The sequence below is a fragment of the Hibiscus syriacus genome, unplaced genomic scaffold (genome assembly GCF_006381635.1).
Source record: "Hibiscus syriacus cultivar Baekdansim isolate YM2019G1 unplaced genomic scaffold, ASM638163v2 tig00109908_pilon, whole genome shotgun sequence".
Classification (NCBI taxonomy): domain Eukaryota; kingdom Viridiplantae; phylum Streptophyta; class Magnoliopsida; order Malvales; family Malvaceae; genus Hibiscus; species Hibiscus syriacus.
This window is the reverse complement of record NW_024062525.1, coordinates 18,956-91,044: the sequence shown is the minus strand read 5'-3', so window position 1 is coordinate 91,044 and position 72,089 is coordinate 18,956. Positions and strand designations below refer to the sequence as shown.

General features: G+C 32.5%; 2 protein-coding genes and 3 pseudogenes across 2 annotated transcripts; 3 read left to right on the top strand and 2 right to left on the bottom strand.

Moving 5' to 3' along the window:
- The first annotated feature begins 19,009 nt into the window (after positions 1–19,009).
- On the top strand, positions 19,010–26,952 carry LOC120210094 (protein MEI2-like 1). Its single transcript, XM_039208901.1, is given in 17 exon segments — positions 19,010–19,137; positions 19,925–20,088; positions 20,309–20,354; positions 21,640–21,888; positions 22,340–22,630; positions 22,633–22,763; positions 22,892–23,050; positions 23,203–23,319; positions 23,405–23,553; positions 23,854–23,936; positions 24,049–24,450; positions 24,696–24,855; positions 24,857–25,339; positions 25,851–25,935; positions 26,065–26,133; positions 26,267–26,446; positions 26,622–26,952. Coding segments are annotated over 16 exon segments (2,982 nt in total). The 5' UTR covers positions 19,010–19,137; positions 19,925–20,010; the 3' UTR covers positions 26,922–26,952.
- Positions 26,953–27,609: 657 nt separating this feature from the next.
- Positions 27,610–29,291, top strand: LOC120210095 (annotated as a pseudogene).
- A 3,676-nt stretch (positions 29,292–32,967) lies between these two features.
- Positions 32,968–34,400, top strand: LOC120210092 (ethylene-responsive transcription factor ERF113-like). The gene is made up of 2 exons (XM_039208900.1): positions 32,968–33,390; positions 33,753–34,400. The coding sequence occupies exons 1-2, from the start codon at positions 33,252–33,254 to the stop codon at positions 34,322–34,324; spliced, it is 711 nt and encodes a 236-aa protein (XP_039064831.1). The 5' UTR covers positions 32,968–33,251; the 3' UTR covers positions 34,325–34,400.
- Positions 34,401–40,201: 5,801 nt separating this feature from the next.
- Positions 40,202–42,542, bottom strand: LOC120210078 (annotated as a pseudogene).
- A 20,836-nt stretch (positions 42,543–63,378) lies between these two features.
- Positions 63,379–72,089, bottom strand: part of LOC120210077 — an 18,371-nt pseudogene continuing 9,660 nt past the window's right edge.

The following is a 72,089-nucleotide window of genomic DNA, read 5'->3' as shown; positions in this document are numbered from 1 at the left end:
CCTCCACTTGGCACCTGCTCCTCCTTAATCATCTATTTCTCTTTCACCCCCAATTCAACCTCCTTTGGTATTTAATCCGTTTTCTTATTATAATATATGTATAACAATGGCAACATCATTGGAAATGGAAATGATACTATTTCAACGAGAAAAATCATGAATCCCCTATAACTCCATCAATAGTGCAAAAGCACATCAATTTTATCAATCCTCAAACTCTATTGGGATACAAGTTCGACCAAACATTAATGCTCCTCTAATCCTATCAATAAAAAAAATCTACACAACACACGTATAAATGCCATGGATTCTATAACTATATTCAAGACTAGACAAGGTAACCACGAGAAATAAGTAGTCACAATGTCATCACTCATTATGTTATCAATACTTGTGACATTTCCATAACTTATCATCTGATTTTGATAGGTAGGTCTCTCAGTAGAAATTTTTTTATATAGATAAAGACTCTAACTCGACATATTGTTTAAACGATATTCTAATGAATCACTAGAGTGATTTTAGTAATTAAACATAGATAGTATTCTCTTTTGATATTTTAAGTTCGACTAATTATATTTACAAAGTATACGTATACTGTCAATAATAAAAAAAATGGCAAATATGACCTCAACTACCCTAATTTATTAAAAAAAAATATTAACCATTATGCCAAATTTATCTTTATTTAAAATTTTAATAAAATGGCATCATTATCTGCCACGTCATCTGTTTACGGGAACGGGATTACAACGCGTTCCGGTTTTTGTTTCTAGTTTACTTTTTTTTTCTTTCCTTAATCATTTAAACAGTAGTGGTTTGAAGCGGGAATTGTATGCAGTTTAAGGTTTAGAATTAACCGACAGTAAGCAATGCTCGTACGACACGTGTCCTATTTGTCAAATTTAGGAGATACGTGGGATTATCAAATAAGTGGCAAGAATGAGTTCTAGATGATTCCTTAGAAAGGGGGACACGCTGCTCTTCTGTCCCAACTAATTGGAATAAAATTATAAATCGGTGAAATAATCAAATATAATTTATATCAATAGCGAATATAAATTTAAAATTAAATTTAAAAAATAAATAATCAACAAAATATTATTTAAATTACCATCTACACCCCAACCAAAGTCGGTGGACGAATTTGATGAATGCTAATCCAATTTCAAAGTTCATAATTAGGTGGATGATGTGTGATTAGTGGTGCCTTGGCCTGCCTTCTTAATTATTTTAATTAATTCAACATAATGATATTGATATGCTTAATTGACCATCCTTACAGAGTTATAGATAAGTTAAACTAATTATTATTATTTTAATTAATAGAGATGTTCCTGGTGGCCTAAAACCCACCGATAAGGGTGTGTTTGGTTCACGGAATGTAAGATTACCAATGTGAATGTAAGATTACCAGAGAATAAGATTACTAGGAATGTTGTATTTTGTGTTTGGTTGGCTTAGCAGGAATGTAAGATTACCGTGTTTGGTTAAAGGAATAAAATATTATTAGAATGTATATTTGACCAAATTGTCTTTATTATATATTTGTATAATATTACAAGTTGAAAAATATTTATATATTTTCTTTAAAAAATTTAAATTCATAATATTTATATAATTTTTTTTACAAAATTAAAAATATAAAAAAAGTTTAATGAAAGGGTAAAATTTTATTTTAATCCCTGAACTTCATATAAAATTTTAATTATAGATTTTTTTTAAATTTAAAATAATTTAAGGATAAATTTGTAATTTAAACTTCGTAGAATTTTTATCATTCAATGACAGAAGAAGAATATTTTTTTAAAAAATAAAAATTTAATGGCATTTTAGTCTAAAACGTCGGTAATCTAACAATACCTAAGAAAATGGAGGTAATGACATTCCCGGTAATATACCCAAAAAAATCCACTATTGGTAATCTTTTATTACCGGGAATGTAATTCCCGGCCTAACCAAACGGGAGAATGTAGATTTCATTCCCATAGGAATCACACATTCCCCATCCAAATACCCCAAAAGGCTTTTGCTGGATTTTTTGGATTAATGTCATTATCAAAGTACTAATAATCACCACTAATTATGATCATCATCGGTGTTAATCTAACTCCAAAAACAAACAAAAAAGACTACCCTAATCTTTACTTTATTAGTATAATCATACTTGTATGATTAATGTATAATATTAATCATGATAATCATTTTAATTTTTTGAGGAAAAGAGTTGCGTGTAATTTGAACTGGCAATGTAAATCTTCTTACGAGTTGACACAATGTTGTATTAAAAGTAAAAAACTTAGTATTTTAGTGATAAAAAATATATATCATTTTACGGTCAAATTTGTGGAATTTGTTGCTTGCAATAACGCATGCAATGAAAAAAATAGGTTACTCTCATTCAAACGGAGTCTAACTTGCTGCTTAAATAGAATCTTTCTTGAAGGATTTCCATTTTTTTGCAGAAAAATTTGAAAATAAAATTTAAAGTTTTATATATTTTTTACATCTTTGATGATGAGTGAAAATGGATAATTAAAATTAATGGTGAAAAATAAGAATATTTTTATGAAAAAATAGATTATTCTCGATTTAAAAGTTTTAGATTATATATAGGGATGATATCCACTTACTTTGTAAAACTCTTTTATTTTTACAAAGATTTGAGACCGTTAGATGAGTGAAAATAAATTGAAGAGATTAACACTAGTAAATGAGAAGATATTAACAAAAAAATATTAATTAATCTCAATCATCTATTTTCATTTATCAAACGATCTTAAATTTGTATAAAATTAAAGAATTTTACCAATATAATTGGTTCATAACCCATATATATATATGAATTAATCATAACCCATACATAGATAAAAGGAAAAGGATGAAATTAATTTCACATTACAACAACAAACCTACATCGTAACCACTTATGAAATATACATAGATAATGAAAAAGAATGGAATCAATTTCACATTCCAACAACAAACCTACATTATAACCACATACTTCATATGCCATATTTTTCACGTGCTTAAATAATGAACTTGTAAAATAATTATATAATATAAATAAATAAATAAATAATGAAAATGAAATGAAGCCAATAAAATTAAGAGGAACACCGCATCAAAATAATTTCGACCATGCTTCCTTGTCTTGTACACAGACAGACCACAACTTGCACCAGTCATGGGTCAAAACATATTTTCTATTTTATTTTATTTTTAATTTGTTCAACGATGAGTTATAAAATACAATATCATAAATTAAATAATAATAACATCTATTTGTATAAATAAATTTTAATAAAAATAATTATTAATTTAAACCAAGTTGAATCAGGAAAAAAATATTATGTACTGATAGCCTACTAAACTAGACAAATAACTCGATTATTTTATAGATCTACTTAAAATCAAATCTATTGTTAAATTTAAAATATCACTAATCCCATACGTATAAACCCTAATCAGGACAAGGAACAACGTTTCTTATTGTTATTTTAACTTGTACTACACAATAACCAATTAAGACAGTTTTTTAATGAAGAGTAGGAGGCAAGGATTACGTTTTCACAAACATGTTAGCTATCTGTCTTTGTCAACAAAGGCAATAACATGCCTTTGATTATTGAAACATCTCATTGTTTTTTCCTTTTAATTTTATATTTAATTAACATTCATTACATCTAATTAAATTTAAAACCCGACCGCCCTATGCCTCGTGTAAACTTAAAAAAACCTGGTAGGCGCCGGCTTGACCTCCGGTTTAATTTAATTTAAATTACACCAACATCATAAATAATGAATAAAATATATTCAAAGCTTGAATCTCTGGGAAATTTTGACCATGGGAGGCCGTGGCATATTAAATAATAAGATGTTTGTTTCACTTTTAGAAGCAATGTAACAATCTAATTGTTTTTTAGTGTTATTTTAATGAGAAAATATAGATAATTAATTTCTCAGCCCTAGGAGATGTGATTACCACTTCTTAGATAATTAAATTAATTAAGGTGTAGTTTGGATTGATTATAATTTGTAAATTTTTTTATTAATTTATAGTTGAATTTGTCAAGTGAGTAACCTAAACTTTTAACAATCGATGGAGGGTTATTATTAATGACGAATAAAACTTGATTTGACTAAAAAAAATAATTTATATGATTTGATTTATAGTTTAATAAATTTGATTTAACTTAATATAAAATAAGTGCTCAAATTATATTGTTTTTCTTAAAGTGGTGCCTAATTTTTTTGGTCAATCCATGTGTCTAACGCAACTAACATTATCATTTTAGGTGTCTATACCTTCATTATTAAAAAAACCTCATTAAGTGACATGTGTCACACTTATATAAATTTAAAAATATTATTATATTTAAAAAAATCATATTTTTCCTAAAATTACAAAAAAAAAATCCAAATCCCTAAAAAATCAACCCAAAATCCCTAACCATAACCCTAATCCTAGTTTATATCTTGCCAATCATGGTCGATGCTGTCAACATTGTCTCCCTTTTCGATTGACATCATCCTTGTCGTTCCTCGTGCTATTGGGTCTTGTGTAGTTGCACAAATGTCACGATTTTTTCATTTCGTTTTGTCGGATTTAAATCACGATTGGGGGTTTATCGGTGGGTGGTCATCGGGTGTAGGTATGGTCGGATGTAAGTTCAATCGACGGTAAAGGTCGACGACTGATATGAGTATAAGGATTAGATTTAGGGTTTTCAAAGTATAGGAGTTTTAAGATTTAGGCTTAGGTACCAATTTAAGAAAAAGGGTATAGTTTGGCTACTTACTTTTATATTAAACATTATTATTAATATTAACTTTTTGTAAAAGCTATTATAAAAGTGAAGGGACCAATGCCATCGGGACATTGTATCATGTTTTGGGCTTAATACGACCATTTCCTACGTACGGTGTTTTCAACTTTGGGCTACCACCAAGCTTAACCCAATGATTCTAATGTTATGCATACAATTATAAACAATGGAAAACTGTTTATTACTGTTTTTTTATCGGAGATTTTATATTAAAATGATGAAATTCTAAAATTTAAAAAAGTGAACTTATAAAATTCTAAGACGTAAAAAAACATTATCAATAAAAAATATCTAAAATATATGATTATTTAAAATTTCCCGATATGACTATTATGGCCCCTCCTTCATCTATCTCAGATATAAGATGTTTATTAAGGTCGAAACATGTTATGTAATTTGTTTTTACATATAACGAATACATTTATAAATAGATATTACCTTTCATCTTAGTCTATTTAGAAAGAGAGAACGAATACAACTACATGTCATGGTTTAAACTGTTTAATTTGAGAATTTCTTAGGACATTGACATTGATCCAATCGTCATGTGTCTCCACCCTTTCCATATCTGTCCAAAAAGGCCAAGTTTTCAGTTAAAAACTCCGGTATCCATATTTACTTCAGAGGACTGCATTTATAAAAAATAAAATTTTAAAATTTACATTTTATTATTAGTATTATATTTTTATTCTGTTTTGATAAATAATTATTTAAAAATAATAAAAAGTATAGAGCCTATCCCATAAATGTTGCCCCATTCGGCCGTCACTTTCGTTTGCATTCAACATCTGTGGCTATGGATCAAACGGTCCACATATAATCATCATCCCATCTCTACCACGTGAACTCTCTTTTCTTCTTTTTGATCTTTAACCGCTACCACTCACAAACTTTCTCTGCATTCAATATACAATGATATACAAATTGTAAAATATAATAAAATATAAACATATTAAAATATTTACTATCAATATAGTAACAAATACCAACCCCTAATATTCATAACGTTGTTCAAAAGCAAAAGGAGATATACATCTTGTATGGTATATTTGTTTTTTTCCCAAAGAGATATACTTAATTTTTGTTAATTTATTTTCTGAGTTTAGAATGTTTTCTTATAATTGTAAAGTTTTCTTATAATTGTAAAGTTTTCTTATAATTGTAAAGTTTTATTTATAAATCTATTTATATAATTTATTGAATGATGATTATTAAATAAATAAATATAAATAATTTATAATTGATGAAAAAAGATTATTTTATGTTAATAATTTAAATAATTATAAATAAAGAAATATTATTTATTTGTTTATTATCTCAGCTTATTCTACTTTTTCTTTAGCCTCTATTTAGTCTCTTTTCTTCTTCATCTTTGTGATCGGTAGCGGCACCACTAATTGCTGACCATCGATATTCATTATTTTTCATTTGTTTTATTATAGCGTATCTTTATTTTTTTCTTGTTCTTTTATTCTTAATAATCCTTCCTTTTTTGCACGTTTTTTCATGTCTCTATGTCACGTTTTTGACTGTTTGGTTATTGTTTTTTTAGGGTTAGATTTGACATTCCCACGATTGATCAAGATGATGTTTATTTGTTATCATGATGATCTTCTTTTGTTGAACCATGTTTTATAATATTTTGATATAACAAATTAAGGCTAAATGTTTTTGGACTTTATTGAATTTGTTTAAAGTTTTCAAAAATAATTCAGAGTATATTAAACTAGAATTTGAACACAAAATAATTTTTTTGGTATGTGGTACCGATACTATTCTTATAGTATCGATACTACATGAACAATATCGATAATGTTCATATGGTACCGATACCAAAGGTAAGAGTAGTATCGATACTCTCTTGGTAGTATCGATACTACCAGTTGTTTTCCAAATTGTTCAAATTCCAGAATACAAAATTGGTATTGATACTCAAGGGATACCTATACTACTTTACACAATGGTATTGATACTGGTCGAGCCCAACGATCTTTAACAGCTAGTTTATTTAAATATTACAAAGGTAGTACAGATACTTATTAAAGGAGTATTGATACTCCCTGTTATGGGCAGTTTTACTTTTGTAGAAAATTCATCCCCAGCAGCTCCAAAACACCACCAACTGCTATAAACGACCACAAACTCATCCCAACATATAGAAAATAAGTTGATGACACTTGAAGAAGGTTACAACACATATCCAAGCAATAGAGATCAAGACAAAAACTCTTTCACTCTTTATTTTCCCTTTTCTCTTGTACATATGTGTTTGAGCTTATTGCAAATCTTTCAATAACTTTTATTGTGAGCTTAATTCTTGTAAATACCTATCTTTGTGAGGTTTTATTATTTACATCCTTTAATCTTTGTAAAAGGGGAGTGATTATAGTTTACTCATTAAAAAACTAAGGGTTTTGTAAAGGTTACTATTGAGCCTAGAAAAATAAAGAACAAATTAGTGAATAGTTTAGTCATTAAAAAAACTAAGGGTTTTGTAAAGGTTACTATTGAGCCTAGAAAAAAGAAAGAACAAATTAGTGAATTTGTTAGAAAATCCTTATTGTGGAGCTAAGGTAGTGGATGTAGACTTGGTTTAGAAGATGAACCATTATAAGTTCTTGTGCAAATTATCTATCTCTTTTTACTCCATACTCAAAATTTTCAAAAGGCCAATTCACCTCATTTTGGCACTTTTTTCGGTTGATCAATTGAGCTTTATCAATCTAACGATTAGTATCACAACTTGACTTATTAGAAGGTTTAACAACCTTGAGACGATCCTTAAAGAAGTTCTACTGATTCCCGACACAATCGAGAAAATGACTTCAACCTCCGGCTCCTACTACATTGAAGACTCTCAACTGATCAACAAGCCACCTTATTTCAATGGTGCAAATTATGCCTATTGAAAGAATAGAATGATACTTTTATTCAAGCCAACGATCTAGGAGCTTGGAACTTTATTTTGAAAGGAAACTCTACTCTAATAGATGAGATGTATGATTGTAGTGATGTAGAGAAGAAGAAGTTTCAACTCAATGCAAAGGCAATGCATATTCTATTTTGTGCATTAGGCCCAAATGAATATGGAATAGTCTTCTCTTGTTTAAATGTCAAGGAGATATGAGACAAGCTCCAAATCATTCATGAAGGAATTGATGAAGTAAGGGAAACCAAAATCAATTTTTTCAACCATAGCTATGAGATCAAGATGAAACTGGATGAAGACATCAAAGCTACGATGGATATATTTTTTGTGATTGTCAACGGTCTCAAAGGATTTGGAGAAGTCATCCCTAATGAGAAGCTTGAGAAGAAGATGCTTTACTATTTTCCAAAGTCTTGGCAATCTAAGAAGACGATGATTATGAAAGCTAATAACCTAAATTCACTCACTCTTGATGAGCTTATTGGTTATATTCTCACTCATGAGTTGATGGTAAAGGAGAAAGAAGAAAAATAAGAAGAAGATGAATAAGAAGAATGAGGTAGACGTTGCCTTCAAATCCACCAATGAGAGTAATCAAGACTCAAATTAAGAGGTGGATGAAGATGAAGAAGAAGGGATGGCCAAGCTTTTCAAAAGATTCAAGAGATTCATGACTTCTAAGGAAGTGGAACATGAATCAAGCAAAAAGAATGGTCATCTAGTGTGTTTTGAATGTCAAAAAATGGGGCATGTCAAGTATGATTGTCCCTCCTAAAGAATAAGACATTTGTGGTGGCTTGAAGTGATGAATATGACTCCAATGATGAAGATGAAGTAGCCAACCCATGCTTCATGGCCATCAAAGAAGATTCAAGGGTAACTTCTAACTCTAGTGAGTTAAATTCTTATTCTTTTAATGAGTTACAAGTTGCCAATGATGAATTGTATTTGGAATTTGAGACCATGAATTCCAAATATAAGAAATTGATTTCAAATTCAAAGTTGAAAATGATTTCTTTTGAAAGCAAAATTAGATTTTGAAAAACAAAATTAAATTTTGAAAAATGATTTCGAGCTTTCAAAAACCAAAATTGAAGATTTTGAAAAAGAAAATCTTTAATTGAAATTGAAATTTGAATGCTTAACAAAAGAAAATTATTCTAAAAAAATTCATTTATGTTAAAAATGGAAAAATGCTCACATTGTCATTTTCATGGTCACAATGTAAATACTTGTCCTATAAAAAAAAAGAAAATCTTTTAAAATTAGACAAGTATAGGTTCCTTTGGGAACTAGAGACATTGGTACTAACCTTCTAGGACCCAAAGTAATTTGGGTACCAAAATTCAAATAAATGTCTCTTGTAGGTGTGTTGGAGCAATAGTAGTAAAGATAAAGAATTTCAAATGCTCTAGTTATACAAAAGAATGATGTGTAACCTTTAATCTTAAAGCTTTTTGATTTTGTATATTGGTTGCCTTCTGATTTTTTTTTTTTGCAAGCATGAGTGTTAAGCATGAATGATTACTTGTTGTTTTCTATCTCACGTATATTGAAAAGTATATTATGATGAACATTTTTTTGGTTTGTTAAATGACTTTATAAAATTCTAGTTCATTATAATGTTTGTTTTTGGTCTAGTTGTGTTTAAAATGTTTATTTAAAAAAAATTGACCTTAATTTGTTTTAAATATGTGTGCACATGTTCTTCATTGTCTATGATATTTTTCTAACAATTGATATCTATGTTAAATGCATAACACTTGATAATGCTTTATGTTTATAAGTTATAATGTCTTATTTGTTGATATTGCATAAAGTATGTTTGACTTGGATTTTTTGAATTTCATGCGCTACTAATGTGTTTTCTTTCTTATCTCATTGAAATTTAATATTATTTTAAGTGTTAAACTTTTGTGTAAAAAGTTTTTTTTGAATGCTTTTATTGAGGAGGAGTTTTGATTTTTAAATGATTTTATGCTAAAATTTTTATTTACTCTCTATTGTTGTTTTAAACCATTAAATTTGAATTATTTTTTATATAACAAAGAGGTAGATAAGTATATGTTTGAAAAAATCAATTTCTTAATGAAAAAGTGAGAACTTTAATATTTTCCAAATATTTATCTTCTTCATGAAATGTTTTATTAAGTGGGAGTTTTGCCAAAATCAAATTTTCAAATGTTTTTGTTATATCAAAAAGGGGAGATTGTTGAACCATGTTTTATAATATTTTGATATAACAAATTAAGGCAAAATATTTTTGGACTTGATTAAATTTGTTCGAAGTTTTCAAAAATAATTCAAAGTCCATTAAAACTAGAATTTGAACACAAAACAGTTTTTGGGTACGTAGTACCGATACTGTTCATGAACCAAAGGTAAGAGTAGTATCGATATTCTCTTAGTAGTATCGATACTACCAGTTGTTTTCTAAATTGTTCAAATTCCAGAATGCAGAATTGGTTCCAATACTCAAATGGTATCAATACTACTTTACACAGTGGTATCGATACCATGAACCCTAGTATCGATATTGGTCGAGCCCAATAGTCTTTAGCGGCTAGTTTATTTAAATATTATAAAGGTAGTATCAATACTCATTAAAGGAATATCGATACTCCCTGTTTTGGGTAGTTTTACTTTTGCAGAAAATTCATCCCTAACGGTTCCAAAACACCACCAACGGCTAGAAACAGCCACAAGTTCATCCTAACATATAAAAACAAGTTGTGGACACTTTAAGTATGTTACAACACCTATCCAAGCAATAGAGATAAAGAGAAAAGCTCTTTCACTCTTTATTTTCCCTTTTCTATTGTACATATGTGTTTGAGCTTATTGCAAATATTTCGATAGCTTTTCTTGTGAGCTTAATTATTATCAACACCTACCTTTGTGAGATTTTCTTGTTTACATCTTTTAACTTTTGTAAAAAGGGAGTGATTATAGTTTAGCCATTAAAAAACTAAGGGTTTTGTAAATATTACTCTTGAGCCTAGAAAAAGAAAGAACAAATTAGTGAATTTGTTAGAAAATCCTTACTGCGTAGCTAAGGTAGTGGATGTAGACTTCGTTTAGAAGTTGAACAATTATATGTCATTGTGCAAATTGTTTCTCTTTTTACTCCATACCCAAATTTTTCAAAAAGCTAATTCACCCATTTTTATCACTTTTTTGATTGATCAATTAAGGTTCAAAAAGAGATTATGACAAACTGTATTACGCCAGTATCACATGGATAATATTTATTCTCAAACACAAAATAAGTCTATTAAAATGAAAACATGTTTTCTAATATTTCATTTCATATCTTAAAAAAAGTTATCCATGTTAAAATAACTCTAATTTTTATTAGGGTAAGTACACAAATGGTCCTCCATTTATAATATACTATTTTATTAAGTCCCTCAACTATTAAAAGTTACAAAATAGTCATTCGATTATAGGGAGTTATTTTGTTAAGTCCCTCGACTATTACAACTTACAAATTGGTCACCCGACTATTCATTATATTCTAAACTTGTCATTTTTCGTTAAAAATTTAACGGTATTCGAAGTTGGACGTTAACATGCTGTTTGAGATATGATAATCGTTTGAGATTATGAAATTAAATTTTATAATATCTCATTCACCATGTTAACATCCAGCTCAGACTACCGTCGATTTTTTAACAAAAAATGACAAGTTTGGAACATAATGAATAGTCGGGTGACCATTTTGTAACTTTTAATAGTCGAATGACTCACCATAGTAACTTCTTATAATATACCATATTGTAACCTTTAATAGTCGAGGGACTCAAAAAAAACAATATCCTATAGTCGAGGGACGACCATTTCTATACTTTACCCTAAAGTTTATTCCAATTCTTAATAAGAAAAAAGTTTACTCCAAGTCCCTATACCATTTAGTTCTTATACATTTGAAAAAAAATAAATACTATAAATCATCTTTTAACAAATATTATTGTAATCTCCCCATATTATTAAAAAAATGTATATATATCGTTCCATTTCATCTTTGAAATCATTGTTTTTTAGGATAAGATAAAAGAGACATGTCATTATCAATATTGTATATTCCCACTAGGTAAAATAGTATACACCTGATATAGATAATATAAGCTTTAATTGATTGTTCGAATAAGGAGTTAATCTTTCAAAACGGTCATAATATTTTTGAATCTTCAAATAAAGGTCAAACCTTTTAGAAAAGTCAAATAAGGGCCTAACTTTTTTGAGTATGCTCAAATAAGAATATAACATTTTCTAATATGCATAAACGAGGGTCCTTGTTTAAAAATATTTTCAAAAGGTTAAGCCTTTTTTTAGTAAATTTGAAAATATTAATCCCTTATTCGGTCCTTTTGAAATGTTAGGACTTAGGCCCTTATTTGAGTAAATAAATAAATGTTAAGTTCTATTTGGTTATTTTGAAATGTTATGCCCTTATTCAACCATTTTGAAAGGTTAGATCCTTATTTAAATAACTCCTACAATGCCATTAAAAAAAACCCTACAAGATTATATGCTTATTTGAACATTTAGACTTTAGAAATTGATATGGTAATAGTAGTAGTAATGATTTATATTAAGAAAATGATATAAAAATGTAAAATTAATAAATTTATTTTTGAAAGCTAATAGATATATGCATTTTTCTTTTTAAGTTAATTTTCCAATATTTAATTTGACATAAAAACAAATTTTAATTGGTTTGGTTTGGTTTCAATAAAGTAATATAAACATTTTTTATATAATGTATAAATATTAAAGACCAAATATGCAATTTTAATTAGTTAGATAGTATGATTGATAAAATTAAAACATCCGTGGTCAGAATAAAAGTGGGTAATAGTTGAGTGGCCATCTATGTAGTTTACTCAATTATTTTCTGTTTGTCTTTTCATAGTACAAATATTTTCCTTTTTTTTTACTTTTATTATATAAAAATTAGCTTAATTTTAGCATCACACTATACACTCGTTGGTTCAGTATTTTTTTAATTTCAATAATGAAACAAAATACTAAAAATATAAAACATATATAAAAAGCAATGTTTTTAAAATCGGATCGGACATTGAACCGGTGAAGATCCTGGTTCACTGATTCAATCGGGTTCAATCGCGGTTGAACCAGATTTTATATAAAATAATATTTTTTAAATTTTACATAATATTCAAAGCAATATTAATATATATGTAACACTTTTTTTAAGTTTGCAATATTAAAAGGTATAAAACTATCACAAGTCATAACATATATAAATTAAAAACCATAAAATTAAGTGAAAGAAAATGATTTAAATCAACTACAACATAATATTTAAGGTAAAACATATTAAATAATAAATATAATTTATAACTATAACTAAAAAAAAAAATTAAGCTTAAAAAATCATAACAATGATGTCATTTGGTTTAATTTTTTTTAAAAAAAAAATCCACATGGCTAAGAAACATAGAAGAGCATCCCAAAAGTTAAAGAGTAAAATATGAGAACAAAAAATCTCACATGGCTAAGAAACATAGAAGAGCATCCAACTTACTTCTATAAATAATAGAGGTAATTTGACATTCAAAATCATTGAGCCTTTTGGTGAGCACAGAGCGAACTATTCTTTCGCTTCAATTGAGCTCAAATTTTAGGCTTCAATCGAACTTCTAATTTTTTTGAGTTCGAGCCTTTTTGAGTTCAAGTTTTAATATTATATTTCGAGTTTGAGTTGAACTTGATAATTTTTAGCTCGTGAGTTTTTGAGTCGAGTTGAGTTTACTTTTAAAGTTTTTGAGTTCGAGTCGAGCTCATCAATACTCGAATTTGATTCGGCTCGTTGAACAAATGACGTCGTTTGGTTTAATTTTTTTTAAAAGAAAAAAAGTGTACCGACGGTTCAAACCGATTTACCGGTTTTCAGCCGGTTCACCCCGATTTTACCGATTTTCAGTCGGTTCATTGCTAGTCCGGTTTTGTGAGGTAACCGGACCGGACAGGTCACCGGTTCACGGTTCAACCGGTTGAACTGACCGGTCTGGTCCAATTTTGATAACCATGATAAAAAGTAATGAAGAAAGATGATACAAATTATTAATTATTCAAAAGTTAAAATTATATATATATATTTTATAAAAATATAAGAATAATACCTTCAATATAATGTTTATGATTATTTAAAATTTTCAAATTCTCATATCAAAAGATGATATATGTTAAGTGTATTCGAGTACAAATAATCTTATATGATTTACAAAATAGTATATATTAAAAAATAATTTAATAACAATTGCACACTCTGCAAATATAATAAATTAAACTCAAATCTTATAAAAATAATATTTTATTTTATTACTAAAATCACTTGAAATAAAAAACTTAAACATCAGTATTATTTTTACTTCTCATATGATTCAGTCAGTTATGATAGAGGTTAAAAGTAGCGATAGCAAGTCAAGAAGTTAATGAAGTAAGTGGTACAAACTCTTAGTCTACACTTTAAAGATCACAGTTGAAGTGTTACCGAATGGTATGTCTTTAATATTTCTTCCCCTAAAGAAATTGTAATGCCTGAAACGAAATTGAAATTAAAATTAAAAATATATATATAGATAACATTGACCATGAGTTTAGAACGTTGACGGTTCCTGTTAACCTCTCTGAACGGCGGGTCCCACATTAATAAATTCTGATTGGCTAAAAAATTCACAATCCCTGTAAAAATCAAAACAAAAATTCGGCAAAACTTTCGAGATAATGTTCTGGAATAAATTAATTCAAGAGATAATGTACTTCTCGGATTAATTGCTTAAATATGGTGAAATTCACAGTGTTGGCTGTAGGTCGCCATGTCTTCTGGGCGACCTACTACGTGGCCAGCTTCCTGGCGAACTCACAGAGAATGAACGTGTTGCATGACACATGCACGTCCCAACACATAGGTCGCCATGCCCTCCGGGCGACCTTATAGATCGCCATGCTCTCCGGACGACCTACCCTTGCTCGCTCGCTCGGATGTCCTCGCATAGCTCTCTCGGATGGCATCGGTCGGATGACCTCGGATGCTCTCGCATAGCTCGATCAGATGACCTTGGATGCCCAGGGTGTTGGGACGTGCATGGCACATGTAATCTCTCGTAGGTCGCCAGGAAGACATGGCGACCTAGTAGGTCGTCCGGAAGGCATGGTGACCTACGACAAACACTGTGGATTTCACCATATTTGAACAATTAATCTTGAGAGTTTATTATCTCGTAAATTAATTTCTTTCAGAACATTAACTCGAAAGTTTTATCCAAAAATTCGACGGAAGTCAAATTAAAAATTTAAAATTAAAAAGAAAAATCATTGCATTTTTCTTGCTTTTCTATAAAAAGAACTGCAAGATATATTAATTAAATAAGTATATAATATATTGATTAAAATGTTATTATAATTTTAATTGATATTAAATTTTAAATTTAATATTATTACTGTTTTAATGGAGAAACTAATAGCTGAATGCCACGTAGAATATTGAGAACAGTGTCGTTTACTTAATAATCTTTTAGGCAGCGCCCAGCTAAGCTAACCTAAATTAAATGGGTGTCGGTTGGATACTGTTTGGGTATTATCCGGGGTAATACTAGTCTAGTCCTCGGTTATTTGTCTAGGTTTACGTTTTCTTTTATTAGTTTCATGATTAAATTATAGAAAAATAATGCTGTTCATTTTTTTAAAAAAAGTTGAGGATCACAAAATATTATTTAAAGATAAAGTGATGTTACAATAATTGATTAAGTTATCGGCAGCTGTTGAGGATGATTTTTTTCTCTTTACGATAAATTATATTAGATATTAATATATATTAGGATATATATTGTTTATATTATTAAACTTTTAATTTCTTCAATTATAATGTTGAATCTTATTTTTTGTTTTAATTATATCATTAGATCGTTAAATTGTTAACGATGTAATAAAGTGGTTGACGGTTGTTGACGTGACTTACTATCATATTAAAACGATGTTGGTTAGCGATTTAACGATATAATGATATAATCAAAATAAAAATAAAAATTTAATGTTATAATTGAAAAAATTAAAAGGTCGATGATATACACAAACTTCAGTGATCTCGGTGACAAATGAATTGTTATTATTCCTTAAGGTCACGAGTCCGAACACCATCAATGTCAGGGGTACGAACGTTTAACGTCAAATGATTGTGAGTAATTTTTGAATAAATACTGCTTTGTATTTGCCCCGGGTTAATAAAAAAATGATACATCATTTAATGTTTAGTGATGTATAAGGACTAGGTTTTTTTTACAAAATATTATTTTAAGGTGAAACACTGAGTTTAAAGAATTAAAATTTTGATGTTTAAACTGTAATTACATGACAAAACTTTGAAAGTCCATAATTTTATGTTTAAATATTCGGTATTTCGAATTTATGTAACTTTTGAGATTTATGTTTTTACAGAGTCAAAGACTTCTTGTCCTTATTTTTGTCTGAAAAAATATCGTTTTAACCTTTAATTTTGAAATTCAAAGTTTTTATCGATAATTTTAAATTTTTAACTTCGTTTTTTTTTCAACTTATTGATCTTATATATACAAAATATATCATTATTTATAATTTATTGTATAACTTTTTAAAATTTCACTTTAATCCTTATACTTTTAATTTCCATTCAATTTAATTATATGATACAAAATAAAATTACAATCAAACTAGTAGGTGCCACCAACTCCGACAATGTTGACGATAAGTTAAAAATTAACGCATGTTACTATGTTAGTTTAAATGCATGGTTTCACTTTTAGTTTTCTTAATTTCAGTTTAGATCCCTTATAATTTTAATTTCTTACAATTTGGTCTAAATGACAATATGATTAATTTCCCTAAACCTACTGTTTCACATAAAGGGCCAATTTTTAAAAATTCATTTTAGTTCATATACTTTTATTTTCTTACAATTTAATTTTAGAATTACAAAAAGTAAAGAAATCTGAGTAAAGTTGCTGACATCTATCGACAAATTTAACGACCACTGTAAAAATTACCCCAAAAATTAAATTCTAAACAAAATCATTTCTCTAAATTTTTTCCAACAACAATATTTCATTAATTTTGCCTACTTTGGTAGATTTCTATTCTCAATTTGTCCAATAAGGATTTTAGTAAAAAAAAAAATCCAAAAGTCCAACATTGCTTGATTTTCCCTATTTTCCCCATTATATAATAATTTGTTTTTATAAATTAATTGAATTAATAAATATTCGATGAGAATATCATATTAAACAAGTCATTTCAAGTTATTTTTAGAATTTAAATAAGAGGTTCTAATATGTGATTCTTTCGTTCTAATGATAAACGTTATTCATATCAAAATATATTTATATCGTTTATATAAATTTAATGTTTCTATTCTTATTTTTTATTAATTTAAGGTGAATACAAAGTAATATCCGTTTAAATATAATTCTTAATCATTAAATATTGAACTATCACATCTTTAACCACTCGATTTAATAATTGTGGTTGACAAGATAATATCATCAAAATGACATCGGTTAAATTTAATTTTCTTTTCCTTTTGAACAAATCGGTTAAATTTAATAACGTGACTTTTTTCTTACAATATCACATGACCTGATTTTGCTGAAGCTGTTTAATGAAATTATTTATTCGGTTTTAATTATTACGAATTAAAAAACTGAATTGATAAGATTGAATGTGGGGATCAAATTTTAAATATATAAAGAGTACAAAGCTCGAGAATATAACCACACCTTTTATTAAACATTAATTGAATTGATTAAATAATAAATCATAGGCTGTTTAAAAAATACGATCGTTGACTTCAGAGCATGTTCTGGCTTCAGTTTTGATCTCCTATTCGTAGATTTCAGAGCATGTTCTGACAAAATGAAGGTTGGATTTAGACTTATTGGTAGAGACAAAGTGACTTATGAAATCTAAGACCGAACGACTACTATCTATGTCAATCGACATTTCGGTTTCCTCACTTTTGATCGGATTCGGAGCATGTTCCGAAAGAAATAGAAGTCGAATTCGGACTCAAAGGGTCGAGATGAAACAATCAATGAAATTTAAGACTGAATTACCACCATCTAACGTTGTCGACGGTGGCGTCCAACGACGACAAACAATGGACGATCACCATTTGGTTTTACTTTTATATTTTAAATTATTATTAAATAATAATAAAAATATCACATCATACTAAAAAAATTTGAAAACTCAGTGAGTAAATTGAAAAAAATTAAAAGTATAGTGAGTGAAATAGGACATATAGTAAAATTTCATTGATGGAATATAGTTTACCCTTAAAATAAATACATTAAGGGTAAATTACAAATTTCATCAATAAACTTTACTCTCTCCTATTTTGTTTACTAAACTTAAAAAATTATCAAATTTCTCACTGAGCTTAATACATTGAGTTTTTTTTGTCACTTTATTGTTAAATAGTTAACGGTGCTAAAACAACACCGTTTTAAAAAAATAAAAATTTAACCAAAACATATCATTTTGAATTTATATAACACAACATATTTATAACACTATTAGTTAAAAATGATTGAGTGACAAAAATCCAAAGTTTTAAATTGATTAAGAAAAATGAAAAGATTTTAAAGTATAATGAGTGAAATAGAGAGAGAGAGTGTTAAGTTACCAAATTTGTAATTTACCCATACATTAAACGCCAGCTCATTTTCCGTAATCTTAAGCATCGGCTCCAGCCTATATATCCCATCCCGACCCAACCGTAACGCCGTTATAACCCCCAAAATTTGCACTAAAGATAAAGCGGTTGCGTTTTAAGTAATTTGTTTTTTTTTTTTTTCTCTTTCCATTTTTTCAAACCCAACTAACAACAACACGACACAACGCATTCTCTGTCTCTCTCCCTTTCTCTCTGTTTTCTTTCCCCAAAAGAAAAGAAAAAAGCGCAGCAGTGAGCGACAGGCGAGAAACCAAATCTCGCCGGAATTTCGCTCTCTTGGTCGCCGGAAAATTTCATTTCTTTTTTCTTCCCACCACCAGGAATCAAGCTTCCAAAAAGGGAGCATATATATATATATATATTTTTTTGAATTTCGTGTATGGGTTTGTAATTATGGTGTTGTAGAAGAAAACAAAGAAAAAAAGGAGGAAAAAATCGTCTCTTTCATGTGGTGAGTAATGGCTTGCAATAGAAGTAAAAAGATGCTGAGATCCCTTCTTCTGTCTTCTTCCTTTATGCTATAATTTATTTTTTTCTTTTCTCTCTCGATTTTGCAAGGTATTTAAAAAATTTAAATTCCTGTTGAGCATCAATGCATAATAAAGGTTGCATACAGAATTTTCAGAATTTTGATTCAAAGGGTAAGGCTTAGTTTCTGTTTTATTTGGGTCAAACTTAGACAATTTTGAGGGCCTTTTAAAATTTTTACCTCAATTTTGCTAGTAAAGTTTTGGAATTTAAGCCTTTCCTTTTAACAATTTTATTCCCTGGTTTGATCAGGAGTTTTTGTAGAATATTGTTCTTAATGAGTGAGAAAAAGGGTAATTTAGTAGAGAATAGGCTGTTTTTGAGAAATTCAAAGTTGGGTTTAGCTGATCTGGTATTTAACCTTTTGATTTTTAGGGTTCAAGTTGCATAGATTTTTCCGTTTAGAAAAACGCGGGGAAAAATGAAAGTAGAACTTTAATATGGTGAATTTATTTTTTTTTAAATATAAAATTCACCTTTTCCTGTGTTCAAAACTTAGGATTGATGATTTTCTTTTTAAAATTTTCTTACCTTTTCTTGGAAACCAAACAGTAAATTTTGTTTGGTTGTTGGTAGGTAACCGGCTTTCCTTTTCATGGTACATCTTGTTTCAACCTATTTGAATTATTAGAAAGAAAATAACTCCCGTTATGTTCCCTTAAAATCATTTATAAGTTGCCGATTTCTGAAGAAAGTAGCTAGCTTTTATCTCATTTTCACTCTTTTCAATGATATTTGATAGATGAGTAATAAAACCGTTAAGAATTAGAATTAATGCATTAATTTATTGATATCTCTTATGAATTTCTCACCCCCTGACATTTGTGTTGTTATTCTTGTATTGTGAAAATAAGTTACTAGGTTAGTAGTTTATTGACTTGGAATTGTTGAATGTAGTAGGATATGGCGATTACCTTAGAACGGATCCTCAAGTGACAAATTTTCCGCTTTTTGTTTTTGAGATTTTCTGGTGTTGAAGCTGAACAATGCCCTTTGAGATCATGGATCAAAAGAATGCATCGGCGTCATCCCACTTTTCAGAAGATGTCCGTTTCCCAACCGAGGTACTCTTGGGCATAATAATACCACCCAATTCTATTATTTAATTTGTATTTTGAGTTATTCTGGGTTTTATATTTCTTGTTTTAAAGGCTATTGCAGGGTTCCTGAACTTGCTCCTTTAAATATTATTTGTGATCTGTATTTTTATTTTGAAACTTTTAAGTCCCTAGTACCAAAAAAAAAAAAAAATCGTGTTGCTTTAATATCAACTTCTGTTGGCAGAGACAAATTGGATTTTGGAAGCCAAATACCATGTCTGATAACCAAGGTGAGAACAGTGCCATGAACGACTGAACTGCTGGTTCTGTTTGCTGTTAATTGGTTTATTTAAATGCATGTACCTTTAGACCATAAGAGGGAACTTTTAGCTTGCCCATCATTAAAATTAATGAAGATCGATTCAGTCTCTTGATTACTTGGAGAAACTGTGGCCCCTAACTTGGTGATTTCATGTGCAATAGATTAAAGAACCATAGTTAAATCTTTGCAATTGGGTGAACAATCCAAAAGATTAATCTGTTTAATTAAATTGATTGACCATTTAAACTGGCTGTCAGTTTCTGGTCAGTAGGACTGGACCATAAGAGGGAACTTTTAGCTTTTGCCATCATTAAATTTAATGAAGATTAATTGGTCTCTTGATTACTCTGAGAAACTGTGGCTCCTAACATAGTGATGACACATGGAATGTATTTAAGAACCACAATTAGCTTTTACTATTGAGTGAATAATCCGAAAGATTGATCTACGTCTGGTTCCAACTGTTATGTTTTCTGTATCAAAAGGATTCCTGGGTCCATCAATCAGAATGTTAAGCATATTTATGATTGCCTTTACAATTGAAGTTGTATCATGGAAATGTGGGGTATCTTCTTTGAAGCATTTGTCAAAAGAATGCAGAAATTTGCTTGAATTATTCTTAATGAAAGCTTGACTACTGATGGTTCTTCTCAAGTACCTCATATGCCTGAAGCACTAAATTGCCATGGGGGAATTTGTTATCTATATTGAGAAATTTTATTTGGTTGTGCTGAATAAGTATATGTTGGTTTCGAGTGAGTGTGTTTGTTTCTTGCTGCAAATATATTATAGATTAATCCGTGGCCTATTATTTCCAAAAGTGATCGAAACATATTTATAAAATTAAGAGCCAAACGTTGGTGTCCATTGTAGTGGGGTTTTCCCCAGCTTCTGCAAATGCTTAATTTATTGTCACCTTTCACCCATCTACAGATATTTTTTGGAAAATGAGTTCGTCTTATGAGATAACAATTAACCTTGATTAATTTAGTACCCTTATTTGGCATAGTCCTGATAGATATATGTTTCTTGCTTTATGGATTTTTTGTTGGTGTCACATGTGAATATTTGGAAATCATTCATAATCTTCTGTTCTTACAAATGTAAATACCTTATAAATGTGGAGTAGTTCGCTTTTGACGTATTACCTATAAATCTCAGATCTTTTGAACAAAAATATTGCAGGCTATTTTCTGTTCAAAAATTTTTCATGGTTATCTTCCTGTCTCTGAAAAAGCTTCTGGCCTTTGCAGACAAGAGGGTTCTTTCTTCTCCATCAAATCTGGCTAGAGATCAAGAAGGAAAGTTCGACACCAGTTGGAATGGAATTACCAACTTATCTGAGCCTTCATGGAATTCTGTGAATCATCATCCAAAATCAGTATCAAATATGCATGTGCAACCAGTGGTGAACTTTAATAGAAACAGCAGCAATGCCAATGTGATCCAGCATGAAAGTAGTCTGTTTTCAAGTTCATTATCTGAAATATTTAGTAGAAAATGTAAGTATTTTTGTCTGTGTTTCAAACTGTATGGTAGTTTTGAACATGTACATACATGTATTCCATATATGCGGTGTTTCTTCCCTGCTTCTCTAGTATTAGATGCTTTAATTGCTATTATATTTCATGGTTTGATTGATGACTGTTGTTTCCTACCATAAACACAGCTCTAAAAGAAAGTATGTAGCTGTTTTAATAAAAATCATGTCATCTTCATCCATTGTGTCGATCTGTTCACGTATATATTTCCATAATTCCTATTTTTTCTGCTAGAGGTTCAACCAACTCATTAGGGCAATTTGCAATCTGATGGATTCAAAGTAGAGCTAATATCTATTTTTTAACATGCGGCATTTCCTTACTTAATATTTTCCTAGTTACTCATGGCCTTTTCTAATTACCCTATTGATAAATTTCATCTGTGGTTTGCTTTGCTTTTATCTTTATGCAGTGAGATTATTGGGGAATGATCTATCTTGTCAGCATGCCAATAAAGCTGCTTTACACTATGAAGAGGAACCTCACAAATCTATGAAAGAAATTGAGGCACAGACTATTGGAAATCTCCTCCCTGATGAAGATGATCTCTTCTCTGGAGTGATTGATGAATTGGGACTTAATACACATGCCAGTAAAGGGGATGAGTTAGAAGACTTTGACCTATTCAGCAGTGGCGGAGGAATGGAATTAGAAGGGGATGATCACGGATCCATGGGTCCAAGGAACAAAGATCTCATCGAGTACTCAACGGTCAAGGGGGTTCCAATGGTTCAATTGTTGGTGAACACCCATATGGTGAACTTCCTTCTAGGACACTTTTTGTAAGGAACATTAATAGCAATGTTGAAGACTCAGAGCTAAAGTCTCTTTTTGAGGTTTGTGTTCCCTTTCCATCTTATACTATTTATTGAGGCTTTGTGCTAGAAAATTTTCCTCTATCAACTCCTTTTGAATCGCTACATGTTCCACTAATTAAATTGACTAACCTTTTACCTTTTGTCAGCAATATGGAGATATCCGAACTCTTTATACTGCCAGCAAGCATCGTGGGTTTGTTATGATCTCTTATTATGATATAAGGGCATCCAGAAATGCAATGAGGGCTCTGCAAAATAAGCTATTGGGGCGTAGGGAACTTGATATACATTATTCAATTCCAAAGGTATGGCTTTAACCATTTTGTTCTGGATGGTTACTGTTTACTCTTGTCATTACCCTCACTGCTTTTATCACCTTTGTTTTGTCTAATTGTTGCATCTTCATGTGAAACATTGCTGCTCTATATATTTAGTTTTTTTAATTTTATGAACTCAGGATAATGCATGTGAAAAAGATGTAGATCAAGGGACACTGGTGGTTTTCAACCTTGATTCCTCTGTTTCAACGGACGAGCTTCAACGAATATTTGGTGCTTTTGGGGAAATTAAAGAAGTGAGAAATTTATTCTTTCAGCTTCTTAATTTCCTTATTTTTCTGACGATAAATGTCTAATTGATGATGTTAATTTGCTTTGCAGATTCGTGATGCTCCAAACATGCATAATCACAAAGTCATTGAGTTTTATGATGTTAGAGCTGCAGAAGCTGCTCTTAATGCTCTGAATAGGAGTAACAGTGCCGGGAAACAGAACAAACTTGAACCAAGCCGTCTAGGCGGTATTAGGCGGTAATATAAACTTTTGCTGCTTTTTTCAAGTTCTAAAAAAATGTTTTTGATCTTAGCTTCTGAAGGAATTTGGAACATCTGAAATTTCCTCTTTTCATGGTCTGTGAGAAAATCTTTTATTACTTTTTACATGATGATGTCATTTCATTGCTTCTGTCTTACTTTGCCACGAGTATGGAGTTGGTCAATGATATGCAACAGTTTTCTGGACCCCTAATATTCTTTTCATTGAAATCTTATTTTCTTATTTTTTTTTTTGTTGCCTTCATAAGTTCTAGTGAAATGTAGTTCCTTTTGCAGTTTTATTCAGCAGCCCGAGCAGGAGCAAGATGAACCTAATCTTTGTGGAAGCCCTTTTGATAAGTTGTCATCAGGACACACTGGTATGCTTTTCCCGTAAATTCTGCAGTCTGATCAATTCATTATTGTTGTTTGTGAGAAAATGTTTCTGTTTCTGTTACGTCATACGTCTCGATTCCTTATGACTTTCTACAGAAGTAATTGCATCTGGTGGCATGGATAATGGGTTTTCCCAGGTGTTACATTCAGTTATCCAGTCACCTGTTAATACATTTGTTGAACCTCATCGAAGTTCGACTGTTCCTATTAACCTAGCCTCTCCAGCAAGAGTGGCACCTATAGGCAAAAAAATAAGTCCTCTGGAGCCCAACCATTCTACGGATGAAATGAAATATGCTAACCAAGGAGTACCAAGTTTCCATCCTCATTCCTTCCCTGAGTACTATGACAGCTTAGCCAATGGTATTGCGCTCAACTCTCCAAGCACCATAACAAACATGGCTAGTAGTGCTGGTTCCATGATGGTCGAAGGACTTGACAATAGGGACGTTTGCAGAGTAAGTTCAAATGGACACCTGATTGAACCTAATGCTGGGGGTAAGTTCAGTTGATTTGTGTATCAACATCAATGAAACATGTTTTTGTGTATTTTTATTGCCTTCATGGGTAACTTCCATTATTTAGTATGCTAATATTTTTGATAAATTTCACAATTCATTATGTTAAAAGTTTCAGGTAAATTTTACCCTTTCTATTCTTGAATTGGATTATTCCTTACGTTCCAGGCTTCAACTCTTGTTTTTCCTCTCTCTGACTTTCTGTTGCTAATAAATTCTTTCTAGTTTTTGGGTCATCTGGAAATGGAAGCTTGCCAGTTAACGGAAATAATTTCATGTGGAAGACCAACAACTCACACCAGCAGCATCCATCAAGTGCCATGGTTTGGCCAAATTCACCATCATTTGTCAACGGCCTTCATGCTTATCGCCTTCCCCACATGCCTGTTTTCTAGGGCTCCCCCTGTAATGTTCAATGTAGGATCACCTATACACCATCATATTGGCTCAGCACCTCCTAATTCTGCACCCTGGGACAGGCGGCATCCTTATGCCGTGGAGTCTCCTGACACTTCAGGTTTTCACCTAGGATCTCTTGGAAGTGTGGGTTTTCATGGAACTTCACCATCGCATCCCACGCATATTGCATCCCACAACATTTTTTCTCATGTTGGTGGTATGGATTTGATGAAAAATGGTGGGGTACACTCTCCACAGCAGATGTGCCACCTTTACCCTGGCAGGAACCCTATGATTTCAATGCCAACATCTCTCGATTCTCCTAATGAACGTGTTAGAAACTTCTCACAGCGTAGAAATGAATTGAATTCTAGTAATGCCGATAAGAAACAATATGAACTTGACATTGGCCGCATCATACGTGGGGATGACAGCAGAACAACGCTTATGATTAAAAACATACCCAACAAGTATGTGAGCTGCTCTTCTCGCAGATCCGGTCAATTTTATTTTCAGTTTGTTGTTTCTTGAGTTGTTTGCTTTCCTGTTAAAATGATTTTGTTTCATAGTATCCTTTTATAGTCAAAACTTTCTTATGTTCAAATAATATTGCTTGATGAATGACCTTAGACCCATAGACATTCTGATGATGATTAGTAGTCCTATGCCTTTAAAATCTCATTGTTGTTCAAAAAGTAGTAATTGTTGATGAACAACCGGTTTTACAATACTGAGACTAATTGACTGATGGTTTCAGATTCATTCAATTTGGCATTTCTTATAATATTGTTGAAGCAGTTTACTAGAGGTGTTTTTAGACTTGAATAATTTATCCGGTGCTGTGCTTGTTTTCGTTCTTCCGATTTATTGATTCCATCCAATAGTAAGGTCATTAATTGTAGTAAATTATCTTCTTTTCCACATCTTCTCTTTTTTCATATGATTATCTCCTTAAAAGAAGCCCAATGGTGATTTTTGCAGGTACACTTCAAAGATGCTTCTGGTGGCCATCGATGAGCACTGTCGAGGAACTTATGATTTTATCTATTTGCCAATTGACTTCAAGGCAAGTTGACTTAATTAGTTAATCAACAGTTTTTCCAAACCATGACAAGCTGATTCTTGCTTGGACATTCTACATGTACTTGTAGTTTGATGTGTTGCTAACCCTAAATTTTATTAATGTTATCTGCAGAACAAATGCAATGTGGGTTATGCATTCATCAACATGATCGATCCACAACAGATCATTCCTTTTCATAAGGTTTAATACATGGATTCTATGTCACTATTATCTGCTGTTTATGCAGATAATATCATCTGCATGTCTAATTGCATGTTTAACTATTATTTTCATAGATTAAAGCTAATCGGGTTGAATCAATATTTCTTTTTAGGTGTTCGATGGGAAAAAATGGGAAAAGTTCAACAGTGAAAAGGTGGCGACTCTTGCTTATGCTAGGATCCAAGGAAAGGCTGCTCTTATTGCTCATTTCCAGAATTCAAGTTTGATGAATGAGGATAAACGTTGCCGCCCTATTCTCTTTCATACTGATGGCCCAAATGCTGGTGATCAGGTAAAATCATCTTTTTTTACGGCATAAACAAGCTCGATGCATTTCTTTTTTTATCTTGTTTCCTGAAACTTATAATGTAGTTATACTTTTGTGGCATTTCCTCTTATTATATTGGCAATGGAGAAGGATGTTATTTTTCAGTCTTCAAGTCCTACTTTGTTGTTTGTTTATTTAGGAGCCCTTTCCTATGGGTAGTAATATTCGATCAAGACCAGGAAGACCTCGAACAAGTGGCACCGAGGAGAACCACCGCCAAAGTAGTTCTTCGACTTTAGCTAACGGGAGGAATTTTCCAATGGGGCAGACTCGGGTTCCTCAAAGGAATCTGATTGAGCAGTCCGCTTATCCAGTTCTAACTTTCAGAGTACCAAAACTTTATATACCCTACTCTGTACACGGGGGTGGCTTGATTATCTTTTTGGCTATAGAGAAGCAGTTTTGTGAACCAAGTTGCATGGCCGAAACAAAGTTGTAATTTTGTCGTTCTATCGATTTTTTTTCTTGTATCGATAGCCCATTTACGGGTGTATTCAAATTTTGCGTAGTCAGTTCCTGGGGTGTACGCATGACTTGTGGGATCCTTCTTGTATCCAAAGTTAATGTGATTTCATTTTGTCCCCGAGGTTTCGGAATCCTACGAGTCCTGCAGTCAGTCTAGGTGGGTTGTTGTTGCTCAAAGAGAAAGAAAGAGACGACATTTTTAAGTCGTGGAATTTTGAACCTCTTGTTTATTTTTTGTAATGACATACATTCTTCTTCTTTCCTGTTTTGCCTCTTTATTTATATATCCTTGTTGATTTAGAGTACAGTGTCTAAAACAGACTACTTGGTTCTATGGTGGATTCTACCCGAACATTGGAACTTGGGGGTTCGATACTGCGAAATTCTGTTATTTGCAGGCTGTTCATGGGAGTTTCGATAAATGAGAGCGTTGAGATGATGGCATATAATGATATGTTTGGTGAAGAAGTTATTGCACTTGGTTGTGTTAGATTTTGACAACGGCGGGTTACTAAATAGAACAAAAATGTAATATTATGAAAATAATAATAATTGGGTGACTAAAACTGAGCTTCAGAGATAGGTGGGTGACTAAATATGTAATTATTTTCCAATTTTTAATTTTTGTATGTGCAAGGCCGAAAGGGCAAACCCACTGGAAAATGCAGAGAAAAGCTTTGTTATTACAAATCTCTCGGTTCAACAAACTCCATTGCGATTCAATCAAACCTCCTCCTCCTCATCTGAAAAGACCCAAAATTTCCCTTCACTCACCGGCAATAATGGCGATCCTATATATTCAGACGTGCCCAAGCCACGGTCAGACAAGTCCGAAAGGAAACCGTACCCGACACCCATAAAAGAACTGATTAAAAGGGCTAAACAAGAGAAGGAATTAAGAAAATCCCAACCCTGTCGATTAGTCGAACATCCACCCGCCAATGGGTTGTTGGTCCCTGAACTCGTCGACGTCGCTGACCGAGTCTACCGAGCTCGTCAACTCATACTCGCCGGCTTGTCCAAACTCGTCCAATTCATCTCAGTTCAATGATGCAGGCAACTAGAAGAAAAAACTCATCTTTTTCGATTAAAATGGGTTTAGATAAGATATTGATTTTTGTTTTCTTTTTTTTGGGTTAGATTTTGTTATGAGGTTCATATTGGAACTGCGGGTCATGAAATCCGTACTTGTACCGGTCCAAAAAGTGGTTCAAGGAGTGCCACTCATGTATGGAGGAAAAAGGGTGAGTGATGTGATCCCCCTCCCAACAAAATCTTTCCATCTCTATGATCGTGTTGTGAAATCAAGGGTTGTTCATGATGAAAGTCATAGTCCCTCGAATCCCTGCAATTCTAGAGCTTTGTATACAAGCTGGCGTAGATGTTGAGAACCCTTCGAAGAGAAGAACAAAGCCTGTATACTCTATAGATGAAATGGAAAGCAACTTGTTTTTCAAGAATGATAACCACTCTGAAGTTGGTGTATTGACGAGGGAATCGAATTTGGAGCTAAATGATGAAGATATTAACCTGATAGAGTTGAGTATTAGGACATTGAATTCGTGGTTTGAAATGATAGGAGGTGCGAAGAAGATCATGGAGAAGTACGGTGTCTGGACGTGCGGGTATTGTCCGGAGGTTCAGGTTGCTCCTAAAGGACATAAAGTTAGGATGTGCAAAGCATCGAAGCACCATTCTCGAAATGGCTTGCATGCATGGCAAGAAGCTACTATTGACGATCTTGCTGGTCCTAATTATGTCTGGCATGTTTGTGATTTGAACGGTCCTCCCCTGCGTATGATTTGAAGAGATACTATGGTAAAGCCCCTGCTGTGGCGGAGCTATGTGTCCAAGCTGGTGCACCTGTTCCGGATCAGTATAGAAGTATGATGAGATTAAAAGTGGTTCCTCCTGAACGTGATGAAGTTGATCTCGTGGCATGAATTTCTGTTGTATGAGGAGGTATCTCGTGCATTAACCAATGATCTCCCGAAAAAACCTTCCGATCCTAGGTTTTTACAGCTAAATTGTCACTGTTGTATTGGATTTACTACTAACCAAGCCTCAACAACTCAGCCTTCATGTTTTCAGGTTTGAAGTGTCACTTTCATCTCGAATGCTGAAATTACAATTCCTGATGTCCTTATGACAGCTCCTTCCATTAGCTGCATATTTGAAATAAGAATTTCATGAAAGCGATCGAATTGGTCGTGCCTCTGAAATGGTATAAGCTATGGAAACATCAGGTTTAAAGAGGGAGTATATGTTTAGGGATGAGCATAAGGTAGCTTCTCTATTCAAGTACCAAATTTTTTGTGCTCTAGACCTATTGTAATTACAAGGTGGTGGGTCATTTTTACTCTTCATATTTCTGTATCTTCTGGCTATGTTTTTGGTTTATGTTCAAAAGGAAATAGAAATTATAAAAGATATAAATCTTTTTATTTGAGGTCCAAGATTTAAGTCCTATATACCAATTTCCATCATATTCAAGTCTTAGTTTACTTATACAAAAATGCTTAAATCTCCATGTCCAATTTACCTTAATTATGTTGCTTGGATTTGGGTGTTAGTGTTGGATATAGTGTGTCCAACATGAGTATATTTAATCTTTTAGAAGTCTTTCTAGTACTTAGAAGGTGTCCGGATGTGAGAAGCACTGATACTTTAAAGTTAAAATAGTTTCAGATTTATAGTTATTTGTACATACCCACATTTTAAGTTCGGATAACATACGTCATCAGTATTTTGGATGATCAGCAGAGCTATATTTCTAATACACATTGTTTTTTCAGGTGAGGTTCATGATCTACAGCCATTGTCTTTCTTTTTCTTTGCATGAGACTGATAATTCTTTCTTCAAGTTCAATCAATAACTGAACAATAATGGAACATTTTCATGCAGCCATTGCTGCTTCAATTTCAAGCTGTTGAAAATCAATCAGGGCTACCGTTTTCCGAAGTGTTCATTCACATTCTCGGGTCTTTGAGTTTTTTTAGTAGGTTGAACTGACAGGGTTCAGCAGGAAGGCATGAGTCTAAGCCATTTCTAAACAGTGGATCCAAATGTGATTAGGGTGCAACTCAGTTGTCTCTAGGATTGAGCAGAGGTTGGTTATATTTAGTTCGATTATGTTGGTTTAGATTGAATTAATCGGTTTCAATAGGTTAGCTCAGTTATATTTGGATCCAACTATAGTAGGGACACACGGTTTGCTGACATCAAATTATCAAATCTTAGAATCGATTTCACTCGCCATAATAAATGAATAACAACATTCCCTATTATAAAACTACGATAGGGTGGGTTGTTTTGACTGACGTGAACAAATCTGCTGTTTGAACAGATTGGCCAGTTGGAAGTTGAGAATGCTATCCCCAGGAGGAAAGTTGACTCTAGTAAAGTCTGTTATAGTAAACCTTTCTGTTTACTTTCTCTCCATTTTCGAAATGCCACTGATTGCGAAATTTACTTGGGGAGCCTCTGAAAAGGGTTCCATTTACTGAGTAAAATGGAAAGACGTATGCAAGCCGAGAGAGGGGTCAAGCCTCGGGGTTTTGGACCTAAAGTAAAAAAACTGAGCGCTCTTGAACAAGTGGATTTGACGATATGGCTGTGAATCTAGTAGTTTGTGGAGGAGAGTTCTGGCTGCAACATAAGAATTATCACAATTGAATGTTGTTCCTGTCTCTTGAGAGATCCCCAAAAATTCTTTTGTGGATAGAATCAAACTAGTTCTTGGTGATGGAAGCCTCATAGATTTCTGGTCTAATCATTGGCTCGGGAATTATGCTCTCAAGGATGCATTCCCAAGAATTTTCGCTCTTGCTGTTAACAAAAGTGGCAAGGTATGGGAATTCGGTTCCCATTGTGCCTTGTGTCTCAACTCTCAAGGAGGAGTCAGTTTGTCATCTTTTTTACCATTTCTTATCTCCTTGAAATTATACAACGATGATATCATCTTTAGGGCATTCATTGGGTGATGTCTGCAAATCTTAAGAGCTTCCTTGTCTGAGCTAACGCTCTATCAGCATCCTATCCTCCTCTGGTCTGGCTTCTTTGGTATGATGTGGTCCATCTGACTTTTTTCTCAATGAAGTTGTAATTGCTGGTTTGCGGATTAGCTTGTGGTGTGAAGGGACATGGTCGGAATCTGTCAACTGTCTTCAACATTTTGTTGTGCCTTCCTGCAGCAACGCCTATCCGCCCCGCCCCAATAAGTCAACTCGATGTTCCAAAGATTCAACTTAGATGCTCTGTTGGAGAAGCATGGATTGGGGGGGGGGGGGGGTTCTTAGAAATTACGGTGGTAAGTATCTCATTCGTTTCTCTAAGTCAATTGGTCCAGTGTGGAGCAGAGTTAAATGGCATCAAAGAAGCATGTCTGGTTTTTAACCTCTCAAAATGGGTTGATCACCATTACAAATTACTCATTCAATCTCACTGTAGCTTAGTTGGATCAACAATCCCGCCTCTACAGTTCTACACTAAATTACGTTTCTGCAACGTGTCTCATTCACAGGTGATTCATACCAATAGGGATGGAAACCTCGATGTGACTATTTTAGCTAATGATGGAACGTCATGTATCTTTCTTGTAATCAGGGATAAACTGGGACCGGTTGTCCCTAAAAGTTTTAAGTTTTTGTATTTTTTTTTTGTATTTTCGATTAAAATTTTGTTTTTGTCATTTCTTATAATATTATAAGTTCGCTCCTAACGTAAAATCTTTGATACGTTTCTAGTTGTAATGGTTTTGAACTCGTGTTTTAATGGGATCAATGTTAATAACTTTGGCTACTCTTTTGCTCTCCGGCTGTGTTGATTTAGACTTTTGAATCAAGTTGTGAAGAGATTTTTAACTAGACATGTTGCTTTAACATATGCCGTGTATGCGCAAGGAATTATTGCTTTAGTCATTGTTCAGCTGTAACCTAAAGCATTAGCAACCTTATCTAACTACTTTCATTAATCTTGCCATTATAGGTTGGGCTGGCCCTTCCTTCTATATTTAAACCTATACTTTTAAACTTACATATACTTAAACTATATTAAACACTTTAATTAAGAATTTCATTACAGCAATATCTTCTAATATAATTATTCAATTTTAACGTATTTTAACTTAATTTTATAGGGTTGATTTTTTGTAAAATCGATATCATTTCAGATTTTATTAAAAATAAAATCAAATCAGAGTTAATTTATGGTAAAAAAACCTTCCTTTCAATATAATAGTATAATATCCTCTTTACATTTAGAGACAATTACTATAACATCTTTATTTATATATTTTTCAATTATCTCTCTATTTTATCGAATAAAAAAATTATTTGTGTTAGATCGTATTGGATATGACAAAATTTTACCTAAAATTTTAGTCGTATGAAAAATAAATAAACACCGAATTAAATTAAAATCAAATAAAATTTTTAATTTTCAAACGAATTCTGAACAACCAAAATCTAACCCAATCTACAATATTTATTCATAATTATAGCAATAATAATACTAATCAAATTAAAACTTAATCAATTAAATTAAACTTGTGAATTCCAAATCCGAACAATTCCCTTATCCTCAAGAGACCCCTCTCTATAAAAGTAATTATGTAATTTTACACTCTTACATACAAGGGGCTATTTGTGTATATATATATATATATATATAACATTTTCATTTTTGGGTACGTCAAACATAAATTAACTTTATAAAATATAAGTATTTCCATACTTTAAAACCATATATTTCATTAAAATACACTTTAAAAAATGGATAATAATAGTTTTGATTTTCAATTATATATCATAAAGGAAAGACACAAATAAAGAGAGAAAGAAGAAAAGGTCTACAAATAAACTTGATAGGGCATGAGGTTTCAGCATTTTCAGCTATCTTCATCCCTTGTTCACACTGTCTTTTAATTAGGGCATATACAAATCCACAGATACACCACGAAATCCCCCTTTTCTCCACTCTTCTTTTCCCTTCATTTTCTACTTGATTTCACTTCCAATATTTTAGTTCTTTTCTTTTTAATTTCCATGCTTTTTGCTTTGGTTAACCTGAGAAAACTATGTGTATATATATATATTGTTTGGTTTGTTGGTTTTGCATGATACATAGAAAAAGACCATAACCAAAAAGGGGAAACCTTTCAAAGGCAAAGTGGATCGACGACAGGGGAAGCGGCCATTTCAGTATTCCGGTCATGAACCGGAAGCGAAAGAAGAAGAAGCCGGAGGTGCCGGTGCCGATGTCGAACATATATTTCCGGTCTACTCAGCTAGGTCTCAGCAAGACATGAATGCTATGGTTCAAGCCCTAACTCAAGTTATTGGAAACAATAACAATAACCCACTTGTTCAACTTCATGATGATCATGATCCCAGCCCCACTGATCAACAAGACCAATCTCATCATCAACAAGCTCAAGCTCAAGGTGTGTCTTGATTTTATGTGAATATTCATAAGCCCTAATATATAGTTATATTTTCTTCAAAAAAAGAAAAAAAAAGAAAAAGAAAAAAGATAATATAATCACTAAAGAGTATGTGGATTCACTTATTTTTCTTCCTTTGCGGCCTGGTTCAGATTACAGCCGTTATTCATGTTCTAACTCGACACGTATCTTCGGTTTTTTCCCATTTAAAAGCTTGAATTTGAAGTTATTCTTTGATTCTTTTTTTTTTTTTGGTTTTCTTTTTCATTACAAAACACATAAGAAACAAAACATGTCAAACTCAAATTAGTTAAAGTCTGAATACGATGTAGATTGTTTAAGACTTTTTTTGTTGTTGAAAGGGAATGCCCGGAGAAGACACTATCGAGGAGTAAGGCAAAGGCCATGGGGGAAATGGGCAGCCGAGATTCGTGACCCCAAAAAGGCAGCTCGGGTTTGGCTCGGAACGTTCGAAACAGCTGAAGCAGCGGCCTTAGCCTACGATGATGCAGCACTTAGGTTTAAAGGAAGCAAAGCAAAGCTTAACTTCCCCGAAAGAGTTCAAGGAAGATCCGAATCCGGTAATTTCTCAAGTCGTCAAGAAATTGAACGGACGGTGGCGGCGACGGCGACACTACCACCTCTTTCTCAACCAACGTATCCCAATATTTCTCAGTATGCGCAGCTCCTCGGTGGTGGCTCAGCCACTCCTTTCAACTATGCTATGCCAAGTGCAGCCTATGGATCCTGGCCAGCTTTTACTTCTCAGTCGTCATCTTCATCTTCCGCAACGTTATCATTTCAACAACATCAACAGCAACAACAAGAACAAGAATATTTGGGTGGATTTTCATTGCAGTTCGGTCGTTCATCGCCAACTTCGGATCATCCCGAGAACACGAGAGATTATCATTATTACTATTCAAGGGAATAGAGTAATATTTAAATGATGTTTTGTTTTTAAACTTTTGCATGCATTTCGTTTCCTTATAATGTTTGTTTAAAACCCTTATTTTCCTTCAAGTTTCCACCCCCCCAAAATTCCATAATCGTTGGTTTGATCATAATTTCACGTATTTCTTTAAGCTCTCTTTCTAAAGTAGGTTAAGCTTGAGCAAAAATGCAAAAAAATTAGGGTCAGAAATGCATCAACTGCAGTTTCTTCACATGCAAGGAATCTGTAGGTTTTTTCCATATCCACCGCCTTGTAGATACTAGTCCGAAATGATAGCCTTTTCGGAACTAGCAAACCCAGGTTATATCCTAACATCAATGCTGAATGTAGAAATAAAGGTAGGTCACATCATTAACTTTTGTTGTTTTTCGTCTTTATTAGGGATGAACATGAGATCCGAACTCGACGGGTTTCGACCTGATCCGACTTGATCGGGTTCGGTTTTTTTAATTTCGGGTTCGGATCGAGTTGGATCAGATTTTTTAAAGGTAATGTTCAGATCGGATTAGATTCGGGTTTAGGTAAAAATACCCGACCTGAAAAAATAATTTTTCCTTATATATTTATGAATAATTACAATAATATCCTCTATATATTATTTTTTCCTATTAAATCACTGTTTTTATTGAATAAAAATAATATTTTTATTATTATTTCGGATCGGATCGAATTCGAATTTTACCTTAAAAATCAACTCAGGTTAAAGTATATATTTTTCTGGTCAGATCGGATGAAGGATGTAAAATTTTTGGATCTGGTCGGGTTGCCGAAACCCGACCCACACCCATCCCAACTCTTTACCAACATTAATCTATTGACCTGACAATTAACGGTCAAGATAACTTATAACAAACAATAATCCCACTACTAAACTAACAAAATAATCTTAGAATCCCTTTCTGTATTTGTAGGGATACAAAGATTGACCATTGGTGACTTTTAGTCCAAAATAAAAAATAAAATCTTATACCATCGTTAAATCTCTTTATCGACAATCTATTTGAACACACTAAACCTCGACTTCATGTGTATACACATGTTCAAACTTTGCTTTAATCATATGGAAGGATACTCGTAGCCATTGACGTAGTCAAAGCTACAACGCGTTTAATTTTAATTTTTCTATACAGATCAAGGGTAATTATCTCACAATTTTGGCCCAGTTATTTATCCATATCTATAATGGTAGTGGATTTCTTTTACTTTCCGAGCCTGCCACGTGTCATCAATCAATATTTTAAAAACGAAAAAAAAGGGAGAACACTTGATAACTTTTAAAAAAAATCATCATCTCAAATTATGTGTTTATCCATTAATTAAAATTATTATAGAAATTATATTTGGAGGTATCTCACAAAATTACTCTTAATCTATGTTAGATCAACCTATTATCCTACCTCCCCTTATCTCATATGAAAATAAGGTAAGCTAATATATCATCTCTTGCTTTAAAAGCGTTTCACAGTGCTTTTCTGTTCCTTCTACGAAGCATTAGAGGTAGGGTTTATGCGGAGATAGGGTACTTATATACCAACTCCTACGTACATCGCTAACTGCAATTAAATATATTGGACTGTTCAATTAAAACATTAATTAATTATCCCATCCTCCCAAATAATTTAAAATCTATTTGATTATAATAATGGAAAATTAATTAACTCAAGTAAATTAGACTTAAAAATATATTATTATTATTATAAAATCCTGATAAAAGATTAATGATATTATGAAAAAGAATAATATTGCCTATTATTATAATATATTCATCAACGAAATGATACATCATTTTTTATTAGTCTGTAGTGATTTTAAGGTAATATATGTTTATAATTTTTTTAACCTATTGATAACACTCATACACGTAAATCCAGCTGCTCAAACACAAGAATTACTTAATAAGTTCATGATACTTTTTGATTATAAAGACGTGAGATTTGGGTTAATGTTGTTATTAATATATTATTATTATTAATCAGAAAGAAAAAAAATGAAATGCATACGTGAGATTACTTAATATATTGTTTTTTCCCACTCATTATGAGATACCACTTCTTTGTATTACCAATGTTTTCTTCATTAATGCACAAGAATTTTATAAAATTTATAAGAAATTTTGAAGTAAAACATGAGAAGAATAATAAAGAAATTAACTGCTTAATTATCAGTTAACGTACCTGAAACTAATACATAATAAAAATAATATTTATTATCTTAACAAGAGGTAAATCTAGAACTTGTTTAGATATGAGTAAACTTATAACACGCAAACTAAGTTCATTCATCATATTAAAATACGCGATAATTGAATCAATACCTTAGCCAATACACCTTATAATAGTGATAAGTGATCTAGAAAGACGACTAAAGACATTCATAGAAAGAGGTTAATTCTTCACACTTATATATGTGATTTTTTTAGCACAAACCAAGTGACCTCCGTGGTAAAGAAATTGTTGTTATTCGTTGAGGACCCGGGTTCGAGCATCATAGATGCCAAGAGTGTGAGCGTTCAATATTGAGAGGCTGAGAGTTACTTTGAATAGATACTACCTTGTACTTACCCCAAATATATTATATATATGTGTGTGAGATTTTGAATTCTCAAAGACTTAAGTTGGTATAATTTTCAAATATCAATTTTGAATAAAATAGTTAATTTTAATAGATACATATGATTTTTTACCTAATTTTATGTACTAATATATTATTCAATTCATCGGTCGTTTTGAGTATTACAAAAATTATTATAAATCAATCAATTTAATTTATCTCATATTTATTATTAAACTCTAAACAATCTAAATATTATTTAAAATAATAATTCTAATAAATCAATTAGTAATCGATAATGTATTATTATTTAATTAGATATAAAATTAGGTGAATCCTTTATGTACAAAGCATATATACTTACGAGTATGAATTAAGTGATCTCAGTGGTTAAGAAATTATTGTTATCCTTTGAGTTTTCGGATTCGAGCATTATATATATAGGGAGTATGAACATTCATTGTCAAATGATTGAAGAATCTTTAAACATATACTACCTTATATTTACCACATATTTACCCATAAAAAAACATATATACTTATGAAAAGAAGAAAAAAGAATCCACGTGCGCGAATACTTTGAGTAACCACATTTCAACCTATGATACTTGTAAATACATTAGTTTAGAATCCACGTGTGCGCGGATTGAAGAATATATTACTTAATTTATGTTTTGGTCATCCAACAATTATGTTTTTTAAAATGATTTCTAACATTACTTTTTATTTCTATTTTGATCTCATACCGTTTAAAACTTAACAGTGATGCTGACATGTTATTTTTTGTAAAATTAATTTTCAGTATTGACATGAAATTACCTTAAGGTGGCATTTTAACATTATCATTAATTTTAAACAGTAGGTGACCAAAATATAAATTAAGTAATAGATGAGTACCCAAAACATTAAAGAAATCTTTAGGTTATAAATTAAGGGTCTCATTTAATAAATTGCACATGATTCCTTAAATCTTTGATTCGCCCCCACATATTTAATGGACTCATATTTTTTAAGTTAGATAATCTGATCCTTCTCGGTTAAGGACGACAATTCCGACCGTAAATTCTTATATTTATAAACATCCAATATATTTTATTTTATAAATTTTTAAAAAATTGGTGTTTAGGGGGTACGTATGAAATTAAAATCTTTATGGACCATTGATGAAATGATGTTTTCTTATCGATAATGTTATAATAAATTAATTTAATTTTACATGACGCTACAGAAGTAATTCATGTATGTTTTAATCACTTTAACATCATTAAGACGTGTTTTGGAAGCTTAATTGCGTATTTTTATACTTTTTATGATATTGCAATTATTCTATGAATCAGTGGTAATGCAATATCTTATCTTTACAATGAATATTGTAATACAATATATATGTGTAAATATTTATTGTTCAGTTGAAACTAATATCTACAAAAAGTGAAATAAGTGGAGATAATTAATTATTAGGGTAAAAATATCTTCAATAAAGAATGGAAATCATCATTAGTGAAAGAATTATTTTCAAATAGAATCTAAAAACGGAAGATGTTATTATATATATATATATATTAAACTGTTTTATTATGAAGTGATTACAAAGTTTAATTTTTATATACATATATATATTCTATAAATATAATTGTTAGAACTTATAATTTTTAAAAATATTATTTTTCACTTAAAAAATGATTAGATGAGTTAAACGGATATATATATATATATATTTTAGTAACCTATAAATATTAAATCTAAAATTTATTTAAATATATACAGAGACATAAACACAATGATAACAACCTGTGAGCCCAATCTCCACGGCGCGTGCGGGAGATGTGAAAACGGAAGGAAAGCAAAAGAGTGAAGTGATGGGATAACGGCAGAACCGAGTGTTGGGGCGGCTGCCATGCGCAGCTGAATTCTCGAATGTTTGCGGTGGGGGGTCAAACTTGGCGGCAACTTCGCCTTTTCCCTGTTTCTATTTCACATCCGTTTCCACTTGTTTAAGTGTTCTAGCAATCATCATATTACATTCAATGATCCAGACCCTAAAACTGAATGAAGGAATAAAGTAGATATGAGTGGGGAAACATATTTAATGAGCCGCTAAAACTGATGAACCGTTCCACGTTCGAAAAAGAGCAGGCATGATAGCTTTCTGTCAGGGGAGGCGTTTCTGAATTTTAGTCAACACACTTAATCTTATTGTGCTTGAAACTATTTTCATCACAAAATTTTATAATATATATACGTTAGATGAAGGTAGGCATGGTTAATATAATTTTTGATCAACAAAAAATGACGTTAATCATTATGCTGTTGGTAGTTTATTTACAGTGTTAGTATTATAATTTATGCAAGGATTAAAGTAAAAATAAGTACCTAAATTATGCTCTATTTTTTTTAAATACCTAAACTATTTATTTTTATCAAACTAAGTACTTAAACTATTATATTTAATCATTTTAAGTTCTATTATTCTTTTAGTTAGAAAATTATTTTTCAACCAATAAGACGTTAACACGTCTCACAAAATTAGATACTTGTTTTGACCAAAAATATATTTCAAGGACTTGAGCTAAAAAAACCTAGTTTAGGGACTTATTTTGAAGAAGAAAAAAAGGTAAAATACTTAAAATGATTACATGTAATAGTTTAAAGATTTATTTTGACAAATAAATAATTTAGGTACTTAAAGCAAAAAAAAGTATAGTTTAATATTTTTTTAGTTTAAGCCTTTACGAAAAAGGAAATCTCAGCTTTTCATTTTTTTTTCTCCCCCACCAATTTTTTTTTTTAAATTTTCATACTAACTTCATTGTTATTCTCCAAGAATTGAAAGCAATAATGAGTGTCAAATCTCCAGAAGTCAAGTTGTGCTCCGAAGAATTACCTTTATAAAGTTATCATGCATATCAGTTACAATGATCTTTTGGACGCGGATCAACAGTTCTAAACAGGTAAGGTTCACACGTTAGACAAAGAAATAAAGTGCATTGAATCTCTGTAGAAGACTTGGTCTCTTCAGCTGTTACTTATTTCGTCTTTTTCTTCGAACATTTGCTGATTTAAGCAGACACCTTGTTTTTATACTTTTGTAGGCCCAAACCCTTGTCCTAAAATACCACCAACAATCATCGAATATTATAGGAATCATAGATGAAGACGAAACAAAAACAATGACCCCATCCAGACCTAACCCAAGTATTAAAGTCACCTTTTGTCCCTAACTTTCCAGGAACAACCCCCCCTCTTTCACTTTCACATATAAAATCATCTTCAATCCAATATATCCCTTTCAAAGATATGAAGGAATTTGTACAAAAATAATGCTAGAATTATTATTAAAAGTATATGTTAGTTATGCGGGAATAATGTAGCATGTTCATTATATCCCATCACCATATTTTGCTCCATATACTGCTGTCATGCAATAAACTCGGCACACTGCCTATCTGACTTCCAAGTAGCTAAAAGCTATTGCTATCATTTGATCTAATTGGATTATAGTAAATGGTTGCTATAGATATTGTTAACACAAGCAGCATCTCTATGAGCTCATGGAGATTCAAAAGGATTTTCAATTAACAGAATTGAGCGATCGGTGTGGGTGTTACACGTTCCACCAAATTATACATCTGGAGTTCCCTGAGCTTCCTTTTGGTATACTGCTTCTAAACATTCTTTAGCTCGATGAACCTTTGACTGAAGGTAAAAGCTCCCGTTCTTTGCGTTCTGCTCGAATAAGTTGTCGTATTTCTGCATGTAGCTCGTGGAAAATCTTTCATCAAAGCTTCATAAAAAGGATGGTATAGTATCAGAGGATAATAGGTAAAGCTGTCTAGCAAACCTTCAGATTTCCTCCCATGATGAATGCTCTGTCACACCTAAAATCTGCCTTGCTTCCGGTTCAGCCATAATTTTGCTTCCTCTCCTGATGTTCTGTATTGTTTCTTGAGCAACACCAGATTTTGAGGCATCTGCAATCAAGCGCAAACCAGTAATGGTCAATTCAAGGATTTAAAATCTAGAATACAACTTTTGTAAAATACAAGGTTATAAAAAATATTTTTTTATTCTTTTAAAAACACCATAAACAGAAAAGTTCCAACTCCAAGCCTTGACACGAAAGAAAGACATACTTGCAAGAGCCTGACGGTATGCCTGAAATACAGCCCTTCCCAATATTCCAGAGCCCATAACAATCAAGTTCGCAAGAATTCTTGCCGCCTACACAAATACATGAACAATTAATCAACTGTCTGATAACGTTTTTCTGTTATTTTAGTTACTGAGAGTGAATAAGCAGAGCACATACTATACAACATACTAGATCCTTGAAGGTGAGAAAATATAGGGCAAAAAATAACAGTTTTATACACCATCATAAGGTTATCAACATGCTATTTCAATAGGAAACTAAATATAGGGACAAAAAATACAAGTATTATATATATATACACACACATACCATCATAAGGTTTTCAAATTCCAGAAAACTATTTCATCATCTTGAATAATGTGGTAAACTGCTCCAAAATATCAAAATGAGAACATAAAAGGAAAGCTCGGTCCATCCTAGGAAACATGATAAGCAATTATACTATATCCTAATCAAATCCCTAAATCAAGTCTGATAGCTTGATTCCTGGAATGCATTACCCGTAAAAATGTTCTTGCCATGAGATTTGGGGGGAAAAAAACTAATATCTTCGCACCCAAAAACTTGTATCTGTATTACCAAGAATTGTTTGTTCGTCAACATGGATTCTTAACAACACAACTCAAACAAACATGATATCAATATGCACATATAAGATGAGAACTTCTGAAGATATTTCAGCGGGTCATGTCCAAGGAGACTAATTCGCGTCATTTTTAGCATTAATATAAAGAACCATCTTATTTAGTATTGCTTATAGATTCACTGTCAATTTAGGGGTATTGTGAAGTGTCGTTTCAGTTTTGGGGTATACTCGGTGTAACCGGTTAGGGTTCTCTTGTGCAAAAAATGTTAATGGAATTCTGAAATTTCTTCCCCTTTCTTCCGGTTCATTGCTTTCTTCTTCTCTTGCCTACTTTTCTGCATGTTTTACTATCAATTGTATCAGAGACAACCAAATTACCAACATCGAACAACATTCCCTTGATGCAAAAAGTTCTAAAGAAACCACTTGGAGGACATGAACAAGTGCTCCCTAACACAACTTATTTTTTTTTAACTTGCCTAACATTCTCAGCATAATAAATAAGGATTTCAAGCAAAATATCACCAAAAGGATACCCTAAATTGTTTAAAATTAATACATCACATTATTATTTACATCTGAAAATGACAAATTCCATTAATACTTTTAATACGAAACCTATGAAGTAAACAACTTCAAGAAAAAATATAGGAAATATAAAAATAAGGGTTCAGATTCATTCACCATAGCTGAAGATTAAGGTTACTGTTGATGATAATTCGGTATCCCCAAAGACTAAAACTGCAAAAATATCAATAGTGTTAAATGGTACTAAAATGTTAAGAAAATTTAGAAAAAATCATGAAATAGAAGATGCTGAAGAGGGAGATACTATCACTTACATAAGGAGACGTGAGATCAAAAATTGGAAGGGGAGAAATGGTGAGGGGTTTTAGTTTGATTATTTTTTAGGGTTTTTGAAGGGAAGGGATGAAAATGAGAAACTTTTGAGAAACAAAGTTGGGCTTTGTTTCGTTAAATCGACAAATCGATTAACTTGGGCCAGTTATAATGAATTGGGTTTGGAATTAATAATGTCGGTTATTAAAAGGGTAAACTACACAAATGGTTATTAATGTTTGATTAATTTTTTTTTTTATTAAAGTTTCAAAAATAACAAGTTGACCATTAATATTATCGATTTATAATAAATCAGTCACTTGTCATTCAAAATTGTTACTGCAATAATAAAATGTCGACGTGTAGTGGTAGACTTACTTTTTGGAATCATTAGGTTATATTTAAAATCCATTCTTTCTCTCTCGTCAACAAGACTCATTTTTTCTCTCTAAAATTTGTTCAATCTTTCTTAATCTATACATAACCAAAAGCAGAACCATTTTCATTGTAACTATTTTGCCTCTCAAAGAACTAAGCCGAGAACGGAGAAACCTGACAATTTGCAGCTTTGTTATACTTATTTACACAAAGGAGAAGGGAGAGGAGAAATTAACAAGTCGAATGAATCAAAAGGTAAACACAAGTTTTAGAGATGGAAGTTCTTGATATTATAGAGTTTGTGTGAAAGTGGAGATTTTTTTGGCTCATGTGTTGAAAGTCATAGCATCCGGCGGCTGCTTTTGGTCAAAATTGGGCAATTATTTTTGTTGAATTAAGTAAGGGATAATTATAATATTTAGTCATTGAACTTTAGGGTATTTACAAGATTAAGTCCTTAAGCTTCAACTATAAATACCCTACCCCATTTAGCTTCAAACCATCCCAAATCATTCTAGCTTTCTCCCAAAACTAGAGAATTTAGAGAGTTTCTTGAGAGTTGTTTTCTCCTTGTTAGATCGAGAGAAGTTGTAATTCCTATTTTCTCATAGTGAAATTCTTCTACCGTTGCCCGTAGTTTTTACCCTATATTATTTAGGAGTTTTCTACGTAAAATTTATGTATTATTTATATTCATTTTTATTTTCTCAAATTATCAGTTGAGATTTTGCTCTATCCTATAGCCGTATTCCGCAACAATTGGCATCAGAGCCAGATTAGAGTGTGTAATATCTACTTATTGTCTTTGTGGTTGCCACCAAAAGGTGGATCCTCCAACATAAGAAAGTAAGAAGGTATTACTCATTCTTTGAAGGTTCCATAGAACTATTCAAGATAGTGAAATAGTGGGAGATATCTGTAATAGAAGCTATGACAACAAAATTTGATATTGAAAAGTTCAATGGGGAAATTTCTCATTGTGGAAATTGAAGATGAATGCCATCCTGAGGAAAGACGGTTGACTAGCAGCTATCAGTGAAAGGCCGGTAGATTTCAAAGATGACAACAAATGAATTGAAATGGACGGGAATGCTATGACACACTTTCATCTAGCATTAGCAGATTAAGTATTGTTAAGCATCGAGGAGAAGAAGATAACTAATGAGATATGTGATCATCTTACTAAATTGTACGAGGCCACATCGTTGCATAATAAAATTTTCCTTAAGAGGAAATTGTACACACTCCGTATGCCAGAATCTAATTCAGTGACAGAGCACTTAAACACACTGAACACATTATTTTCTCAGCTTACATCCTTAAGATGTACAATATGAGAACAAGAACGTGCTGAACTTATACTTCAAAGTCTACTTGATTCGTATGATAAACTCATCATCAACTTGACAAACAATAATGTCACCAGTCTAGTATTCGATGACGTTGCAGCTGCTGTTCTACAAGAAGAAAATCGGCGCAAGAACAAGGAAGACATACAAGTAAATCTGCAACAAGAAGAAGTGTTTACAACGATGAGAGAGAGATCAACGGAACGTGGCCAAAGCAACAGTCACAAACATGGTAGATCGAAGTTGAGAAGTAAGAAGAATTTAAAGTGCTACAACTGTGGAAAGAAGGGTCACTTGAAGAAGGATTGTTGGAGTTTAAATAAAAACTCCAATCCACAAGGCAATACCGCAAACACTTCAGATGATGAAGATGCTCTATGTTGTGAAGAATCAACCACCGTGGAAGGTAGAAAAAGATTTGCAGATATATGACTCATTGATTCGGAAGCAACATATCACATGACCTCAAGAAGAGAATTGTTCCATCAATATGAACCTGTCTCAGGAGGATCTGTGTATAGTTGCAATGATCATGCCTTAAAGATCATTGGCGTGGGAACCATCAAATTGAAGATGTATGATGAAACAATTAAAGTTATTCGATATGTGCGGCACATGAAGGTGTTCCGTAGAGCGCTTGTGGTGATGAAAGGCAGAAAGATAGCAACAAACTTGTACATGCTGAAGGGAGAGACTTTGCTAGAAACAGAAGCCTCTGTTGCCTCATGTAGTTCAGATTCTGCAATGCTATGGCATCAGAAACTTGGACACGTCAGAACAAGGAATGAAAGTCTTTGTAGAGTAAAATCTACTTCCAAGCGTAACAAATGTATCACTTACTTTGTGTGAGCATTGCATAACAAGTAAGTAGCACCATTTGAAATTCAACACATCAAATTCTAGTGGCAAAAGTGTGCTAGACCTGGTTCATTCAGGCGTATGGCAAACACCAGTTACATCCCCAGGCGGAGCAAAATACTTTGTCTCATTTATTGATGACTACTCCAGGAGATGTTGAGTGTACCCTATTAAGAAGAAGTCATACGTGTTTTCAACTTTAAAAAACTTCAAAGTGCAGGTAGAACTTGATTATGTAAATAAGATCAAGTGTTTCAGAAAAGATAATGGAGGAGAATATACAAGTGAAGAATTTGATGACTTTTACTGTAATACCCCAAAAATTTAGATTATGACCAAAATAGAAATTTTGAAAGTTTGATGGTCAAAGTAGAAAATTGGTAAAAAGTTTGAGGAATTAAGTGATAAATTTCCTAAACAGAATTTTATTCCATAAATAGATGGTTTACTCTTAAGAGTGGAGTTTTATAGAAATCATATTTTTGGATTTGGAATTTTAGTAAAGGAAAATTAGAAAGGGTTAAAGCCGGTAAGGAAATCGGTATTTCAGATCGAATTGGAATTTTACAAAAATTGGAAGGATGTTATAAATTGGTTGGAAGTATTATTTTAATATTTTGGATCAAAGAAATTTGGTTTGAAAATGTGAAAATTTTTAGATTTAACCGAAACAGTGGAATTTAGTGACTAAAACGTAAGATTTGAAAATTGAAGGTGAATTTCGGAAATAAAAGTTAAAATAATTCACGTTTGACTTTGTAATATGATAATGATTAGATGGCTTGTTTTTATGGTGAATATGAAGATTCATTAATGGCAAAAATGGAAATTCCTTTTGGATTGAATAAAATATTGCCATCATAATATATAATGCCATGTGATAGATTTAATTATCTTAAAATATCAATTATGGAAGAGCATTTCCAGCTTCTTCTTCATCCAAGGGCCGACACCTCCCAGGTTGTAAGGTAGGTATTTTTGTTTTGAATTTTGAAGCAATTTTGTTGAGAATTAGACTTCGGTGTAGTAAGCAAAATATTCTATGATCAATTCTCTACATTTTGACATGAATTTTACTAGGGTTTCATGTTCAAGTTCATATTGAGTTGATGAACGGGATTTTGATTCTTGTGTTTTATGGGTTTTAAAGAGTTAAGTGATTTTAAAGAATTGGTTGTAAGAATTAATGAAGAACCTAAGAATGAAGTTAAAGAAAACAGTTTGGATTTTGAATCTGGCAGTAGGTTCGAAAATTCACCAGAAATTATATAAAAAAAATTCGAGGTTATTTTTATATATTTATGTTCATATATCGATCTAGTTTTGTTTAAAACAAACAAGGATCAATTTCAAGGTGTATACAAAAAGATATGAATTTTTAACCAATGAAGGGTCAGAAAATTCGGACAGCAGATTCTGCAAAACAGATTCTGTTGATCAACTTTGAAAATTCACCATAAATTGTACAAATGAATTAGAAGGAGTTATTTATATGTATAGATTCGTATTCAAGTCTAGTTTTAAAAGGAATAAATGTAATTAAATTCCAATGTGTATATCAGTACAAAATACTGATTCTTTAAAGGTAGTGCAAGTTGTCAGAATATGGAAATTTTAGAAAGTTTGGTGATTGTAATACAAATTTCAAATTGTTGGGAGTGTTATTGTAATTATGCCTTTGTGTACTTGGTAGATAATAATTTCAATACTGGAATTTTTGTATTGAAATTCTAAGTGATAAAATGGTGAAGGACCATTTTGTATAAATGGGAGAAGTTGGTTCCAATGTTAAAAGGAATTGTTAAGTATTGAATAATTTGATAGAAAATGAGTTCAAGTATATTATGGAGTTATTTTGGGATATGTTTATGTTAGTAAAATACTAAAATATATATCGTTATGAAATTGTGAATTATACAATTTATGATTGATTTGCGATTGAAGCAAGTCAAGTGGGTTTATTGTGGACAATAGTGAGGAACAAATTTGGAAAATTATAAAGTGTCAAGGTGAGTGCAATACATGTATGAAATTATACATGAATGTTTTATACATCATCAGGAAGACTTGCGATAAGTCGACATTGTTTATATCAACATGATATATTCATTTTTATAACTTTGACATGACATTGAAATGTCATGGTGTGAAATTAAAATGCATTGATCATGAAAAATGTGATTTTTACCATGAATGTATTCAGGTATGAACTGCCCAATGTTAAATATTGATGATATACTTTGCCATGGATGGATCGAATAAAATAGACTATATGCCCAAGTAAGTCATTGAGGGACATGGTATAGTTGGCATGCCATAGAGTATAACAGCTGTAGGTTTATATTAGCACTATAATGTTTAAGGACACTAAGTGCAGGTTTATGTCCGGATTATCACTATAGCGTAAGCTTAGTGTAGATGGTGGGCACAACCTTATGTGTATTGCCCGGATTAGCACTATGGCATAAGCTTAGTGCAGGTTTAGCACTACGGTGCATGTATTTTACTCGAATACCCATGGTCTCAAGGTTTAATATTGGGCTATTGGCTATGGATTATGATTTATGGTTTATTGGTTAATAAATGATAAACTGAAAAATAAGCTTACGAGCTTATGGAATAATGGCAAGTATATTGGTAAAATAAGCTTACGAACTTATGGAACAAATGGTAAGTATAATGGTAAGATAAGCTTACGAGCTTATGGATAAATGGTAAGTATTTTGGTAAAATAAGCTTACGAGATTATGGTTAAATAATGGTAAAATATTGAATATGCAAATAAAATGATTTTATGGCATTTTGAATTTGACATTGAAAATCATGCATAAAGTGTATTGCAATGTTTATTGTTTTAATTGCCTCACTAAGTATATACTTAGCGTGTGATGATTTTCACGCGTAGGTAAAAAGCCAGAAATGGAATAAAGAGTTATCAAAGATCGAGAAGTATATTTCAATATCAGTAAGACATCCTAAGTTGTAATGTTAATTTTATTAGTGACATGTAATTATAAATGTTTTATTTGTTTTGTTAAACAAATTTGGAAACAAAATGGAATTTATATGTATTTTCGAAACGTACTGTAGCTTGAATAGTAACCACGAATTAGAGATTTTCTAGAATGATTTTGGGGTACCGATTCCCCACTGTTCATCGCCACTGAACACTATTCACGGGTATTGTTCACTATTCATAAAAAAAACTTTTGAATTAAATTTGTTATAATAAAATATAAATTATATGGAATGATATTTTTATAATATCAATTATCATTTTAAAGAGAATAAATTTTAAATCACAGTTTGAATTGAAAATGGTTTTCGAAATTCGGGTGACATCTATAATCTGTATAGGTATAGTTAAACGGGTTATGGTGTTACATTTACAGGAAAGAAGGCATCAAAAGACAGTTCACAGTGGCGAACACTCCTCAACAACATGGAGTGGCAGAGCGGATGAACAAAACCTTGTTAGAAAGAACAATAGCAATGTTGAGGACTGCAGGCCTAGAAAAATCATTTTGGGCAGAAGCAATCAATACCGCCTGTTATTTGGTGAATCGAGCTCCATCAATTGCAATAGAGTTGAAGACACCAATGAAGATGCGGACTGGTAAACCAGCTGATTATTCAAACCTGCATGTATTTGAAAGTATTGTGTACGTGGTGTACAACTCCCAAGAAATTTCAAAGTTGGATCCAAAATCCATGAAATGCAAATTCTTGGGGTATACTGATGGAGTAAAGGGGTATCGCTTGTGGGATCCCACTGTCCGCAAAGTGATCATCAACAGGGATGTTATCTTTGTAGAAGTGTTGAAAACATTTTGATATTTCGATATAACAAATTAAGTTAAATGAATTTTAAGATTTTCCAATAAGATTTTCTAAGTATATTCGATACAATTATTCGAATATCAAAATATTACTTCAAATCTTTCAAATGTCATTTTTAATCCTTACTCAAGTGTAAAATTAAGTTTTAATCTTAAAATAATTTCAAAACGATTTTACAAAATATTTCGAACCATTTCAAAGCCAAAATTTCCAGATTGCTCAGAGGGAACCGATTCCCCCCAAGGGGTACCGATTCCCCCTGAATGGTTTTGTTTCGAGAAAAACAGAATGCTCGGAGGGAACCGATTCCCCCAGGGGTATCGATTCCCCCCACTATTCAACGGTCGAAATATTTGAATTTTACACTTAGGGAACCGATTCCCCATTAGGGGGTACCGATTCCCCCACGCTCTAAGCAGAAATATTAATTGTTTTCACACTTAAACGACTCCAATAACTTCATTAATGATCCCCAACATTCAGAAGTGAATCAAGGTGTATTTAAACAAGCTTAGAAGCCATTGATCAACAACAAGAAACTACAAGCAACTAGAATCAAGAGAGAATCAAAGAGAAAGCATCAAATTTCAAGTTTGAGCATTTCAAGCCTATTTTTCATTCAATATTCATTTTGCTTTCAAGAACACTTAGTGTGCTCAATTGTATTTATTCTTGAGTGTTCTTTCTTTGTTCTAGAATTGTGCAAACATATTTGCCTTGTGAGGTTTTTCTTGTAAGTTTGCAAATTTGTAATCTTCTCTTTGAGAAAAGAGTGTTCTCAAGAATTGGGGTATAATTCTTGAGGGAGTTGTAAGGTTATCTCTTTGGCCTAAAAAAAAGAACAAATTAGTGAATTTTGTTGGAAAATCCTTAGTGTGGATAGCTAAGGTAGTGGACGTAGACTTTGGTTGAGAAAGTCGAACCACTCTAAATCGCCGTGCAATTACTTTCAATTTTCTGTAAAAGCTTCCACCAAATTTTTAATTGCCAATTCACCCCCTCTTGGCCGATTTCTTCAATCGATTAACTCAACAATTGGTATCAGAGCCTAACTCATTTGAAGGTTTAATCGCCTCTTGAGTCGATTCGGGAAGAGTTACATCGATAATCAAAGTCATCAATGGCCTCCACTTCAAATTTCGACTCCGGTCTCGATTCGATGCCCGTCAACAAGCCTTCTTTCTTCAATGGAGCTAACTATGCTTATTGGAAGAATATGATATGTACTTCATTCAAGCAAGTGACATAGGAGCATGGAATGCCGTAGAAGAATGATACATCAAGCCTCTCACTCATCCAAGATTGTGGAGTGAAGGAGAGACAAGAATGTTCCAGCTTAACTCCAAAGCCATCCATATCATTTTTTGTGCTCTTGGACCAGATGAATACGGAAGAGTTTCATCTTGTATAACCCCCAAAGAAATATGGGACAAACTTCAAGCTATGAAAATTTCAGGATGAAACCAAATGAAGATATCAAAGCTATGACAGATATATTCTCAATGATTGTCAATGGTCTCAAATTATATGGAGAGATCATTTCAAATGAAAAGCTGTGAGGAAGTTAGTTTACTCACTTCCAAAATCATGGCAATCAAAGAAGACGACAATCATCGAGTCTAAGGACCTAACGTCCTTAACTCTTGAAAAACTAATTGGTTCCCTCCTCACTCATGAAATGATGCTTGAAGATGAGGTGGACCTCGATAAGATTCACGAAACACCAAAGGAGAAGGAGAAGAAGAAAAACATTGGAGTTGCTCTCAAATCCACAAAAGATGAGAGTGATTCGAATGAAGATGATGACGAGAAAATGACATTGTTTGCCAAACGGTTCAGAAAAATGATGAGACCTTACCGATGAAGAAAATTCAAACGAAATGAAGGCCTAAAAAATGAACCAAAACAGAAGGACCCGATCATTTGCTATGAATGCAAAAAACCGGGGCATGTCAAATATGATTGCCCACAATTGAAGAGAAAGGGTCAATCGAAGAATAAGCACAAGGCTCATGTGGCTACATGGAGCGATGAAGAAGGTTCCGATGAAGAGGAAAAATAAGTAGCAAACTTGTGCTTGATGGCATTCAGGGAAGATTCTAAGGTAACCTCTAACTCATTTGATTTTGATGATTTATCTTATGATGAGCTATTAGAGGAATATAATGGGTTGGCTTCGGATTATGAGAAATTATTTTTAAAACATAAAAAATGATATTTCAAAATTGAAAAATGAAAATAAACTCATATCCAAAACCAACAACGATCTTGAAAGTAAAATAAAATATTTGCAAATCAAACTAGAAGAGTTTGAAAAGAAAAATTCGGATTTGCAAAATTTACTTTCAAATGTCAATGATGATCATCAAAAGAAAATTGATGATCTTAAAGCTTCTTTTGATAAAGTTGGAACAAAACGTTTTGAAAAAGGAGAAAATTCAAAATCCAACTTTGTTAGAAAAAGTTTTAAAAACTACAATCATAGAGGTCCCCGAAGAACATCTAATGGAAAAATCGTTAGAAGTATATGGGTTCCTAAAGAACTCATTACTACTAAAGATAAAAATATCCTACACAAATGGATACCTAAGGGGACTAGGATTTTGGAAACTAATGAATACGGACCCAAAAGAATTTAGGTACCAAAAATAAAAAATTAATCTATGTTTGTAGGAAAAGGAGCATTGTTACAAGGAACGGGAAACAAATTCAAATTCATGGTACCTTGATAGTGGATGCTTGAGACACATGACCGGTGACAAAAATCGGTTCATTGAGCTTAACGCCAAAAATGGAGGAGAAGTGACTTTTGGCGATGATTCAAAAGGTCACATTGAAGGTATAGGTACTATAGGTAATACATCTTCCATACAAATTAAGAATGTTTTATATGTGAATGGATTAAAGCATAATCCTTTGAGTATTAGTCAATTTTGTGATAAAGGATTCAATGTCATATTTGAAACTAATGGTTGTAAAGTTATTGACATTGCATCTAATCGGATTATGCTTGTTGGTCATAGAATAGGAAACATTTACATGGTGCATTTAGATTCTATTAATGTGACTAATTTATGCCTAGTTGCAAAAGATGAGCATGATAGTTGGTTATGGCATAGGAGACTAGGACATGCTAGCATGAGTGTTTTGCAACGATTAGTTCAAGGAGAATTGGTTCGAGGGCTGCCTAAACTAAAATTTGATAATGATAAAATCTGTGATGCTTGTGCTAAAGGAAAACAAAAGCGAGTTTCTTTTAAATCCATTAATGATGTGTCAACTAGTAGAGTATTACAATTGATCCATATAGATCTTTTTGGGCCAACTAGGACTACTAGCTTGGGTGGAAAACAATATGCATTTGTCTTGGTAGATGACTATTCTAGATATACTTGGGTTCTATTCTTAAGTACTAAAGATGAAGCATTAGAAAATTTCATCACATTTTCAAAAGTAATCCAAAACGAAAAAGGTTACTCTATCACTAGTGTTAGAAGTGATCATGGCACTGAATTTTAAAATCTTGGATTTAATGAGTTTTGTAATTCTAATGGTATTAGCCATAATTTTTCAGCACCTAGAACCCCTCAACAAAATGGAGTGTTGAGAGAAAAATTTTCAAAAATAAAAAGCCTAACATTAGCTATTTTCCTCATTTTGGATGTAAATGTTTTGTTTTAAACAACGGTAAAGAAAACATTGGCAAATTTGATGCTAAAAGTGATGAATGAATTTTTCTGGGTTATTCATTAAATTCTAAAGCTTATCGAGTATTTAATAAAAGAACTTTAGTTGTAGAAGAGTCTATACATGTTGTTTTCGATGATAATCTCCTTCCGAGGAAGGATTCTTGTGTTACGGAAGCCACAAATACCGCTTGTTATGTTGTAAATTGAGTAATGATTAGGCCAATTTTAAAGAAATCCATATGAAATTTTCAAAAATAAAAAGCCTAACATTAGCTTTTTCCTCATTTTGGATGTATGTTTGTTTTAAACAACGGTAAAGAAAATATTGGCAAATTTGATGCTAAAAGTGATGAATGAATTTTTCTGGGTTATTCATTAAATTCTAAAGCTTATCGAGTATTTAATAAAAGAACTTTAGTTGTAGAAGAGTCTATACATGTTGTTTTCGATGATAATCTCTTCCGAGGAAGGATTCTTGTGTTAATGATGAATAGTTTTAAATACATGACGTTAGACATGATGTTGGAGAATCATCATCAAAGGAAGAAACGAAAGATGAGAAACTCATGATCCTCTCGAGAATCTAACCATTGAAGAAAGGAAGTATATTATCCAAGAGAGTACACTATGTCAGGATGGTGAGATTATAGGTGATCCATCCAAAGGGGTAACTACTCGATCTTATCTTAGAAATATTTGTAATTATTTGCATTTATCTCATGCATAGAGCCTAAGAATATTAAAGAAGCATTAAATGATGAACATTGGATTATGGCTATGCATAAGAGTTAAATCAATTTGAGAGAAGTAAAGTATGAACATTAGTTGAAAGGCCTAGTAATAAATCTACTGTAGGTACTAGATGAGTATTTAGGAATAAGCTTGATGAGAGTGGTAATATAGTGAGAAACAAGGCTAGACTTGTTGCTCAAGGTATACTCAAGAAGAGGCATAGACTATGATGAAACATACGCTCCCGTAGCTAGGATGGAAGCAATTAGAATATTATTAGCATTTGCATGTTTTCATGAATTTAAATTATATCAATGGATGTTAAAAGTGCATTTTTTAAATGGTTTTATAAAAGAAGAAGTGTATGTGGAACACCTCTAGGTTTTGAAGATTCAAAATTTCCGGATCATGTTCTTAAATTGACAAAAGCCCTTTATGGTTTAAAAGCTCTTAGAGCTTTATGTTTCAAACTTTTTAATTGAAAAAGGTTTTTCAAAAGGGAAGGTTGACACTACATTGTTTTTAAAGTTAAAGGTAAAGATTTATGTAGTTCAATTTATGTTTGATATATACTACTAATGATGTTCTTTGCCAAGAATTTTTTTAAGCTAATGCAAAGCGAATTCGAAATGAGCATGATGGGGGAACTCTCATTTTTCTTGGGACTCTAAATCAAGTAAAGAAAAGATGACATCTTCATCAATTAAGCTAAGTACGTTAAAGATATGCTCAAGAAATTTGGACTGGAAAATGGCAAGCCTCATGACACTCCAATGAGCTCTTCAACAAAGCTTGACTTAGATGAAGGAGGTAAATGTGTAGATGTTAAATTATATAGTTCAATGATTGGATCTTTACTTTATCTAACTGCAAGTAGACCGAACATTATGTTTAGTGTTTGCTTATGTGCTAGATTTTAATCATGCCCTAAGGAATCACATTTACTAGCTGTTAAGAGAATCTTTAGATACCTTAAGAACACTCCTAGTTTAGGACTTTGGTATCCCAGAGACTCTAGTTTTAGCTTTCATGCCTTTTCTGATGTGGATTATGGAGGATACAAATTAGATAGGAAAAGCACCTCAGGTACTTGTCAATTCCTTAGAAATATGTTGATTTCTTGGTTTCCAAAGAAAAAAATTATGTTGCATTATCTACCACTGAAGCGGAATACATTTCAGCCGGTAGTTGTTGTGCACAAGTTTTATGGATGAAACAACAACTTTTTTATTATGGAATTGAAGTAGGTACTATTCCTATTAAGTGTGACAATACTAGTGCTATTTGTCTCACTAAAAATCCCATCCAACACTCTAGAACTAAGCACATTGAAATAAAACATCACTTCATTAGAGACCATGTCACTAAGGAAGATGTAGTTCTAGAATTTGTTGATACTTTGCATTAATTAACAGATATCTTTACAAAGCCTTTAGACAAGGAAAGATTTTGGACACTTAGGAGAGAATTAGGTTTGACCAACCTATCTTCACTTAGTGTTTAAAATATTTTTAGCACTTTTAAGAATAAATGAAAAATGCATATAATATTATTTTTTTTACATTCATTGCTTTTAGTTAGGGGGAGTTTATGATTTTTGGTGAAAAATAACTTTATGTTCAAATAATTTTTAATGATAAATTTGATTGATTGAACATGATTAATTTTCAATATATGAGTTGCCAATACCACTAGAGAAAATTAATTTAGCATTTTAAGTATTTAAAAATCAGATTTTAGCATTTTAGTGCAGAGGGAATCGATACCCCCTTAAGGGGAACCGATTCCCCCTGAGGGTTATAGTTTTAACACGGGCATAACCCAATATTTGCTCAAACCCTCTCTTCATTCTCTTCACGCTGTTCTCCTCTATACTCTCTCCCTATCTCCATTTTGCCTCAAAACAACATTTTTAATCGGAATTCTCTTCAAATATCATCTCCTAAACCTGTTGGAATCAACAAAATCGTGCAAACTTCATCTAATCTCACTCAAATATGAAATTCTTCAAGGTATTTTTCTAAAACCTCTATTTCATCAATTTTTGATTTTAGAACTAGTTTTAATTAGTTCTAGGTTGAAATTTAGATCGAGCATTGATTGTTTAGTGATTAGAAACTAGATTTTATAACTAATTTCATCAAAAACACAAGAATTTTCCAAAATTCTTTGAAATTTTCAAAATAAAAAAATTGTTTTTCAAATTATTGTGTTTTGATTGAATTACGTTGTTGTTATGAAAACTATAATATATTGATTTTCAAAACGTTATTTTTCAATAAGTTTTTCAAAAACTTTGTCCATTAGGATTGGTTTAGAGAACCTTGAAATATCAAGGACTCAATTGAGTTTTGGGATTGATTATTTTGCATACATATGTTTTTAAAAATGCAGGTTATCTTTCCATTCCGATTATCTTAAACCATGTCTCATAAACGTTCTAGGGCCTCCTCTAGTCGTTTTAGCCAACCTCCAAACTCACCTCCAAATCCTCCACCCATCCCACAAATTCCTATTACTAATCCCGATGATCCAAACATGACCATTCTCAATTCTTGTTTCAATGAACCCGGTCGTAAACAAAATCTCTACTATAGGTTTTGTCAATACTTTGAGTCTTACAAAATCCTGGAAGAACGTATCCCATCTCTTCAAGCTATGCTAGACATCAATTTTCGTCATCTTCCTACTCTTCATGAGTGGAAATTTGGCAAACTTTTTGAGCTTGAACCCATTGTCTACCATCAACTTGTTCATATCTTCTACTCTAATGTTGTTTGCATTAAAAACCGAGAGAAAACCTTAACCATAGGGATTCGATCCTATCTTCTAGGACGTTTCTTTCATCTTGACTCGGAATCCATTGCCAAAGCATTAGGATTAGATAATAAAGAGTTAGACAATGAAAAACTTACGGTAGGATCTCAGTATAAGCGAAAGGATAATGCAAATGTTATAGACCTTCATGACCATTTTCTTCACCTAATGATCTCTTGGTAGTTTCGACCATCCGGAGGCCGTTACTCTACTCTTCGAGCCTTAGATCTATTTGGCTTCATTGTGTCCAAAATAATCACAAAATTAACCTTCCACAGATTATTTTTGCTGAACTTGTCGAAACTGTAAATCTTGTTCCCAATAAGAAATTGTGTTATTCTTTAGTTTACGGTTGTATTCTTAGTAATCTGTTTAAGAAGGATGAGCTTAGAGTTGGTCTTGATGCTTCATTTCCCCTCAAAAACCAAATCAATCTATTCTCTTTAACTAAATCGGGATGGAAGATCAATGAAGAAACTGGTCTTTGGGTTCGTACCGGTGAGCAACCGCATGAAGTTGACGACTCCGACGATGAACCAGAACAACATGAGGAACAAGCACGAGCAGAGGAACAAGCACAACCAGAGGATCAAATGCCTTCATACTTTCGATCCTTTATGGAGACATTTGATTTTCGATATGCTTCCATAGATTCTCGCTTCACTTCCATAGAATCTCATTTATCTACAATGGGAGCTCAACAATTGGAAATTCTCCGGGAGATGCGGACAAACAACGCTTCTATGAATGAACACATTGATGCACTCTCATATGAGATGGTCACTATGTGAGCTTATTTTCCTCCTCCCGATCCTCCTACGGATGCTTGATTCTGTGTTATGCTTTAGTACTTTGAACTTAAAGCTTATTGTTTAAACATTTTGAATATTTTTGAATGTTTGAATTTGTGGATTGATTGACTTTGAATTTGTTTGGATTTATGGATGGTTTGAACTTATATTTCTATATATTTGGTGTGGTTAAATTTATTCATTATTGCATCATTTACATCATGTTAGCTATATGACCACTTTTGTCATGTCACATTGTTTATGAATATTGATTATGAAACTAATGGCTAACGTTTCTCTTGATTATGATCTTAGCAGCTTCAGATATATATATAATCAATTGGCTAAATGATTTCAAAACCTTATTTAAAATCTTTTACGAGTCTTTTTGATTTAAAAAAAGGGGAGAAATGTTAAAAGCGTTTTTAAAGAGGAGTAGTGTTAGAGTAAGGGGGAGTAATTTCAAACTTGAAACTTGATTTCAAAATAAAATCTTAAAATTACTAAAATGTTTTGTTATATCAAAAATGGGGAGATTGTTGAAAACATTTTGATATTTTGATATAACAAATTAAGTTAAATGAATTTTAAGATTTTCCAAGAAGATTTTCTAAGTATATTCGATATAATTATTTGAATATCAAAATATTACTTCAAATCTTTCAAATGTCATTTTTAATCCTTACTCAAGTGTAAAATTAAGTTTTAATCTTAAAATAATTTCAAAACGATTTTACAAAATATTTCGAACCATTTCAAAGCCAAAAATTCCAAATTGCTCAGAGGGAACCGATTCCCCCTTAATGGTTTTGCTCCGAGAAAACAGAATGCTCGGAGGGAACCGATTCCCCCAGGGGTATCGATTCCCCCCCACTATTCAACGATCGAAATATTTGAATTTTACACTTAGGGAACCGATTCCCCATGAGGGGGTACCGATTCCCCCACTCCAAGCAGAAATATTAATTGTTTTCACACTTAAACGGCTCCAATAACTTCATTAATGATCCCCAACATTCAGAAGTGATTCAAGGTGTATTTAAACAAGTTTAGAAGCCATTGATCAACAACAAGAAACTACAAGCAACTAGAATCAATAGAGAATAAAAGAGAAATCATCAAACCTCAAGTTTGAGCATTTCAAGCCTATTTTTCATTCAATATTCATTTTGCTTTCAAGAACACTTACTGTGCTCAATTGTATTTTTCTTGAGTGTTCTTTATTTGTTCTAGAATTGTGCAAACATATTTGCCTTGTGAGGTTTTTCTTGTAAGTTTGCAAATTTGTAATCTTCTCTTTGAGAAAAGATTGTTCTCAAGAATTGGGGTATAATTCTTGAGGGAGTTGTAAGGTTATCTCTTTGGCCTCAAAAGAAAGAACAAATTAGTGAATTTGTTGAAAAATCCTTAGTGTGGATAGCTAAGGTATTAGACGTAGACTTTGGTTGAGAAAGTCGAACCACTCTAAATCGCTGTGCAATTACTTTCAATTTTCTGCAAAAGCTTCCACAAGGAGTTTGAACAAGAAGATAAACTACAAAGAAAATAAGATGATGATAGCGCTGAAAAGTTAGAGACTACACAGATACATGTGGAAAAGGAGTTTGAACAAGGAGATTCTTCTGAAGCAGAACCAACACATGATGAACAAGAACCAAAGAGTTCTGAAGGTCCAAATACTCGTCAATTAGATCGTGTGAGAAGATGTCCCAATTGAAACTCATATTATGTTATAGAAGGAAATGTTGCATATTGCCTCTTAACAGAGGACGGTGAGCCATCAATATTCCAGGAGGCAATAAACAACTCATATGCTTCACTGTGGATGATGGCGATGCAAGAAGAAATTGAAGTCCTTCATAAAAATAATACATGGGACCTTGTGCCACTACCACAAGAAAGGAAGCCAATTGGTAAAAAATGAGTCTTCAAAATCAAGCGAAATAGTGACGATCAAATGGAGAGGTATGGTGCAAGACTGATGGTAAAAGGATATGTTCAAAAAGAAGATATTGATTTCAATGAAATCTTTTCTCCTATGGTTCGACTAACAACAGTTCGAGTAGTCTTGGCAATGTGTGCTACATTGAACTTACATCTAGAGAAGCTAGATGTTAAAACAACTTTTCTTCATGGAAATCTTGAAGAAGAGATTTATATGCTCCAACCTGAAGGTTTTGAAGAAAAAGAAAAGAAGAACTTGGTTTGCAGGTTGAACAAATCTCTGTATGGTCTAAAGCAGGATCCGAGGTGTTGGTATAAGAGATTTGATTCCTTCATTATGTGCCTTGGATACAACAGACTTAATGCAGACCCTTGCGCTTATTTTAAGAGGTTTGGTGATAACGATTTTGTTATATTACTGTTGTACGTGGATGACATGTTGGTTGCAGGACCCAATAAAGATCATATTGAAGAATTGAAGGCACAACTGGCTAGGGAATTTGAAATGAAGGACTTGGGATCAGCAAACAAGATTCCGGGGATGCAAATTCACCGAGACAGAAGTAATAGGAAGATTTGGCTTTCACAAAATAATTACTTGAAGAAGATCTTGTCACGATTCAACATGCAAGATTGTAAGCCAATTTCTACCCCTCTTCCTATTAACTTCAAATTATCCTCCAGTATGAGTCCTAGCAGTGAAGAAGAGAGGATGGAGATGTCTCGAGTACCGTATGCATCAGTAGTGGGAAGTTTAATGTTCGCTATGATATGCACAAGACTAGAAATTGCACAAGCAGTGAGAGTGGTTAATCGGTATATGGCGAATCCATGCAAAGAGCATTGGAATACAATAAAGAGGATATTGAGATACACCAAAGGGACCTCAAATGTTGCATTATATTACGGAGGATCAAATTTACTTATCAATGGGTATGTTGATTCTGACTATGCAGGGGATTTGGATAAAAGCAAATCTACTACAGGATATATGTTCAAAGTTGCAGGTAGAGCTGTAAGCTGGGTTTCAAAATTGCAGTAAGTTGTGGCTACATCACAACAGAGGCAGAATATGTAGTAGTTACACAAGCCAGTAAAGAAGCAATTTGGTTGAAGATGCTATTGGAGGAGTTTGGGCACAATCAAGAGTATGTCTTCTATTTTGTGACAGTCAAAGCGCCTTGCATCTAGCAAGGAATCCAACATTCCATTCAAGGACAAAACACATACGAGTTCAGTACCATTTCATTCGTGAAAAGGTGAAAGAAGGGACGGTAGATATGCAGAAGATCCATACCAAAGACAATATAGCATATTACATGACGAAAGCGATCAACACTGATAAATTTACTTGGTATCTATCTCTTGTGGCCTGACAGAAATATAAGCAACATGAAGGTACAAGGTAGAAAGAATAGTGTGAAGATATGATTGTTTCAATCAAATATTCAAGTGGGAGATTGTTGAAAGTCATAGCAGCCGGCGACTGCTTTTGGTCAAAATTAGGCAATTATTTTTGTTGAATTAAGTAAGGGATAATTACAACATTTAGTCCTTGAACTTTAGGATATTTACAAGATTAAATCCTTAATCTTCAACTATAAATACCCTATCCCATTAAGCTTCAAAACCATCCTAAATCATTATAGCTTTCTCCCAATAGTAGAGAATTTAGAGAGTTTCTTGAGAGTTGTTTTCTCCTTGTTAGATCGAGAGAAGTTGTAATTCCTATTTTCTCATAGTGAAATTCTTTTATCGTTGCCCGTGTTTTTACCTATATTATTTAGGGGTTTTCCACGTAAAATTTGTATCTTCTTTGTCTTCATTTTTATTTTCTCAAATTATCAGTTGAGATTTTGCTCTATCCTATAGCCGTATTCCGCAAGATCATGTAATCGAGGACGAAATTCATGTGCTCCCCACTTTAGCATTTCAAGTCACCGTATTTCCAAATTCTGGATTTGCCTTGGGTCAACTTATTGTCACGCAGTTGGTGATGGCAAGTCGTTCACGCATTTTAGGAGGTCTTGGACGTCTGTTCATAGGTCGAATGACAAACGACTAGCCATTAAACAATTAAGAATTGTCGAAGTCCTGTAAAATAAAAACTGATTTTTACTAAATTAACTTGTAATAATAGTGAGATCAAGTCAATTCCAAGCGAACTAAAATTAGAATCTCATTGTTAAAGCAATAAAAGTTAAATGGGTACTTCATTTGACTTCCAATTCAAAGGTGTGTCTGACTGTAATTTTGATCATAGGCTTAAAAGATTGATTTTCAACATCCAAGTAATTAGTCATTTGCTCAGAACCGTAACAAGTATGATTCCTTTTTTATAATTGATAACAAACGTTCAAATCAAATCTTACCATTAATGATAGCATTATAAATCGTGGGACGACTAAAACAAAATCAATTGATTTTGTACCTTTATTTCCCCAGAGACTATCACGCGTGACGCAAAGCTCGAAAAACAAACCCGTAACAAAAACAAATCATGAGACTTACCCCTTGCTACTTGTGTCAATCGTTCATGACTATTACAAATCACAAACTTATGAATAGCGATAGAAAACTCAATATCGAATTAAGGCGTCAATTTAACCAATATCAAGAACAAATAAAAATAAGAACAAGAAATAACGATTACTTGAATTAAAGGATAAAAACTAGTTTAGCACAAGTCTCACAAAATTACAACGTAATTATCTCACCATTGAATCGGAGATAAAAGCTTAGTCAGTCATGGTGGAAAGAAAACAAAAGAGAAAATAAGTTGTGTTGCTAAAAGATCTCCTAAAAGGTGGCTAAGAAGCTCTTTATACAGGGAGCCAACACCCTAGAATTAAAGTAAATCTCCTTTAAATGAGTCTAATTCAAATAAGAAAAGCTAGAATAAAGGAAAATCAAAATAAATAAAGTCCTACTTAGAAAGAGATTGATTCTGGACAAGATACTTTCAAAATAATGGAAGTATCCATAAAAGTGAGCTTCATCCCGGATTTAACTCCAAAAAATTTAAATTCTTCATGTAACACATGTCAGTCATAAGACGTGGTCATACCTTATTTAAGATAACGTTTTGTCTAAGTCCACATACTCCCAAAAGACTTTATTCTCACATTGAAAGTTAAAAACATACTTTTGAGCTTATTTTCACTATTCCATCTATGTTTCACCGTCTAAATCAAAACAAACATAATTTTCACAATTAGGCTTAACTTCTAACAAGAATACGAAGGAATTAATCATAAAAAGATTAACGCATCAACTCTTCAATGGAGCCAACAAGAAGAATTACGGAGGTCGGCTAAGGATCGAAGGCGAGATCAGAAAGGAGACCAAAAGCTTTACCGACATCTTTACTCACAGACAAATTGTTGAGCTCGAGCTGGGTAAGGTTCATAATCGCCTTGATAGCATCAAAGTAGTTAAAAATGTATAGTTATTGCTTGAAATTGCTTGGACCCACATTGCAAAAATAAAGCCTAGCTATTTCGCGGCACTGAAAGTGTAACCTTCAGGATACCCATTAACACTTAGTTTCAAGCTTTGTTAAGAAAAGGATGTTGAGAAGAATTTGAATACTTGAGGGTGGAACTTTAAGGAATTTATAACTAATCTAAGAACCTATTACGTAGAATAAAGCTCGGAGACGATTGAGGGGGTGGGTTTTGTGAATTATTGGAGTTGGAGCTACTGGGTCGTGAGATCGGGTTCAAAAAAAGCAGAGAAAGTATTTAAAGAAAGTCTCATGTAAGTTATAGCCTTGAACACAGGGGACCGCAAAAGGGTTTTAGGATCAAAGGTCAAACGCAACAAATTCCTATCTGCTAAGTTCTGGATAAGGACGTAACCCATGATTTTTGAAACACTTTTAAACTCTTGATTTTGCTGAACAAAACGTTGGTTGTATCGTAAAGAAAATGGGAATTTTTTTTCCAGTTTGATCTTTGTTTTATTTAGTGTTCGAAATATATTGTAGAATTTAATTTTTGGGGTTCAATTAAAGAGGAGACAACATGAGAAGGAGGAAAGAGGAAAAGAGTGAAAAGAACGTAATGATGTGATGTCAATAAGTTAACGTGTCACATCAGTATTTTATTATTATAGTAATGTTTGTTAATGATCAGAGATCAATTTATCATAAATCGATACCGTTAGTAATAATTTATTATTTTAAAACTTCAATAGAAAAAAACGAAAACTTACTCTACCATCTACAACTTCAGCAGATGTATATGAATGAATCCAAAATTCATTTTAAAACGCAAACATGTTGCGAAGCTTCAAGAAAAAACAATAAAGTCGAATCAAACACGAACCTGACAAAGTTTAATGGCTCATGCCATTGGAATTGTTTAAAACTGAAAATTTAACAGTCACAGATCCAATCTGTGAAAAGTTGTTCTCCAACTGGGATTATTAGCTGATGGCAGTTTTAACTGGGAAATATATGAAGATTTATTATATTGTATTGTATGATGATCTTGAAGAACTTGTTTAACCCTCGTTGTCGCCATCGACTTTCCTTTGCTTTGAAGGCCTTTCGGCTTCGAGTTCCATTTCCGCATCATCCGAATCTTCACCATCAACACCCGGTTCTTCATAATCATTGTTCGTCCTTGATAAATCTTCTTTCTCACTGTAAGGATGCACATAAGATTTTATGTTAAAAGAATAAATTTTAAAATTTTAAAGTATGAAAACATATTATAAATATAAAATATTGAGGAAATATCTTAAAATATATATACAAATAATTTAAAATTTTAAAGAAAATGATTGTCTCAACCACTCCCTCCTTCCATTCCTACTCACCTAGTTCCTCTGCATTAGAATCCTCATACTCTCTCATCTGCTTCGCAATCAGGTTCTTCAGCTCCATGTTTACCTGCTTTTCATGATTGATTTACATTAGAATGAACATATAATATCTTAAATTATTTTAAAAAATCATAGATTATGCTTATTTCGAATATATACCTGTAAGTTGTTCAAATGGTCGGATAAATCAAAAGTGCAATCAAGAGCAGGGCATGTCATGACATTCTTTTTATAGCGGAGGGTCCGACCACCTGCATTTCTCTCCCTCATAAATGATATTCCGGAAAATGCAGCTTCTAAGCATGACTTGCAGAAATTATGACCACATGGGGTTGTTAATGGCATATCCAGCACTTGATCACAGATCCCACAACCAAAATCTACAACAACAAAAAGGTTTATTTGCCATTCAAAGCTTGAACTTTTGAGATATATAATTCTGCTTAATTTTCCAGAAGGAATTAAAAGTTTAACCTTTTTGAAGCCTCTTTCTACCGGCTACATTCAGTGCTTGCTTAACTACAGTGCTGCTCCTTGGCATCTTCCGGGATTCAGAACCGCCGGTATTTTCTTTTTTCTTGCTCATTGGTGGTGGTTTCATCCACTTCCAGCAGCCATTAACATCCTGAAAAACAACAATGATAGCCCAAGATGACAAAGAAAACCATGCATGTGAATTGTACACACACACAAACACATATATATGTATGTTTATACTGACATCAAAGTCCCACGCCGGGCTTTCTTTTCTCTCGGTTATATCGGATGCCTTTTCAAGCTCTTTAATAAACGGCAAAGGTCTAGGGAGATCGCCATGCATGTCACTACAGTGGAGGTAAGGCAAATATTAAGAATTCATAAACGGAAAAATAATCAAAACTATATCAACGTATAATAAGACAAGTTCAATATAGTTCAACATTGACTACTTCACATACGAGAAAAACAATAATAATTCACTATAAACATAAAGATCATGAAAGATACAAATACACAATATCTCATGTATCTTAAAATAAACTTAATTACTAAATCATCTCTATCTACTAAAATTACAATAAATCCAATTTAATTATTAATTAAAATTTGAGTCAATATGTAGCCGTAAATTAAACGAAAAGAAATGCATATAATCAAACAGTTAATCGGCAAATACAGTAGAAGCAAGGCGAGAACCTGGTCCATGGAGCAGGATCATTGTCACACCTAACGATTAAATATCGGCAGACCTTGAAGCCCTGCAGAGAGAAGTGTTCATCGCTGAAATCAAGATATGTGTATTTTATAGAAGAGAAAATATAAGAATGTTGGATTTTGCAAATACTTGAACTCCAACAGTTCTCCAGCATTTTTCAACTCTGTAAATGCCGTCATAACGTAACCCTTTTTCAGGAGCATATGAAGAATGTTTGTCCTTGTAAGACCTGTTCATCACCACAAGATTATATCAACGGATTGAAACAGCCTAAATTTTCAGACACCTGAACATTTCTATGGATTAATGACCAAATACAAATTTTGTAATATTAATAAAAAAAACAAGTTTTCATATTGAATTGAACCCATTAAATGATATCAATGGTTAAATGTAATGTTATTTTCCCTAAAGGTCTCGAATTCGAATAATTATATCTGTAGAGTCTGTGCATTCCCAATGACTAAGAAAAATAATTAACAAATATTATCTTATAATTATTTTAGACTCAAGAAGTCACTGGGTTCAAAAGAGGTTATCTCCTTGTAAAGTATCTTGGGGTACCTTTGGTGACAAGGAAGCTTAATGAAAAGGATTGTTTGCCATTGTTGGAGAAGATTAGGGGGAAGCTTGATAAGTGGTCTCATAGGAAGCATAACTATGGTGATCGGTTGCAATTAATCAAAGCTGTGTTGTTTAGTGTTTTTTATTATTGGAGCAGGCAACTCATCTTGCCTAAGTCAATGATTTTACAGATTGAGCAGATTTGTATGAGGTTTTTCTGGAAGGGTCATGATGCTTCTGCTAGAGGAGTTCGGGTGAATTGGACTTAGATATGTTCTTTGAAATCTAAGAGGGATCTAGGTTTAAAAAGCTTGCTCTGCTGGAGTAAGGTGTGTCACTTGTTGTTGGTAAGGAATATCCTTGTTGATGAGAGATCCCTCTTGGTGGCTTGGATCAAGGAGTATGTGTTGAAGGATGTTAGTTGCTAGCAGGTGGAGTGCAAGCCTCACTTTAGTTGGATTCTCAAAAAGTTGCTGAAGTTGAGGGGTGAAGCGAGGACTTTGTTTGACTCTAGTCTGAATTGGGCTCTAGTTAACTACAAGCGGATTTGGGAGAACACTAGAGTTGCAAGGGATAAGGTGAAGTGGTATAGATTAATTTGGTTTCCTTCTCATATCCGTAAGCATTCCATTATTGCTTGGATGACCATTTGGATAGGATGCCAACTAAGGATAGATTAGCTCGGTTTGGGACTGTCACTGACGGTTTGTGTATTCTGTATGGTGTTGATATGGAGTCAAGAAGTCATTTGTTCTTTGATTGTTCCTTCACCAGGAGAGTTTGGGAGAGAATCTTGAGTGTTTGCAGATTGCATTACAGGGGTTTGTGTCGGGATGATCATTTCCTGTGGGCAGTGGATATATAATTTGAAGGGTGGTTCCCTTTTTGTTCGTTTTCTTAAGCTGGCTTGGACAAGATTCTTATATTGTATATAGGAAGAGCATAGTCATCGCTTGTTTTGAGTTTCTAGTCGTTCGATAGATTCAATTATTGATTGTGTAGTGATTGGGGGATTTTGTAAGGGTTAACTGTGTAGGCTTGACTGTGGTGTTTTGAGGTTTTTTGTTTGGTTAGCCTGTGATGGTGTTGAATCTGTTTTTTTTTTTTGGTGTGGTTGGTCAGATGTAGCAGTTAGGCTGCTTTCTCTTGGATAATATATGCACAAACTACTTATCCAAAAATAAATTATTTTATACTATTTAAAAATAATTTTTTTATATTGAATCTCATAGGATAATCCAAAGAGGGTAACTAATCTTTTCAACTTAGACTAAGGGAACTATGATATTGTACTTGTACAATACTATGAATGATGCACGTTTAAAATTAGTCATTTTGGATAAGAAAATAAAGTTGATTTTTGAGATTTAAACATCAATTGACTTGCGATGGATTTTCAGATGAAATTCAAACATTTCTAAGTTAAGATATTTTCTTAAAAAATAAAAAGTTATCGGTTACCTTTCTAATGTAACTTGAAACGTCTCAATCGGACGTCAGAAACTTAAGATATGTTTGTTTTAGCAAAGATATTGTAGTCCCAATACTAGCTTTTTTAATAATTAAGAATTTTTAATATTTATATTAATTATTTGTAATTAAATTCATATTATAACTTTTTATTTTGTTTTCGATAAATTATGATCAGATTTAATATTTGTTTTATTAAATTATTTTTTTGAATAGCTTGAGTTGATTATAAGGTAGTATCTGATCATAATATTTCTTAATTATTGACATCGCATACACTCTGCAGGCATAACTGTTCGAACTCATTATCTCATACAACACAATTCATAAATAAATCTATATTTTCCTCCTAAGTTCTTTGTGAGAGTTCTTTTATTTGTTTAAGATTCTTATTTTTTTTTTGGTTTAGGAGTGTAAGGACCTAATTGTATTGCGGTAAATTAAGATATTCTTCTCCATCGTGTGCTAGGGTGAAATAGCCTTAGTTGGTTGCGCGTCTATCTTTTATGGTTCAAGGTCTTCTCTAGTTTGTTAAGTCGAAATATCTTTATAGGACAGACATTTCATTTATCTAGACGTAAGTTCTTAATGAGATATAAGGTTAGAGTTTGACTCGAATTCGAAATGACATAAATTAATTAATATATAAATATTAGGAAATTAGGAAACCCAATTTGGTTAAAAGTAGACAACTTTATTAAATTATTTTCTACTTTATTTAGTTTTCTTTTGTAATCAAGTATCTATACCTATAAATAGATATTAAGGGTCAGAGTTAGAAATCAAGTTTTCTTTCACCAAAATCCTCTTGTATTTTCTTCCTTCATATTAGTAAAATTCTTATCATCTGCTCGTGGTTTTTCTCTTTGGGTTTTCCACGTAAATTTTGGTGTTCTTTATTTTTCTTTTTCGATCGTATTTATTCGTTTACCGATAATCATTTTTCTAATATTATAACAAATTGGTTTCAGAGCTTCGAGTTTAAGATTATGACAACAATGAAGTATGATATTCTGCTGTTGAATCAAAACATCAGGTTCTCGCTATGGCAGGTGAAAATTCGAGATGTTCTTGCACAATTAGATCTTGACGATGCAATAGAAGTATTTGATGAGAAGCCGGAAACACAATGGACGAATGAGGAAAAACGTAAAGATCGTAAAGTTATTTCTCAGATTCGTTTACACTTTTCAAATCAAATTTTGTAGGATGTGTTGAAAGAAAAAACAATTGCATCTTTATGAGTGAAATTAGTGCAACTTTGCATGCAAAAATCATTGACCAGTAAGTTGCACCTAAAGCAACGTCTTTATTCGCTCAAGTTGGCGGAATGTTCGTCTCTTGAAGAGCACATGACCACATTCAAGGAAATCATTTCTGATCTAGAGACTTTAGAAGTGAAGTATGATCAAGAAGACTTAGGACTGATCCTCCTATGTTCGCTGTCTCCTTCCTACTCGTCTTTCAGAGATACAATCTTGTACATTCACGAAACACTAACTCTTGAAGAAATTTACAATGACTTGCACTCGTTTGACAAGATGAAACATTTTGTATCTGGTTCTGAGCCCCAGGCAGATTGTCTTGTGATGCATGAATCGACTAGCTTAGACAGTGGGAGAAAATGCAAACATTCTTCTAATAATTTTGGAAGGGGTAGATCAAAATCTTCCAATCAATGTAAAACTTTTTACTATTGTAAAAAGAAAGGTCATGTTAAATCGGAGTGTTACAAGTTGCAAAATAAAATCAAAAGAGAACCTGAAGAGCAAAAATCTAGAAAATTTAGTGAGGTCGGTATAGTAGAGAAGTAGGATGACGGAGAACTCTTAGTTGCGGTTGACGAAAATTTATACCAGGTGATGAGTGGATGCTTGACTCTGGTAGTAGTTTTCATATGAGTCCTAATCATGACTGGTTTACGACGTATGAAGTTGTTTCTATAGGTGATGTATTTTTGGGAAATAATATCCCTTGTAAAGTCGCAGGTATTGGCACAATAGAGATTAAGATGCTCGATGGGATTGTTCAAACACTTGGTAATGTGAGACATGTTCCAGATTTGAGTAGAAATCTAATTTTGTTAGGTACTCTTGATTCAAAAGGGTACAAGTCCTCCAGTGACGGTGGAGCTAAAAAAATTTGCAAGGACTCTCTTGTTGTTTGAAAGGGCGGAGAAAAACTATTAAGTTTTATGTTCTATAGGGTTTAACAGTTTTAGACAATGCAGTTGGTGTTTCATTCATCGTGTCAAATAACGTTGTTGAACAAAATAACCGTGGGCAGAATAGTTATGTGAAGAAGAAAAGAGTTCAATTTCGTGAACATAATGAATTTGAAGATATAATTATCATTGATGATCAGGATTGCGATGCACGTGATATTGCTCTTGGTTAAACATTTGTGAGCAAAGTTGACACTTATGATAACCATGTCGATGTGAAGACTAAATCCAACCCTAGAAAAAGCTTGGATTCGGTTGGTGTCCATTACTGAAGATTACCCCTTTGAGGGGTGTTGTGGAAGAGGTAGAGAACTTGTTCGTTGAAGTGAAGAATTGTTTTTGTTGAGTTTGAGTGTCACATCGAATTTGAGTGTTTTGTCTCGTTATATGAAGCAGAAAAGAGTTCAATTTCATGAACATAATGAATTTGAAGATATAACTATCATTGATGATCGAGATTGTGATATGCATGATATTGCTCGTGGTGAAACATTTGTAAGCAAAGTTGACACTTATGATAACCATGTCGATGTGAAGACTAAATCTAAGCCTAGAAAAAGCTTGGATTCGGTCGATGTCCATTACTGAAGATTAACCCTTTGAGGGGTGTTGTGGAAGAGGTGGAAAACTTGTTCGTTGAAGTGAAGAATTATTTTTTGTTGAGTTTGAGTGTTACATCGAATTTGAGTGTTTTGTCTCGAAACCTTTGCACTTTCAGAATTCGTGTCAAGCTGGAGATTTGTTAGAGTTTGACTCGAATTCAAAGTGACACAAATTAATAAATAAATATTGGGAAAGTAGGAAACCCATTTTGATAAAAGTAGAAAATTTTATTAAATTAGAATTTTACTTTATTTAGTTTTACTTTGTAATCAAGTATCTATCCCTATAAATATATACTAAGGGTCAGGGTTAGAAATCAAAATTTTCTTTCATCAAAATCCTCTTGTATTTTTTCCTTCATATTAGTGAAATTCTTCTCCTCTGCCTGTGATTTTTCCCTTCTGAGTTTTCCACCTAAATCCTTGTATTCTTTGTTTTTCTTTTTCGACCGTGTTTATTTGTTTGTCGATAATCATCGTTCCGATATTATAACATCTAATTATTTATTTTAATTTCCTTTTTAAGTTGTTTTTTATTGTTTATTTATTTGTGTTCCTTTTAATTCCTGGCTTTTTTTATTTTGATGAATTGTTTGAGAAATTTTGAGTATTTTAACTATTATTCTTATTTCATATCTTTATTCATATGTAAGCTTCCACGTTTATTCATCACGTGGTATCAATTTTCAAGCATTCACTGTTTATGATAATGTTCTCTTCAATTTTTTTTTTGTATATTAGTTTTAAACACTTTACATTGAGAACAAATACACTTTCTCAAATAAGATAGGGTCTAATTTGAGAAGTTAGGAAAAAATGCCGCTATATATTATGATAATAAACGTCGTTTGTTTTCAAAACGCAGTATATAACTCGATATTTTGCAGCATTTTATGTTTAGAAATACCGCTAACTATTGTGATTTTTGATTCAGCGGTACTTCTTGCGGTGCTCTTACGAACGTCGGAGAATTTTTAACGGCGTTTAGAAATGTGATATAGGACTAAAAGCTGTCCTTATTAGTAAACATGTTATTAGGATCTGTTGTGAGCTTTGTATTCTCTTGTTGTATATACTCTTTTCTCTCGTTTAAGATTACGAAGGATTTTAGTGAGATATACAGTCTAGATAATTTAATTATAATAAAATTCTCTTGTTGAGAAAAAAATTGACTATCAAGTACTGTCAATTCAAATATTATACACTCACACGTGATAGAAAGACAGTCAATGAATCCAACGAGCAAGATCAAATGATTTCTTATCAATCGGTTCGCTTATTTCTTAAACAAGACATTTTTATTCGAGTTGAATGTTTAAAGAAGGAACATTCATCCACTGCAAAAATAGTGTTTGAAGCTCTGTTGAACCAGCTCCTAAAGCCAGGGAGCTGTTGGCTAACATCATCCACTACCATTGGTGGTTCCCTAGTGACAATAAAATGTCAAAAATGGAAACACGAAAAATAACTAAAAGCAGGGATTTAAGTAGCGGTCCGCTATTTGAATAGCTTCTGTTGTATAGAATTAAGGGTGTCGTCTAAAATCATTATTGTACAACAACGGTACCTGCAATCACAATAAATTTGTTCTGATGGAGCTTTGAGAAAAAGGAATGGCTGAAATGGGGAAGAAAAAAATCATTTCTTGAAGTGGGGTGAAAGCTACAGTGAACTCCGGAAGACGGCCAGAGCACATGACGTTTTTAGTAAGACGGCCAGAGTACATGGCGTCTTTAGATTCTTCACCTCCGCCGTTGCTTTAAACTTGAAATGTGCAGCAGAGAGGGAGGCAGAGAGGGGCTGCAGCAGTGAAGGAGAAAAGAGGGAGAGAGGGAGGCTAGCCGTGGCGGTTTGGCCGGAGCTTGAAGACGTCGTGTGCTCTGGCCGTTTTCCCAAAGACGCCGGCTATTGTTGACGTCTTTTAGCGACATTGTTCAAAACGTCCTACTTGGGAAAATATTTTTCTCCTCCCTTATATAATCCATTATTTTTTTTCTCAAAGTCCCATAGGAGTATTTTTGTTCACAATCACCGCAATAGTACCATTATGCCCGCAATCACGATAAATGCAACACAACCGAAAATACGACTGTAATCGTGATTTAAATCCCTAAAAGAGAATTTTGAAAGATTTCAACGGCGTCCCATTTTGGTATAGCAGAAGGGCGGTTTCATGGAATCATCGGTGATGTATGTCTTTCCATTTATGGGGGGAAAATAATATGATTCATGCTACAAAGGACTAAAACAATCAAAATTGAAGATGAAAGAAAAGGGTAGTATTTTTGGTATGGATGGAAATAAAAGTTTTTTAATAGCATCCGAAGTAAAT

Bases quoted from the DNA above. Each gene is read 5' to 3' on its own strand.
- LOC120210092 (XM_039208900.1), top strand. From the start codon at position 33,252: ATGAATGCTATGGTTCAAGCCCTAACTCAAGTTATTGGAAACAATAAC. The intron at 33,391-33,752 runs GTGTGTCTTGAT...TGTTGTTGAAAG, and splicing joins TCAACAAGCTCAAGCTCAAG to GGAATGCCCGGAGAAGACAC.